Source organism: Ascaphus truei, chromosome 5 (genome assembly GCF_040206685.1).
Source record: "Ascaphus truei isolate aAscTru1 chromosome 5, aAscTru1.hap1, whole genome shotgun sequence".
In the NCBI taxonomy this organism is placed as follows: Eukaryota; Metazoa; Chordata; class Amphibia; order Anura; family Ascaphidae; genus Ascaphus; species Ascaphus truei.
In genome coordinates this window covers 131,696,711-131,768,799 of record NC_134487.1, presented here as the reverse complement: position 1 = coordinate 131,768,799, position 72,089 = coordinate 131,696,711, and the positions used below count along the sequence as shown (strand labels likewise).

At 45.0% G+C, this 72,089-nt stretch overlaps 2 protein-coding genes and 1 long non-coding RNA gene across 4 annotated transcripts in view; 1 reads left to right on the top strand and 2 right to left on the bottom strand.

The window, feature by feature from the left end:
- Window positions 1-33,569: 33,569 nt before the first annotated feature.
- Window positions 33,570-55,983, bottom strand: DDX41 (DEAD-box helicase 41). Its single transcript, XM_075600842.1, has 18 exons — window positions 55,877-55,983; window positions 55,198-55,404; window positions 52,649-52,738; window positions 51,935-52,094; window positions 51,611-51,685; window positions 40,959-41,019; window positions 39,531-39,667; window positions 38,791-38,863; window positions 38,400-38,553; window positions 37,804-37,940; window positions 37,043-37,205; window positions 36,547-36,678; window positions 36,300-36,371; window positions 35,771-35,867; window positions 35,500-35,649; window positions 34,956-35,027; window positions 34,737-34,847; window positions 33,570-34,246 (listed from the first exon to the last, which is right to left on the bottom strand). The coding sequence occupies exons 2-18, from the start codon at window positions 55,219-55,221 to the stop codon at window positions 34,110-34,112; spliced, it is 1,845 nt and encodes a 614-aa protein (XP_075456957.1). The 5' UTR covers window positions 55,222-55,404; window positions 55,877-55,983; the 3' UTR covers window positions 33,570-34,109.
- On the top strand, window positions 55,177-63,073 carry LOC142495392 (uncharacterized). The gene is made up of 3 exons (XR_012801728.1): window positions 55,177-55,470; window positions 60,043-60,249; window positions 62,603-63,073. It is a non-coding gene; the product is annotated as an uncharacterized LOC142495392 (long non-coding RNA).
- Window positions 63,074-69,921: 6,848 nt separating this feature from the next.
- FAM193B (family with sequence similarity 193 member B) overlaps window positions 69,922-72,089 on the bottom strand; it is a 26,510-nt gene continuing 24,342 nt past the window's right edge. For both annotated transcript variants that reach the window (XM_075600839.1, XM_075600840.1), the window contains exons 9-10: window positions 71,975-72,050; window positions 69,922-71,760 (exon numbers count right to left, since the gene is read on the bottom strand). In XM_075600839.1, the coding sequence (XP_075456954.1) occupies window positions 71,664-71,760; window positions 71,975-72,050 (173 nt within the window). In that variant the 3' untranslated portion in view covers window positions 69,922-71,663. The remainder of the gene's footprint in view (window positions 71,761-71,974; window positions 72,051-72,089) is intronic.

Below are 72,089 nucleotides of genomic sequence, written 5' to 3'. Positions count from 1 at the left end.
GCCAGGTTCTGTCTCAATCCTATGGGACACTAAATCAGTCTGCCCTGGCAGCTCAGAAAAAAGCATCTGGGAAATGGTCACATACATCTAGTAGGTCTGACCTTTGTTCCGTTGTTAACTGCCCTCCCATGGGAACCTGATGGTCATTGTACGTACTACCCTTTGGAAGCTGTGGACCCAAATCCGTCTCTCCTTCCCGAGGGTGAATGAACAGCGATCTCATCGTTTTCCAGGGTTTCAGGAGGTTCACGTGGTAGATTTGTTTACCCTTCCTGGACCCTGGTTGAGAGATCTCATAGTTCACCTCCCCGGTGCGGCGGAGAACTTGGAAAGGACCCTGCCACTTCGCAAGGAGTTTACTCTCTGATGTCGGTAGTAGTAGCATCACTTGGTCCCCAGGTTGGAAGACCCTCAAGCGAGCATTTTGGTTGTACTGCCTCTCTTGACGTTCTTGAGCAGCTTTGAGGTTTTCCTTAGCAAATCGACCTATCATGTCTAGGCGGTTTCTAAGGTCTATGACATACTAAAGGGTATTCTTGGAGGGGGAGGGCTCCTCCTCCCAGGATTCCTTCAGTAGGTCGAGAATACCCCGAGGTTGGTGTCCATATAGGAGCTCAAACGGGGAGAAGCCTGTGGATGATTGGGGAACTTCTCGTACCGCAAACAACAGGAAAAGGAGAAGTTCATCCCAAGCTCGCTTTTCAGTGTCCACAAACTTCCTAAGCATGGATTTTAAAGTACGGTTAAACCTCTCTACCAATCCATCAGTCTGAGGATGGTAGACTGAGGTCCGGACGTATTTTACCTCCAATAACTTCAGGACATCCTGCATTAACTTTGCCATGAAATTTGTTCCCTGGTTAGTTAACATTACTTGGGGAAGTCCTACCCTAGAAAACAGTTCTAACAGCCTGTGAGCAACCTGTTTAGCAGTGGCTGATCTCAGAGGGAAGGCCTCAGGATATCTGGTGGCATAATCTACAACAACGAGTATAAATTTATGTCCCTTCGCCGAGGGTTCTAAAGGTCCGACCAGATCTACCACAATTCTCTCGAATGGGATGGCTACCAAGGGCAGAGGAAACAAGGGAGCCGGCTTCTGTCCTTTTTGGCTAGTTAACTGGCATTCAGGACATGTCTCACATAGTTTCATGATGTCACCATGTATGCCTGGCCAGTAAAACCGGGACGAGATGCGGTCCGTGGTCTTATCTCTGCCCAAATGACCACCCCATGGGAGAGTATGGGCTAGGGTGAACACTGTTTTAATCAACCCTTTAGGGACTAGCATCTGTCGAATGACCTCCCCTGTTTGTGTAACCTTATTCACACGATATAGGATGTCATTCAACAGTTCAAAATGTGGAAACACTTTTACACCTTGTTCATCCATTATCTTGTTGTTGACCTGTACCACCTTCTCATATTGTCTAGCCAAAGCTGGGTCCTCCCTCTGCCTCTGACGGAAGTCAGGAAGATCCAGGTCTGGCAAAATTCCCGTATCTATCTGTTCCCCACCCTGGTCATCCCCGGCCATGACCTGCAGTCCTTTGGGCTGACTAATGTTACCAAGAGTTCCAGCGTTTCTTAACCAGTCCTCTTTTTCCGCACGTCTCTGTTTACGTGTCTTTGGGACATGGTGTCTACGAGGGAAAAAGGAAACGAGTCTCCGGGCTTCTCTGGTACCAGAGAAGTAGGCTCCGTAGGAGTAGGGGCCAACAATGTTTCGAGGTAGGACCAGTCTCGGCCAAGTAGAACAGGAGCAGGTAGCCAGGGAGCAACTCCCACTAGTAGGCTAGCCTCTTGATCCTTTATACGCAGTAGAACGTTCGCCGTCGGGTATCTCTTTGTATCCCCATGGATACATTCGATATTCCAAGGAGAATCATAAGATAATCTGTTGCTTGGAATTAGGCCCTCTAGGATCAGGGTTTTTCCAGAGCCCGAGTCCAGCATGGCTTTTACCTTTGTCCCCTCCAGAGATGCTGGGACTAACCACGGATTGTGGTCCCCTTGGAGACAAGCTGTAGCAGTGGTTCTGCCATATGAACAGTCCATCTCATCATCTCCTGAGTCCGCAACCTCGGCCGTCAGCGGAAGCTCTCGACGGGGCTCGGTGTTTGGACCTCTCCGCTGTTGAATGGGATCCTCCCTTCTGTTTGGTGGGGTTATCCTCTCCACCGGGTGGGTGACAGGAGTCCAGATTCTCGGGGAATACTGTGGGTGGCGGCCTACCTTGAGTGATCCAGTGGCCTTGGACCCGGGACGGGCGTCTCTGAGTTTGTACCAGGAACCCTCCGAGATGGGAAAGGGTCTTCCGATCGGGTTGACTGGATCTCCCGAGCTGGCGGGTTGTAGACCCCTCGATTGTCTGCTCTCCTGCCTCTAGCATCACCGGAAGCAACAGGTGTTTGCACCGGCCGTTCCCAGCTATCCTGTTGGGTGTCGTCGCCCAGGAAGTTTTCCACCAAGCGGACCGCTGAATTCAGGGAAAATGCAGCGTGTCTTTTTACCCAGGAGCGGGAGGAGCGGGGCAGTATCTGTATGAACTGATCGAGCAGAAACTGTTCAAGGATCTCTGCCTGGGTATGTTTTTCTGGTTGTATCCACCTGGTACATAAGTCTACTAAGCGGTGGGCTACGACCCGGGGTCTGTCTCTGCTTGTATATTTGACTGTCCGGAACCGCTGTTGGTAGGTCTCTGGAGTGAGGCCTAGGCGATCCAGAATAGCAGCCTTTAGTTGCTGATAGTCCATGGCCTCGTCTGCTGGAAGAGCCTGGTAGGCTGCCTGAGCTTCCCCAATGAGGAGTGGAGCCAGAGTCGTTACCCAGCGATCAACTGCCCAGCCATTGGCCGTGGCTACCCTTTCAAAAGTGAGGAGAAATGTCTCTGGGTCTTCGGTTGGCTTCATTTTAGGCAGCATCACCGGTGGGTTATTTGGAATCGCTGGTCTGCCTGGGGCTGGGCCTTCGACTAACAGTTGGAGTAGCTTTTCCTCCCGCCGGGCCTGTTGCTCATCTTGCTGGGCCTGTCGCTCATCTTGCCGGGCCTGTCGCTCAGCTTGCTGGGCCTGTTGCTCAGCTTGTTTCTCTGCTAGCTGGAGCTGTTGCTTAAGGAACTGAGAAAAAAAATTCTCCATTTTTTTTTGTGTGGGTGTGTGGCCCTTCAGATACAGGGCCCGTCCGATCCCACTTCTGACACCACCTGTGACAGGACGGCCTGTAACCGAGGTCAGGGAACAGTCCACACGTGTAGTTTCAGGATAAATGAAAACGTTCAGTGGCTTTATTTCTCCACAGCAACATAACATGCGGGTACACTGTCCCTTTAAACAAACAAATCCTGCTCCACGTTGGGAGAAAAACTGACTAACACAGCAGGCCTATCTAGCAGGCTTGCTGGCTAAACCATAACCAAACCTTAAGAGTCTTTTAAGCAGTCATGAAAACAAATGAAACAAATCTTACTTTGGTTGCAGTAAGTAGTGTGCTGTATCCGTCTGGCTAGCAGCACATATATCCATGTACTCTGGTCTGAGAGAGCCAGCTACTGCTAGTAACAAGATCCTTTTCTACCTTGCTGGCTCTCAGGTGTCAGCTTACATCCTGACTACCTAAGTTCCACCTGAGTTAACCCTTATGAGTGCTGGATGAAGCACTCAGACATATGTCTCCCAGGCGTAACTGATAGGAGTTGACTTCACTCTGTCACATACCTCCCCTGTTTGTGTGTGGCTAGTGTCCCACACGGCTGAAGCCCGACCCTCCACTCCTTCTCTTGACAAAAAATCAGCATTTCCATGGTCCTTTCCAGGTCTATGCTGAATATCAAAAGAGAAGGGTTGGAGGGCCATATACCACCTGGTCAACCTTGAGTTTGCGTCCTTCATGGTGTTTAACCACTTCATGGGCACATGGTCAGTGACCAGGGTGAAGTGTACTCCAGCGACATAATGTCTCAAGGCCTCAATTGCCCATTTTACAGCGAGGCACTCCTTCTCAATTATGGAATACCTCACTTCCCTTGGGAACAGCTTCCGGCTGATGAACAGTATGGTGTGTTCAACACCATCAAATTGCTGGGACAGCACTGCTCCCAGTCCTACCTCTGAGGCATCCGTCTGGATGATGAAGGGCTCTTTAAAATCTGGGCTCCGAAGAGCGGGGCCCTCTGACAGGCACTTTTTAAGCATGTCAAAGGCGTCTTGGCACTCCCAAGACCATTTAACTTGGGTCGGGGCACTCTTTTTTGTCAGATCTGTTAGGGGTGCAGAAATTTCTGAAAAATTGGGGATAAACCGCCTGTAATACCCTGCTAACCCCAAAAGGGCGCGGACCTGTGTCTTTGTCTGTGGGGTGGGGACTTCCTTTATGGCGGCCATCTTGCTAGCTAGTGGCCTTACTATCCCTCCCCCAACGGCATAGCCCAAGTACTTTGTAGTGGATTTACCCAGGGCACATTTTTTTGGATTTGCAGTGAGCCCTGCTTCTCTTAAGGACGTTAGGACTGCCCTTAACCTTTTTATATGAGACTGCCAGTGTCTGCTATAGATGACAATGTCATCCAAGTAGGCCGCGGCATATGCCCTATGGGGTCGTAGTACCTTGTCCATTAACCTTTGGAACGTGGCTGGAGCCCCATGTAACCCAAATGGCATAGTGACGAATTGGTATAAACCGAGAGGGGTGGCGAAGGCAGTTTTGCATTTGGATTCTTCCGCTAGAGGTATCTGCCAATATCCTTTCGTGAGATCTAGAGTGGAGATATATTCTGCTTTACCAAGCGAGTCAAGCAATTCATCCAACCTAGGCATTGGGTATGCATCAAATCTGGATACAGCATTTACCTTTCGCAGATCCACTCAAAACCTCACCTTCCCATCTGGTTTAGGGCCAACACTATAGGGCTACACCATTTGCTGTGGGACTCCTCGATCACGCCCAATTCCAACATGTCTATTATCTCCCTCTCTACCAGGTCTTTTCGGCCCTCTGGCAATCTATAGGGACGGGACCGTACTTTTACGCCAGGTTCTGTCTCAATCCTATGGGACACTAAATCAGTCTGCCCTGGCAGCTCAGAAAAAAGCATCTGGGAACTGGTCACATACATCTAGTAGGTCTGACCTTTGTTCCGTTGTTAACTGCCCTCCCATGGGAACCTGATGGTCATTGTACGTACTACCCTTTGGAAGCTGTGGACCCAAATCCGTCTCTCCTTCCCGAGGGTGAATGAACAGCGATCTCATCGTTTTCCAGGGTTTCAGGAGGTTCACGTGGTAGATTTGTTTACCCTTCCTGCACCCTGGTTGAGAGATCTCATAGTTCACCTCCCCGGTGCGGCGGAGAACTTGGAAAGGACCCTGCCACTTCGCAAGGAGTTTACTCTCTGATGTCGGTAGTAGTAGCATCACTTGGTCCCCAGGTTGGAAGACCCTCAAGCGAGCATTTTGGTTGTACTGCCTCTCTTGACGTTCTTGAGCAGATTTGAGGTTTTCCTTAGCAAATCGACCTATCATGTCTAGGCGGTTTCTAAGGTCTATGACATACTAAAGGGTATTCTTGGAGGGGGAGGGCTCCTCCTCCCAGGATTCCTTCAGTAGGTCGAGAATACCCCGAGGTTGGCGTCCATATAGGAGCTCAAACGGGGAGAAGCCTGTGGATGATTGGGGAACTTCTCGTACCGCAAACAACAGGAAAGGGAGAAGTTCATCCCAAGCTCGCTTTTCAGTGTCCACAAACTTCCTAAGCATGGATTTTAAAGTACGGTTAAACCTCTCTACCAATCCATCAGTCTGAGGATGGTAGACTGAGGTCCGGACGTATTTTACCTCCAATAACTTCAGGACATCCTGCATTAACTTTGCCATGAAATTTGTTCCCTGGTTAGTTAACATTACTTGGGGAAGTCCTACCCTAGAAAACAGTTCTAACAGCCTGTGAGCAACCTGTTTAGCAGTGGCTGATCTCAGAGGGAAGGCCTCAGGATATCTGGTGGCATAATCTACAACAACGAGTATAAATTTATGTCCCTTCGCAGAGGGTTCTAAAGGTCCGACCAGATCTACCCCAATTCTCTCGAATGGGATGGCTACCAAGGGCAGAGGAACCAAGGGAGCCGGCTTCTGTCCTTTTTGGCTAGTTAACTGGCATTCAGGACATGTCTCACATAGTTTCATGATGTCACCATGTATGTCTGGCCAGTAAAACCGGGACGAGATGCGGTCCGTGGTCTTATCTCTGCCCAAATGACCACCCCATGGGAGAGTATGGGCTAGGGTGAACACTGTTTTAATCAACCCTTTAGGGACTAGCATCTGTCGAATGACTTCCCCTGTTTGTGTAACCTTATTCACACGATATAGGATGTCATTCAACAGTTCAAAATGTGGAAACACTTTTACACCTTGTTCATCCATTATCTTGTTGTTGACCTGTACCACCTTCTCATATTGTCTAGCCAAAGCTGGGTCCTCCCTCTGCCTCTGACGGAAGTCAGGAAGATCCAGGTCTGGCAAAATTCCCGTATCTATCTGTTCCCCACCCTGGTCATCCCCGGCCATGACCTGCAGTCCTTTGGGCTGACTAATGTTACCAAGAGTTCCAGCGTTTCTTAACCAGTCCTCTTTTTCCGCACGTCTCTGTTTACATGTCTTTGGGACATGGTGTCTAGGGGGGAAAATCTCTGGGGAAAAAGGAAACGAGTCTCCGGGCTTCTCTGGTACCAGAGAAGTAGGCTCCGTAGGAGTAGGGGCCAACAATGCTTCGAGGTAGGGCCAGTCTCGGCCAAGTAGAACAGGAGCAGGTAGCCAGGGAGCAACTCCCACTAGTAGGCTAGCCTCTTGATCCTGGATACGCAGTAGAACGTTCGCCGTCGGGTATCTCTTTGTATCCCCATGGATACATTCGATATTCCAAGGAGAGTCATAAGATAATCTGTTGCTTGGAATTAGGCCCTCTAGGATCAGGGTTTTTCCAGAGCCCGAGTCCAGCATGGCTTTTACTTTTGTCCCCTCCAGAGATGCTGGGACTAACCACGGATTGTGGTCCCCTTGGAGACAAGCTGTAGCAGTGGTTCTGCCATATGAACAGTCCATCTCATCATCTCCTGAGTCCGCAACCTCGGCCGTCAGCGGAAGCTCTCGACGGGGCTCGGTGTTTGGACCTCTCCGCTGTTGAATGGGATCCTCCCTTCTGTTTGGTGGGGTTATCCTCTCCACCGGGTGGGTGACAGGAGTCCAGATTCTCGGGGAATACTGTGGGTGGCGGCCTACCTTGAGTGATCCAGTGGCCTTGGACCCGGGACGGGCGTCTCTAAGTTTGTACCAGGAACCCTCCGAGATGGGAAAGGGTCTTCCGATCGGGTTGACTGGATCTCCCGAGCTGGCGGGTTGTAGACCCCTCGATTGTCTGCTCTCCTGCCTCTAGCATCACCGGAAGCAACTGGTGTTTGCACCGGCCGTTCCCAGCTATCCTGTTGGGTGTCGTCGCCCAGGAAGTTTTCTCCCAAGCGGACCGCTGAATTCAGGGAAAATGCAGCGTGTCTTTTTACCCAGGAGCGGGAGGAGGGGGGCAGTATCTGTATGAACTGCTCGAGCACAAACTGTTCAAGGATCTCTGCCTGGGTATGTTTTTCTGGTTGTATCCACCTGGTACATAAGTCTACTAAGCGGTGGGCTACGACCCGGGGTCTGTCTCTGCTTGTATATTTGACTGTCCGGAACCGCTGTTGGTAGGTCTCTGGAGTGAGGCCTAGGCGATCCAGAATAGCAGCCTTTAGTTTCTGATAGTCCATGGCCTCGTCTGCTGGAAGAGCCTGGTAGGCTGCCTGAGCTTCCCCAATGAGGAGTGGAGCCAGAGTCGTTACCCAGCGATCAACTGCCCAGCCGTTGGCCGTGGCTACCCTTTCAAAAGTGAGGAGAAATGCCTCTGGGTCTTTGGTTGGCTTCATTTTAGGCAGCATCACCGGTGGGTTATTTGGAATCGCTGGTCTGCCTGGGGCTGGGCCTTCGACTAACAGTTGGAGTAGCTTTTCCTCCCGCCGGGCCTGTTGCTCATCTTGCTGGGCCTGTCGCTCATCTTGCCGGGCCTGTCGCTCAGCTTGCTGGGCCTGTTGCTCAGCTTGTTTCTCTGCTAGCTGGAGCTGTTGCTCAAGGAACTGAGAAAAAAATTTCTCCATTTTTTTTTGTGTGGGTGTGTGACCCTTCAGATACAGGGCCCGTCCGATCCCACTTCTGACACCACCTGTGACAGGACGGCCTGTAGCCGAGGTCAGGGAACAGTCCACACGTGTAGTTTCAGGATAAATGAAAACGTTCAGTGGCTTTATTTCTCCACAGCAACATAACATGCGGGTACACTGTCCCTTTAAACAAATAAATCCTGCTCCACGTTGGGAGAAAAACTGACTAACACAGCAGGCCTATCTAGCAGGCTTGCTGGCTAAACAATAACCAAACCTTAAGAGTCTTTTAAGCAGTCATGAAAACAAATGAAACAAATCTTACTTTGGTTGCAGTAAGTAGTGTGCTGTATCCGTCTGGCTAGCAGCACATATATCCATGTGCTCTGGTCTGAGAGAGTCAGCTACTGCTAGTAACAAGATCCTTTTCTACCTTGCTGGCTCTCAGGTGTCAGCTTACATCCTGACTACCTAACTTCCACCTGAGTTAACCCTTATGAGTGCTGGATGAAGCACTCAGACATATGTCTCCCAGGCGTAACTGATAGGAGTTGACTTCACTCTGTCACACTGGTGCACAATGTGTCTCCACTGTGACATCACTCTACGCACGTGTCACACCACGTGCTCCTTCCGGGGTAATGTTTAGAGCTGGGCCTAGATCATAACCCCTAAATCCTAACCTTATCTCCTAACCTTAACACATCCCTAAAAACGCTAAACCCCGAGGCAAAAATGGCTGTAACGAATTGTCCCACATTGGCTAAATGGACGTGGCGAGTGGTCCCATTCCTGGATAATACATGCTCAACAATGCATCTTCCATGGTTAATTGTACAGTATATAATCCTACTTCTCATCATACTGATTTAAGGGGGTAATTCGATATCTATTGAAGTGGCTGCCCAGGACGTTTTAGGACAGAAATTCCCATAGACCTCAAAAAGGTGAGTATTGTCCGCATCAGCTCATATAAAGTAAGGCCCTAAGAGTCGAAGCATAAAATGAATTCTCGTAGTAAGGGTGTCCACACTAATTTAGGCATGCAACACCTTCAGGTAAATATACTGTGCCTCTTTTAGTTTGGACACCCTAATTTGCTACGTAATTATATATATCTCCTTTAAAAACTGGTTACAGTATAATGATTTATTGGTTTTCTATGTAAGTACAGTATTCAGTGACTCATAACTGTGGTTGTGCAATGGCTCTGTTTAAATTCATTGCTAAGAACAGCATTAGGTAATATGCTGTGTGATTTATGGGATAATATATTGAGACATAACCAATTATGGCCTTAAATGGAAGTCAATATTTCTCAACCTTCTCCTCAGGAAACCAGACCACCATAGTTTGGGAATAACTAGTGAACTAGGAAGAACACACACACACACACACACACACACACACACACACATCTTTGTGAATGTGTGATTGGCTGGTTATTCTAAATGAAACTGTAAAAAAAAAAAAAAACCTTCAGCCCTGAAAGATGATTTGTGGGCATTATTCTCCAATTAATGTAATGCCTGGAATTTTTATAACCTCGTATAATTTCAAATTCATAGTCTGTGGGCTCAACTTGTTGTCATGGGTGGAGCAGGAGATTATTTATTTATAAAATGTTTTACCAGGAAGTAATACATTGAGAGTTACCTCTCGTTTTCAAGTATGTCCTGGGAACAGTTATAATAATACATGGTTCCATTAAATGAACAGGTTATATAGTCAATTCACAGACATTTCATGGACAGTTAGAGTTGGAAAATTGGGTGCATGAGATGGGTCTGCGGTAAGCTGTTGGTGGAGCTGGAGGGGTCCTTTGTTTTGCCTCAGGCCTTCAACTCCTCCACCCTGGGCATCAATGGCTAAGTAATGCCCTGTCCTTAGAGGATTATTACGTAAAACATGGCGTGGCTGAGTTACCCCGGAGAGAGGCCTGAGAAACGTCATGGCAGGGATACCTTATATGCACTTGTAGTGTTATTAATCTATGTACTGTATTCTAATATCTGTTCTGTGAAACGGTGCGTACACAGTGGGAGATAGATCTGTCTTGCAAACACATCCTTCAGCAAATGCACGTCCAGTCCGTCAGAGCAACCAACTTTCAGGATTTTTCTAATGAACAGAGTAATGGTAATGCCAGAAGGTATTCAGTTTTTTTGTTGTTTTTTTTAAATAAATCTGGCACACCAGAGATTCATTTGAATTACCAGTTGCAGCTTAAAAATATGTATTGTTTTATGACTGGTTAAGCCCCTGAGCATGCCTAGTTTTAAGTGTTTGTCCAGAAATGAGGTTATCTAAGGTCAACGCCTGGTTTTGGAAATTGGATGATTGAAATCTAGCATCACAATTCTTCTCTGATCGTTGAAATAAACAAAGAAACCTTTCAATATAACTTTAAAAGGCATTATTGGGTGGTCTGCGAATATCAGATGGTGTGACGAGGAAAGTATTCCAGAATTGTGTAGATTTACTAAATACAAACGATATCATGGGTCTAACAACAATTCATGAGAATTACAGATGAATCTTTGTAACAGTTGCGATTAGACTAATTAAATTATACAAAAAAACGATCCATAATTATGAGACTGCAAAGGGCAGATATCCATTTGTCTATGTTTAGGATATAAGCCACGAATTTGAAATATTAAAGTGGAATTCAACAAGAGGTGTGCTCTGATGTGGATTCTCATCTTTCATACTCCAAAGACCTCTTTGGAAGGAACCTAATACATGTTATGTGGTGATGTAAAGGATTTCTGTTTGCTTATCCTTTTATTTTAAGAAACACCCTGCACTTACTATACTGTATGTTTTTGTAATAATCTTTTCCTGTAACCCAAGCATTGTACTATTTTTGTATATTAAAGCTTAGATGTTATATGTACTGTAATGCTTTGGACTCTGATTGAACTTTGCACGTTTTGAAGCGTGTGATTACATTTTCGGACACTTTCGCACACTTGTGAGCACATGACCTGCATATTGGACAAAGGTTAATACACCGCTATCTAGCTAACCCACTTTTCACCTTCTGCAAGTGTCCCTCAAATGAGTAATATCTCGCCTCACTCCGTCCCAATATAGCATGTGTCACGAACAGCACACTTGTGGGCCCATGACTTGGATATGCAACCAGGGTTAATATACACAGCGACTCTAACCAACTCACCTTTCTCCTGCGCAAGGAACTTCAAATGAGAATATTTACGCCTTACTCGATTGCAATCATATCTATACGCTGCCACCACCCAAGAAATATCAAATATAAGATTTGCAGTCTAATGGCCCGTTTAATAAAGAAAAACTATGCACTTAACACACAAAAATCTGTTGTAGCAAAATGCGTCCGAAAATGTACTCTTCTCTATACAAAAGCGTGCAAACAGTTCAATCAGAGCCCAAAGCATTATTTATTAAAAGGTTTATTTTAATACACACAAAAAAATACATTGCTTAGTTTTCAGAAAAAGATTATTACAAGAACATACAGTTGCAATAAATGCAGACCAGTTTCTTAACATAAAAGGCTAAAAACAAACAGAAATCCCTATACAGCACGTTACCATATGTCATATGTCCTGTCCCAGAGAGGTCAATGGAGTAGAAGAGAATTCATGTGTTCTGATCCCAAAACACACTTCTGTTGAATTCTAACCCTAATTAAAAAGCAGGGTTTTATAGGCTAACTTTCCTTCAGTGAGAACCACATAAGCCCACCCCTGTCATCAATCAGCCACGGGGTTGACAGTTTTAAGACTTGTCAAAAAAAGAGGATTTTTTTCCTTATGTAGCCATGCCATCTGTGGCTACTAGTCTGCTTTCCTCCTGGCAGTAAGCCCTGGTACAATCAGGCTGCCAGTAGTTGATGTGGGGTTTTCCCCCTCCTTGATGCTGCACTTGAGTGACAGCAGGAGGCGGAGACATCAGGCCTGGGCATGACCAATCATGAGCCAGACCTGGTGCCCTCCTCCTGTACTGTACTTAAGGGCAGTGTCGCCCCAAATTCAATTGTGCCTCTACCCACTTGAAAGGGGCAGGTCACACAGCCAAGAGCCTGCATATTGGGCCTTCTCTGGTCCTCTTCTCCCCAGGGGAGAGTGAGTGTTTACCATACATCTGCCTCTGCTAGAGGGACCATCCTTCAGTGGTAGCTAAGAGAGACTGCATCGGGCAGAACCCTGCCTTGTTACTGTGCTGTACAGTGAAGACAATAAACCGTTCCTGTTGTTATACCTCTGGCCTGGTGTGTGATCTTACTAGGGGGAGTGGTAATCGGTTCTACCATGGGAGATCATCTTCAGTTCCCTGGAGCCTACGTCAGATGGAGGCGCTGCACTGCTAATGATATGTGGGGTATGAACCCCAGAAGCCTAGTCCTGTGTTCCCACTACCATCGGTGGACGACTCAGCCCTCCTGTTACCAGCAGGTATCATGCACCACATACTGTACGTAGTAATGGCCAAATCTCTCACCGGGTGGGGGAAACACTGTTACACTTATTTAAAGTCTGACTGAAGATAGAAACACTCATAACTTAAGGTTTTATAATACTTAGATGCCATTTTCATGGTTGCGTCTGTGCTCGCCACATACACGCCTGCATCTAAAATCTGACAGTTTAATGTCTATTCTCACAGGAGAAACAGATATCTGTCTTTTGCACCTCTTACTCAGTGTGTGATATGATTTGATTTGTCTAATCGCAACGGTGACAGATATCCATTTGTAACTCTTATGAATTGCCTGTCAGGCCCATCATTTGTTATTTTTAATATTGCCCTCCAAACAAGTGGTGACCCGATTGTTACCTCTCTCTGGGGTGCACAGGAGATATTTCAAGAATGTTACGGTTTTCTTTGAGGCCGACAGTCCAGGATCTGGCGATCATCCACAGCAAGCATGTCAAACTCAACGGCTAACACGGGCCAAATAAACAAGGTTTAAGTTTAGGTGGGCCGCAAAAAAACAAAAACTTAAATTTTCATAGAAACTTAGGTTTATTTAGAAAAGTAAACTATAAAAAAAAAAGAACAAGAACAACGATAAAATTAATGTTTTCTTCCTGACACTTGGCATCTCTGACTCTCTCTCTCTGACTCTCTCTCTCTGACTCTCTCTCAGACTCTCTCTCAGACTCTCTCTCAGACTCTCTCTCTCTCTGACTCTCTCTCTCTGACTCTCTCTCTCTCTCTGACTCTCTCTCTCTGACTCTCTCTCTCAGACTCTCTCTCTCAGACTCTCTCTCTCAGACTCTCTCTCTCAGACTCTCTCTCTCAGACTCTCTCTCTCTCAGACTCTCTCTCTCTCAGACTCTCTCTCTTTCTCTCAGACTCTCTCTCCCTCTCTCAGACTCTCTCTCCCTCTCTCAGACTCTCTCTCTCACTCTCTCTCTCTCAAACTCTCTCTCTCAGACACACTCTCTCTCTCAGACACACTCTCTCTCAGACACACTCTCTCTCTCAGACACACTCTCTCTCTCTCTGACACACTCCCTCCCCCCAACCCCTCTCCTTTCTCCTATCACCCCCCTACCTTCTCCTATCACCCGGAGCAGAAGGGGGCGGGACACCGCGCAGCCACCAGCAGGCAGAGGAGCGGGAAGGCAGACAAACACTCACCGTGTGCTCTGCACAAAGCGGAAGCCCCGCCCCCGGCTTCCTCTGCCTGCAGCCAATCCCCTGCGGCCCGGCCGGCATGAAGGAGGGATAATGGGGAGGGATAAGTGGAGGGATGGTGGGGAGTGATAATCGCGGCGCCCCTCTCGGCAAACCACGGCGCACAAGGGCGCCACGTCACACAGATTGGGGACCACTGGGCTGCGCCGCAAATATGTTCGTTGTGGGCTGCATGCGACCCGCGGGCCGCGAGTTTGACATGCTTGATCCACAGCCTTCTAAACTATACCTATTTCACCTTTAGTGGACCATCAGTGATAGCCCTACAATTAAGCCCTCTTTGTAGATCAGCACAGACACAGAAAGGGACTTGGCCAGTCATAAAAACAATGATTGTATTTTTAACAATTTCTAACCAACATTAACCACTGAAGTATCAGATTGATTAAAATACTTATACTACTATTCCTAACTACTAAAATACTATTCCCCGCCATATTTATTAGTGTGTTAAGTGCATATTTTTCATAGTAAACAGAGACCAAAGACTCTGCAAGTACATCTTGATATCTCTTTGTTGGTGGCAGCGATTAAAGATTTATATTGTGATGGTTTGAGGGTGGGCATTACTCATTTTAGGGACGTTGCCGAGATGAAAAGCGGATCAGCTAGACAGCTGTGTATTAAGCCTCGTCACATATACAAGTCACAGGCTCACAGGTGTGCCGTTTGTGACAAACAGTCATTAACCTAGCACTAATTATCACTAAGGCAACTTGCTTGGGTTTGTGTTGCTCTGAAATCTTGATCTGTTTTTTTTGCTCAGGGAATGAACTTGCTAGATGAGATGTCAAGACATTTCAATTTCCAGGGACAAAATTCCTTATCATTAAATCAAGTAACCCATAACATTACCTGAACTGGATTATTTCCTTTTCTTATTGATTGTGCAGCAGAGCTGGACACAGGGCTTCAGTGTAGCTGTTCATGTCAGAGGGTTAATAGATGCATGCACATGTCTCTTTGATTGTACACATGTATAATTTGTGCTGACCAGTACGTGATACATTCTATCTGGTTGATCCGAAAGGAAATGAGGAAAATCCCCATAATCTACTTGCATGAACCGGTTTGAGGGAAGAACCTTTAACAGGAGCAAAGTAAAAACATAATACATTTCCAGTCAAATATTTAGGGAGGATCCCTCATAAAATAGGATGAGGTTGTTTGCTAAGGTATAAACGTAAACACGCACATGTTAATACCTTCAGACCAGAATATTTCCTCTCATGTACACGTGACTGGATTTTGTATCTTTTACCAAAACAGGGAAGAGAATGAATGATGCAATGACACCAGTAATTATTGGTCCTATTTTCACAGGTCATTATGGACCCCTGTTCTCTTTGTTTGGCATCACAGCCAAACTAATGGGCTGAACGGGTAGCCCCACAATAATGTAGTGATAGTGATCGTCCTAGGACCTAGAGAATACAGTAGGCCAGAAAAAAAATAGACTCTGGAGTTTTAGGGTTCCCCCTCCCCCAGCATCAACTGTCTCTAAGTTCTCCCTACATACCTGTGGCCTGGGTCCCCTTCATCCACCTAACCTTCCGCTGCAGCTGTGACCGGCAGCGGAGGTTGGGGAGTGTGCGGGGAGGGTTGAGGATGGTGCGTGCCAGGGGAGCGACTTAGTCGGCGGCGTCTCCCTTTGCAGGGCGCCGCCATCTTCAGTATGGTTGCGCTTGAGCAGAAGAGCCCGGCGGCCATTACAACATAGCTCCGCATGGGGAACTACAACTCCCAGCAGCCCCAGGGGCTGAGAAACACATGGCACCCCACAGCCAATAGGGCTGCAGTATTCCCCTGCTGAGAACTGGATACATTTGGCACGCTTGCACCACGTTGTCAGTCGGAGCTAGGACCGGACTACCTCCCTGTGAGAGACTGTAAGGTGATATTATCCACGCCGGAATTCACCCCACGTGGAGACGGACGCCATCGTGGATGACAACGTCGGATCAGACGGATCCTCTGTGTTAATCTGCATCCCCCGGGTGCTGGAGCTCCCGGGCAGGTACCCCACTAAGTGCACCAACACTTCACGGGATAGCGCTATCTCCTACACTTTAGGTGGGCCTTGACATTGGGGAAAGGACATCAGGGTATTGGTGCCTAGCACCCAATGTACTTTGGAGACACTCATTGGTGGTATCAGGTCGGGGCCTATATTAATGTGTGGTACAGAGTACCGATATTATTGTGTTCAGTAAAGGTTGTTAGTATATACTTGAGTGTGTATTATTATTATTGTTCCTTTAAGGGGCTTATCCCACCAAGTTGGGATCCCTTGAAGGTGAAGGTGCTGTCACCAGACAAATCAGGTACACCCCAGGCTCCCAGCAGCGGAGGTTCAGGCCTCCTGTGAGCCACTGGTAACGCACCACACACACCATAGCCGCCATATCTCACATAGGGTGGGGGAAAGTGCGCTACATACCATTTAGATTGTAAGCTCTTAGGGGTAGGGACTCTTTTTCCTAATGTTCACTTATGTTTTTGAAGCTAGCCCTTACTCCCATTATTCATGACATCTCATGTTATTTTGTTTTGCCTTTTATTGATGTGAACCACTATGTACCTGGATAGTACTATGCAAATAAAGACATACACAAGGGGTTAAAATGACTGTTGTTATCGGATGAGCTCAGCAACAAGTGTGTGGTTATTTCCCCCCGTCCTACATTCCCAGACTGGAGTGCTCATATCCTGCACATTACAGGAACTAGAGGGTCTTCAGAGCATCTGATGAGTGGGCGCTTTTTCTCACTTACCTTTCACTGTAGCTGCATTAAAAGGTGCAAATCAACTTTGAGCTGAAAGAACAGCCAATTACAAGTAGAACTGGAAACAAAAATATTTGCTCAAAAGGTAACGACTTTTATAAATCAGGCAAAGTTTGACAAGAATAGTTAAGACAACTACACATACAAAGAGGAAGAGAATAATGTTGGTTAGAGATGTGTTATTAACCCTTGCACTGCCATGCAAACTTCTATTTGACCGTTTTGTTTAATATTGGAACACATTATTGCTCTAGATTGTAAATCATGAGCAGGGCCCTCATTACCTCTTTGTATCTGTGCATGTTTGCCGTTTTATATATATATATATTTCTATGTAGCTGTTTATGTAATGATCAAATCTCTATGCCAAACATTGTACCGTGCTGTGGAATAGGTTGGCACTTTACAAAATAAACGCCAGTGAGTATTTCAGAAGGACATATGGCCAACTTAAAAATAACTTATTCAAACGTTTGATTTTTGACAGCGAGCAAAATGATAGTGCTTCTCTTCCCACTCATTACTGCCCTCCATGTGTGAGAAAAGTGAGGAAAGAATGGGTTTGTGGTTTACGATACCAAATGGATTTGGGTCTTTGGGACAGATTAAAACACTTGGACAGATTGGACACTGTTTGCAAGCAAGGTTCAAACTCCCAGAATGCTTTGAGAAAGAAGTTTAAAAAAAAAAAACTAATTGCTGCCTGTCACAAGGACCTGGAGACAATTCTGAGCCCTTGTCAGATGGCCCCTGAAGGAACAGTCTCAAGAAGACTCAAAGAAGTCTTAATCCATGTCAGCCTGACACCCCTACAGCAATACCTTGTACAATGCACAGGTCTCTGGTAGAGTGAAGTTTAACAGATTAGTACTTGAGAGGCGTGAGGTCTGGATGAGCCTCCAAGGACCTGGCACAATGTCAGGAATTTAGGCAGACGTTCTCATCTTCCTAATTTGGCCATATCTTTCAGAAGATACCTTTCAGGGGGACAAAGCAGCTGTGGCAGAGCTGTAATGCAGATCGGTGTGGCCCTCTTCTGGATACATGCTGGCATTACAGGTTCAAGTCTCTCTGTAGGCAGGAAACATACTGGATGTTCAAATAGAAGTCTTTGGATGCCAGTACTATCTATTGTGTAATCTTTCCTTTCTTAGTATATTTGATCTGACCAATAATATGCACGCTCTATGCATTCATCTTGTCTCTTCCTTTTTAGAGTGTTTTAAAAAATTTTTTTATATAAAAGTCATTTATTCATATAATTTTTTTCTACTCTCCCAATATTAGTATTCAAGGATTATATATTTTAACCTGGCCTACTACTGATTTTCTTTTATCCAATTATAGTATTTTTTTATATACAAAAACAAAAATATATATTTTTGTTAAACTATATGGTCATTTAGGTCCTTTCACAGCTTGATGTAAACGGTTGATTATGGTCCTTTAGCTTCTTTCATTCTCATTGTTTATTTTTTTTTAAGTAAATACATGCCTCCACTTAAGGAGGCATCGCAAAACTTTACCGTCAGGTTGAGAACAACAACAATTAAATACAATTATTTTGTGACACATGAGACAGGAAAATCCAGTTATAATAATACGTGGTTGCATTAAATGAACAAAAGGATCTACATTCAATTTACAGACATTTCATGGACAGTAAGAGATACGATTATGGGCATAAGTAATATTTACAGACAGGATTCAAATTGTGTTAGAAAGGTAGAATACGTCTGCAATGTGCAATCACTGCCTCCAGGAGCTTACAATCTATAAAGCAGGCTAGGCAGAGACATTGGTGTCACGGGAGACCAGGCCATTTACACCTTTTTACCAGGATCATGCATTGAGCAAAACAAGTTAATGAAATAAATTGTACATTTATTCACAGGAAAAGGCAAACACAATGTTACACAAAATACAGCAAAAATACACCATTTCTTTGGAATTGGGGTAACAACCTAGACTCTCCTAGATGCAGGGAATCCTATCCCTGATAACAGTTGCAAAAACAGGAAAGAAAATATTCCAGGCAGCTTTCGCTGAAGCAGCCTTTTTCTTGCTGGAGATTTGCAATTGGAAACGTAGAAGCTGAGAATCTTAGAGGATTGGAGAACTATGAGAGACCTTGGAGAACACACTATCTCATGGGTGCAAGGGGTTATAATACCTCTGACTTTCATTTAAAAAAAATACTACAGACCAATCCAAAGCGTGAGAAATTTCTCTGCAGCCAATCAGAGACAAGCTGGTAGACAACAGGGTTACCTGGAAATCTGAATGAACCAAGGGGATACAAAGTTTAGTCCGTAGGACAATAAGAAATTGAATATATTCAGTGTACGCACCTGCTAAATGGAGTCTACCGTGACGAGGTTGGTGGCTTGAATCATGTTTTCATCAAAAGATGAAACCAAATGACTCCTGTGTCACACAGACTTAGGTTCTAAATGTAAACATGTCACTAGTATATTTTAGCCCAAATTGGTAAGAGCGCAGGATCTGTTCTCTTGGGTTAAAAACGTGCATAGACAGTAAATCTACTCAGAAAGTTGTGCGGTTGGAACCTATCACAGCTTCAATTTGCAAAGCCAGTATAACCAGCCTCACAGTGATGAGAACCAAAATATGGAAACAGCTGTCTGTGAGTAGGTTTACTGGCTACGCACTTTAACCCAGGCTGCGCTGAAAAGCTGTGTGTTTGCCAGGCATAAGCATATAGGGGGTCCATGTTAAAATGGATTTGAAGCAAAAGGCGACACAGTGTGCTCATTTGCATGTCATTTCCCAGAATCCCTAGCTGAAGTTGAAGCCTTGTATGCTTTGAAATAATGGTTTAAAGCAGGGTTGCAGACCTGTGTGAGACATGTGAATGTGCACACAAGTGATATTTATATCTGATAAAACTTATATGTAAAACATTTTCTTTTGTATGTGGTAGAATATGTTTATTTGCATTAATTACCTTTGATAAATATTACATTAGATACATATTTGTGTGGGTAAAATATATAGAAATGTTATTTTATGCACTTGTAGCCAGGTCTTCCTCTTACCTTCAGGCTGCAGACCACATGTTGCCAGGCAACCAATAGGGCTGCTAGAATCTCCTGAGGGGAGATTGGAACATTAGCTGAGCTGACAGTTAGGACTGTTAGGGCAGTTAGTGAGTTGGAAGCTGGAGACTGAAGGTGTAGGGTGTGAGGGCCAGAGACCCCTGATAGGCCCCAGCTATGCCCAACACCCCTCAGTTTGTGGCTGCTACAGAGACAGGCCCATAGACAGGGAAACTGCCTCTATAGTTGGTAGTGAGGGACACAGCCAGGACACAGCGGCATCCTGGCCCTTGGTGGTCTGGGACCAGACCACCCCACAAAAGAGACTGTCCTTGAGGTGGACACCCCACGCGGGGATCACCCCACGCGGAGGCGGAATCACCGGAGTCACGGATCATCGTTGGGTCCGTGTACCCCACCGCAGGACGCAGCGCGCCCGGGTGTGGCCGCACCTGGCAGGAAACCCACGCACAAGTACACCAACACACACTATAGTGGCAGCGCTGACCACATATAAGGGTGAGGTGTTATATCCTTGTGGACACCAGGGTGGTTGGGTGCTCAAGGGCCCGTCAGATACTGTGGGGACTGCAGGAGCGTGGGACACTTGGCAGGTGGTTACGGCCGTGCGAGGCCTGGCGGGTAGGATGTAACCAGTAGCCATACTTTCGTCCTGTAGTAAAGCTGTTATTTTATGTTTTACCCAGTGTGTGTAGTTATTGTATAAGTATATATACAGCCATGTGAAAAAGAAAGTACACCCTCTTTGAATTCCATGGTTTTACATATCAGGACATAAAAACAATCATCTGTTCCTTAGCAGGTCTAAAAATGAGGTAAACACAACCTCAGATGAACAACAATACATGACATATTATACCGTGTCATGATTTATTTAACAAAAATAAAGCCAAAATGGAAAAGCTATGTGTGAAAAACTAAGTACACCCTTACTGCTTCCATAGGAATTAAGATGCTAAGTAGCAGACAGGTGCTGCTAATCAAATATATTAATGGTAGTAGAATTCCTGACAGTGGAAGCACATTCATAAATATGTGCACAGGTATACCGACAACCACACTGTCTATAGGAATCTATGTACCTTTGTATTTTATGTTCTGTGTTTAATAGCTAGCTCTTCTACCCTTGGAGCTTATTAGCTGTTGTTAGGTGGGTATATGTGGGTTTATATACAGGGCCTATAATATTGTTTCCTTACCATCGGATCTATTTTTGTACGCTAAGTGAGGACACACTGGTTTTATCGTGCTGATCTTTTTGGTTGTACTTAGCAATTATGATGAGACTCACACCATTTAACGTTATCACCTTGTGACCTGTCTGTTATTTTAGACAGGCTATCAGCTAGCCCTCTTCCTATACCAGCGCATACCTAATTACCACTAATAGGGAATACTGCATATCGGATCGCTGGGAACATTTTGATCTAATATACCTCAAACGTTCCCTCTATTATATTGACCCGGAGTATCTTATATACTCATCACAGGGTTTATATATATGTGTGTCAATTGTTGAATTTTAAAACCCATTATTTTAATTAGTTTAGCATTAAAAATTATTTTTTAAATATTTCATTATACATCTAGGGGATACTGAGTGCTTCAAGTGGGTTCTTGCTCCTTTATTATTTACCTATGGCATGAAAATGTATGTTCCCCTGTTCCCATGTTTCATTATAATGTCAGTGTCTGCACCACACACACACTGGGATCCATCCGGGAGGGCAAGGGTTAATAGTTGTATAATGACTATAGCCCTTTGTTTAATTTTCCCGCCTTTTCAGGCACCATTTTGCAGGGTCCATAGGCCGCCATTGGAGCTCCATTCATTTCAATGGCGGATCTAGCTGTTTTGGACCTGTTTTCCTCGAAGACCAGCAGATGGCGTCCGAGAGGAGGAGCGGCGGTTTCCCATTGTAAGTCAATGGGCTCATTGACTTCAATGGAGATTCCTCGACGGCGCTTTCCAGGAACGAGTTGGCAGCCGTCCAAACCGCGAAACCGCAAAGCGGATACATTGTCTGAAAGAGAGCTTTCATCGCTGATTAGTCAAGGTCAACGTCAAGTGGCGTGGGAATCTTAGGTTCTAGAGCACCCAGAAATAAAATTCATTTTGCCCCTAGTTCCTAGGCCTCCCCTCACTTGACCACCACCGGGTCCCAGAATCCAGGACCCCCGGAAAGGGTTGTGCTGGCAGAGCGGGTCGCGCCATAGGTTCCAATGGTGGCGGCAGAAGCAGCACGAGAAAACGGCTAAGTCCGAAGCCCTACAAATCCTAGCCCATATCTCTGGTTCTGGAGGGTCCAGAGGGCCATGGTTTGGGGTGCCTGTAGTCACTGCTCCGGCATGGCTGCAAAACCATTCCTGACCCTCTCTGACCAACCCGACGGAGTATGGACCACCATAAAGGTTCGGGAGTTTTTCCCATAGACTTCAAAGGCGGCCGGTTCCCATTGACTGGCTATGGCGGAGAAACCCCATAGGCTTCAACAGCGGCGATGCCCCGTTGAAAGTCTATGCCTGCAGACTCCCATAGCCGCCAGTGGCGGCGGATTACCATTGAAAGTCTATGGCGGCGGGGCCCGTTGTTTTAAATGGGGATTTAGTGAGAAACTGTGATTTATTTTACAGCTGAGATTTTTGTGTTAAAGTCTGAAACAGTTTAAGTGGTATTTGTGTATCTCCGGTTCTGAAGGTCGCAGCGGGCTGAAACTTGGACCCTATAGTGTCCCAGTTCCGGCAGTAAGGTTTGGGAAGTTTGGACCCACTGGACCTAACGGAACCAGATATTTTAATACGGGTGTGTTTTAACTTTAATACTGTATTCCAAAGCGGGGATAAAAACCCGCGAAGATTCCTTCCCACAAAGGAATGCAAATGATCAGGGGGGGCGACCCAAAGTCTAGGAACCAAGTACTGATCAAAAGACTCCGCCACTCTAACTGTTTACACGAGGGCGGAGAAGCATCAAACTGGAGTGGTTTGTAAGTGTTATATCTTACACCTACAAACAATGAAGATCCTGCCAGATACTTTACCTGGTAGACTGGTCTGTGCCCCTGATTAGATATGGGGCTACAGAAATGAGACCCTCAGAGTCCCAGTACGCATGGGCTAACTAGTTGGGGGGCATGGGTCAAACTGTGTTCCCACGTTAGGGATTGGATACAGATAATTGTTCACCAATAGTCTGTATTCAATGTTAAGAATAGGGTTACAAAGGTATATAACCTGTTGTCAACCCTACAGTCCTTGTTCTTCTGATTTCATCTGGAATGTCACCCGATTGCTGGAGAATTACTATCTGATACTTCTTCATCCCCCAACCCTAAGTAAGTGTTACCTTCTTGCCTGTTAATTGTACTATATTGCTGTGTTCACCTATTTACGGAATAAATATATTTTATTATATCTAAGCCTCGTTCAGTTCAACCCAGATATTTGGTGTCTGTTATGTCTTGTCATAAGTTACCGTGACACCAATCTTCACAGGAGTGGACATCCCAGCAAATTCACCCCAAGGTCAGACCGTGCAATGCTCAGAGAAATTGCAAAATAACCAAGAGTTACATCTCAGACTCTACAGGCCTCTGTTAGCATGTTAAATGTTAAATTTCATGACAGTACAATTAGAAAAAGACTGAACAAGTATGGTTTGTTTGAAATGGTTACCAGGAGAAAGCCTCTTCTCTCTAAAAAGAACATGGCAGCGTGGCTTAGGTTTGCAAAGTTGCATCTGAACAAGCCACAAGACTTCTGGAACAATGTCCTTTGGACAGACGAGACCAAAGTGGAGAAGTTTGGCCATAATGCACACCGCCACGTTTGGCGAAAACCAAACACAGCATATCAGCACAAACACCTCATACCAACTGTCAAGCACGGTGGTGGAGGGGTGATGATTTGGGCTTGTTTTTGCAGCCACAGGACTGGGGAACCTTGCAGTCATTGAGTCAACCATGAACTCCTCTGTATACCAAAGTATTCTAGAGTCAAATGTGAGGCCATCTGTCCCACAGCTAAAGCTTGGCCGAAATTGGGTCATGCAATAGGACAATGATCCCAAGCACACCAGCAAATCTACAACAGAATGGCTGAAAAAGAAAAGAATCAAAGTGTTGCAATGACCCAGTCAAAGTCCAGACCTCAACCCGAATGAAATGCTGTGGCTGGACCTTGAGAGAGCTGTGCATAAACAAATGCCCACAAACCTCAATGAACTGAAGCAACGTTGTAAAGAATGTGGGATACTGATAAAGTCATACAGAAAACGATTACTTCAAGTTATTGCTGCTAAAGGTGGTTCTACAAGCTATTGAATCATAAGGTATACTTAGTTTTTCCCACATGGCTTCTCCATTTTGGCTTTATTTTTGTTAAATAAATCATGACACGGTGTAATATGTCATGTGTTGTTGTTCATCTGAGGTTGTATTTACCTAATTTTAAGACCTGCTAAGGAACAGATGATTGTTATTATGTCCTGATATGTAAAACCATGGAATTCAAAGAGGGTGTACTTTCTTTTTCACATGATTGTATATAAAACAAAGGAAAAGAAGCGCCAGCTCCATAGCATAATACTGTAAAAATATAGGAATCTTTAATAAAACTTGTTATTATATTCTTGGGTGTTAAATTACCTATTTAGTATTATTTTGTTATTATTCACTAATATATATGCACATTTTCTATTAACACCAGGTCTTCTTCACACTTTAGCGCTACTCTTTGTTTGTGTTAGTTAAGTATATATATATATATATAGGTCCTGTAACGGGTAATTCCACACAGTAGAATCTGTTACAGGTGGAAGCGCTGAAGAACACCGTACCAGGTTACACCCCTGGCTCCCTGCAGCGGAGACTCAGATCTCCTGTGAGCCACAGGTATTGCACCACACACACCGTAGCCACACATTCTCCAAGAGGGTGGGGGAAAGTGCTGATTACTGATCACTGATTATATATTATAGATATTATACAGTGCATTTTTTGTTATAAATAATATTTATCTATTCATACATATTTACTCAGTATGTATGTCTTGTGGTGATGTTATTCTCTGACACAGGCTAGAAGACATTGAGCAATAATATCCTGGACATCGCCATTTTTAATTGCTTTGTATAAACTTGTCACCATGGCAACTATTTCTTATAATTAACCTCCCCCCACCCCCCCCCCACCCCTTCCTCATACTCCTGAGGAAGTTGAAACGCGTAGGGTTTATATGTGACATCATTGAGGGGAGGGGGGATGATACTAACTGCATAGAACCAGGCAGTGTGCATGCTGCATATATGCTGCAGTTCCACTGATAGAACGCCGGTACATGGAGCTCACCTATGATGTATTGGAACTTGAGACAAATTTTACCTCCCCAGTGACTCACCTTTTCATACTCCAGGAATCCCCGGCTGGTAACATTACAGACCCTGATTGTTTGTAAGGCGATTAGTAACTGCATGTTTGTGAGTGCAATCTTATCTACCGCTTTTATGTATTTTTTTACGTAAATTGAATTACACTATGGAGCATGCACATCTATGTTCTTTAGTAGATTACCATGGGTATGGGGATTTACAATTTTCATAATTTTGGCTCTGTACGCCACCACAATGGATTTGAAATGAAACAACCGAGATGCAATAGAAGTGCAGGCTATCAGCTTTAATTCAAGGGGTTGAACAAAAATATCTTATGAAACGTTTAGGAATTGCAACCATTTTCATACACCGTCCCCTTATTTCAGGGGCTCAAATGTAATTGGACAAATTAACACAATCATAAATAAAATGTTCATTTTTAATACTTTGTCGAGACTCCTTTGCAGGCAATGACTGCTTGAAGTCTGGAATGCATGGACATCACCAAACGCTGGGTTTCCTCCTTTGTGATGCTTTGCCAGGCCTCTACTGCAGCTGTCTTCAGTTGTTGTTTGTTCGTGCGTCTTTCTGCCTTAAGTTTTGTCTTCAGCACATGAAATACATGCTCGATCGGGTTTAGATCAGGTGATTGACTCGGCCATTGCAGAATATTCCACTTCTTTGCCTTAAAAAACTCCTGGGTTGCTTTTGCAGTATGTTTTGGGTCAATGTCCATCTGTAAAGTGAAGCGCCATCCAATCAACTTCGCTGAATTTGGCTGAATCTGAGCAGACAATATATCCCTATACACTTCAGAATTCATTTGGCTGCTTCTGTCTTCTGTCACATCTACCATATATTTCTGAAAGCACGGAATATGGCCTGTGTCCCTAGCGGCAATCTCATTGGTCCCTTGGCCCGCACGCCCCCGCACACCTCTCATTGGCCTGAGGCGGAGTGACGGGCCAAAGGACACATCACACACACACACACACACACACACACACACACACACACACACACACACACACACACACACACACACACACACACACACACACACACACACACACCTCTCTCTCTGTCCTCCCCCCCCCATCACACTCACCTCCCTCTCCACTCACCTCCCTCCACCTCCCTCTCCACTCACCTCCCTCCCGCTCAACTCCCTCCCCGGCGCGGGGACAGGCAGTCGGCAGGGCAGCCTGCCGCTGCCTCCACTCACCTCCCGCTCCACTCACCTCCCCGGCGCGGGGACAGGCAGTGGGCAGGGCAGCCTGCCGCTGCCTCCACTCACCTCCCGCTCCCTCCACTCACCTCCCGCTCCACTCACCTCCCCGGCGCGGGGACAGGCAGTGGGCAGGGCAGCCTGCTGCTGCCTGCACTCACCTCCCGCTCCCTCCACTCACCTCCCGCTCCCTCCACTCACCTCCCGCTCCACTCACCTCCCCGGCGCGGGGACAGGCAGTGGGCAGGGCAGCCTGCCGCTGCCTCCACTCACCTCCCGCTCCCTCCACTCACCTCCCGCTCACCTCCCTGGTGCGGGGTCAGGCATTGGCCAGGGCAGCCTACCGTTGCCACGCGGCACCTGAGATGGCGGCGGACGGAAGGACCCCTTCCTCCCTCGCGGACTAACTAACATGGCGGCGGCCAGAAGGAGAGGTGAGTGTGAGTGTGTGTGTGTGTGTGTCACAGCGTGACAGTGTGTGTGTGTGTGGGACACTGTGTGTGTGTCTGTGTGTGTGTGTGTGTGTTACACTGTGTCTCAGACACTGTAGAGTGGGGACCGGAGCTACACATGGGAGGGGGGCGGGGGGGTCACGAGCGGAGAAAGATACAGGGGGAGTGGAAAGGAGGGACCCGTCAATTTAAAGCAAACCAACCCCCCTCCTGTCCACTGCCCCCCCCCTCCTGTCCACTGTCACCCCCCCTCCTGTCCACTCTCCCCCCCTCCTGTCCACTGTCACCCCCCCCTCCTGTCCACTGTCACCGCCCCTCCTGTCCACTGTCACCCCCCCTCCTGTCCACTCTCCCCCCCTCCTGTCCACTCTCCCCCTCCTGTCCACTCTCCCCCCCCTGTCCACTCTCCCCCCCCTGTCCACTCTCTCCCCCCTCCCATCCCCTCCTGTCCACTGTCCTTTCCACTGTCCCCCCCCCCTGTCCACTCCCCCCCCTCCTGTCCACTCTCCCCCCCTCCCATCCCCTCCTGTCCACTGTCCTTTCCACTGTCCCCCCCCACCCACCCGGCCACTGCCCCCCCCTCCCCCCGGCCACTGCCCCCCCTCCCCCCAGCCACTGTCCCCCCCTCCTGTCCACTGTCCCCCCCTCCTGTCCACTGTCCCCCCCTCCTGTCCACTGTCCCCCCCCCTCCTTTTCCCCCGTCCCCCTTCCCTCCTTTTCCCCCCCTCCCCCCCCCCCCTTTTCCTAGCGCTAAATGTAACTCACGGGCAACGCCGGGTCTCTCAGCTAGTCATCAATAAACACTAGTGACCCAGTGCCATTGTAAGCCATGCATGCCCATGCCATCACACTGCCTCCACCGTGTTTTACAGATGATGTGGTATGCTTCGGATCATGAGTCGTTCCAGCCTTCTCCATACTTTTTTCTTCCCATCATTCTGGTACAGGTTGATCTAAGTTTCATTTGTCCAAAGAATGCTGTTCCAGAACTGGGCTGGCTTTTTTAGATATTGTTTGGCAAAGTCTAATCTGGCCTTTCTATTCTTGAGGCTTATGAATGGTTTGCAACTTGTGGTGAACCCTCTGTATTTGCTCTTGTGAAGTCTTCTCTTTATGGTGACTTGGATTATGATATGCCTACCTCCTGGAGAGTGTACTTCACTTGGCTTGATGTTGTGAAGGGGTTTTTCTTTACCAAGGAAAGGATCCTACGATCATCCACCACTGTTGTCTTCCGTGGACGTCCAGGCCTTTTTGTGTTGCAAAGCTCACCAGTGCATTCTTTTTTTTCTCAGAATGTACCAAACTGTTGATTTGGCCACTCCTAATGTTCCTGCTATCTCTCGGACTTTTTTTTAATTTTTTTTTGCAGCCTAAGGATGCCTTGTTTCACTTGCATTGAGAGCTCCTTTGACCGCATGTTGTGGGTTCACAGCAACAGCTTCCAAATGCGAATGCCACACATGGAATCAACTCCAGACCTTTTACCTGCTTAATTGATGATGAAATAACGAAGGAATAGCCCACACCTGTCCATGAAACAGCTTTTGAGTCAACTGTCCAATTACTTTTGGTCCCTTGAAAAAGAGAGGGCTACATATTAAAAAGATGTAATTAATAATAATAATAATAATAATAATTATTATTATTATTCCTAAACCCTTCCACCAATTTGGATGTGAATACCCTCAAATTAAAGCTGATATTTAAGACCATCTAAGCACTTTAAGCCCATATTCATTATTTAACTGTAACTTATGAATAAGCCCCAACGTGGCTTCACTTTTTTATCCATGTATCAATAAAGTATTTCATAGCACAGTTCAGCCTTCGCTTTATTGCTGCACGGCGGTGCCCGCTGTTTTTCCTCCTCCCCGGTGAGGAGACTGTTCCTGTATCTTCACATCAGCTGGAGCACGCCAAGTACAGACAAAGATAAAGAGACCAGAGGAGTTGAAAGACACAGTGAGTGATTTATTTAATTGCTGGAGCTTACCCAGGTGATGTGGTTGATACATTGAAGCGGGACTTATGTATGGGGTCTGGGTGGGTCTTAGGACTTCCCCCAGACAACCCTTCACAATCACCGCGAGACAACATCCCTAATAGGGGTTATTTATCATTTAGCTCTCTACTCCTGTCTCCATCTGGACAAGCAGCTTTTTTATTATTATTGTGGGCTGATATATACTCTGAGCACTGCTTAATTGAGGGGGTTATACACCTCTATCTCTCTCCAATTGAATTTATTTTGGTACACTGCCGAAATAACAAAACTTGTATCAGTGTCCAATTATTTCCGGACCTAACTGAATATATATATATATTAGTACTTCAGGCACTGCCGCCGACGCTACCCATAATCCTCTGAAGTTGCCTTGAGCGACGAAACGCGTTAGGACTCTTCATAAAACTTCATTACGTCATCATGTGGAGACGCGATCGAGGCCGGGTCCTGTCTAGGATTACTATTGAGGCTGTAAGCATTGAGCCCGTCATTCAACAGCACTGCGCTTCATCCGGGCGTGTGAGCTGTCTGTCTGCAGAGCCGTGCAGCATCTCTTCCACGGGGGGCTTCCTCCACTTGGCGGTGATATATTCACAAATCGCTTGTAATAATTATATACATTGTGAGTGCACCTTTTCCCCACCCTTGTCCATTTCCCCCCCCCCCCTATTAAATTACTTGTTATGCTATGGGGTTGCGCTCTCTTCTTATACACGCAAACAAACCTTAACGGACATGTTATAGATATATAGAATGTATGTATCACAAAATAACTATTGTATTAGCTACAAATATTATTTGGTTGTGTTTACGTTTTATTAACCCTTTAGGTTTTGCAGGGATTGGTATATGTGAAAGTGATTTCCTTTTTCTCTTGGCATCGAAGGAAGCCGGATTAAGATGATGCCATCTTATTACTGTTATCCAGTTTTTTTCTTTAATATGCGCACTAACATATTCCGTAGCGCAGTACAACAGCGTGCGAAGGCAATTACAATACGACAGTCACATACACCGGTACAATAGGTTGGGGCGACACTGCTCCATGGCCTTTACAGCTTATTTGGGGCATTTAAGCACAGATCAATTGTTAGTTGTTTGGTTAGAAACCCGAATGCTGGAAATATGCATTCCCCTCGAGTGGATTCTCCTCCTCATTGATAAATCAGTGGCAGTCTCATGTGGTGTTAGAGGTAAACATACTTTGGGGATCTGTATCCCGAAAAATGAACAGGTAGTCAGTAAAAGAGACATCTGTCCCATTTCTACATCCAGTAGCCCGCTGTAGACCACATTGGACAGACCTTCTGTAAGACGGCAGCAACTTGCAGTGACATATAAAGCGCCGCGTCTGGGTGGTTGAAGTCCACCATACTTTTTTTTTTCATTAGCTACTTAAGTGGTATTATCCATTTTAAACCCTCAGCTGCCAGGGGACCCTGCTTTGGCAACTAAGAGGTTAATCCCTTCTGTCTAGAAGATACACACAGATACACACACACACACTTTAAGTCAGATCATGTGTGAGAACTTCCTGGATTATAGAAGGCTTGATAGTGTGTGTGATTTTGCGCGCTGCAAGAACAAAATGCAGCAGCTGATAGGGGCCGGCCATAGTGCGTGCGCGCGCGATGCAGATTGTTCAAAAGACAAAATGATTTTTTTTTTCGTGCAGCAGCCGAGTCACCTGAGCAGTTCAGCCAATGAGGACGAACCAGCCGGGTGACGCGTCCGCCACACCTCCAGCTCAGTTGACCCATCCTCGGCCATGCGCTCCGTTGCACGCGCCCATAGCCGCGTCCGTGCGAGTGCTACAGCTCATGCACGCGAAACAGACGTTGTGTGTGTATAGAGTTCAGTGCTGTGAGCGACAGATGGGCGTGGCTATGGCATCACACAGATTCACTGCAATTACTGTTTTTTGCACTAGCTGCGGTGCTGCCTGATAGTTGGAGTAGTACAAATTATTGGAGTCACTTGATTGTAAGGGTATTTGATTTTGATCTTGTTAAACGATGATCTGAGAGTACGTTTTAACTTGCTTGCATAAAGACATTTGTTTGACAAATCTTTGATTTTTTTTGTTCTCAGATATTCAGTGTCAAAATATGGTAGTACAGTACTTAGTTGTATAGGAAACAACTAGTTTTAGGGTTTCAAACATAAACCCCCTTTAAAAAAATGAATTTTAGAAATGGCCACCATTGTTCTACTTTTAAATATCCTATATTTTGTATGTTTCCAAGGAGATCTGATTGATCCTCATTGCTCGAGTCTACGCTGAAGCAAAGTAGCAATACTTTCTGCCCACCACTTTTGTACTAAACTCCACCAATTGCGATTGGTAACACACACACACTGATTGGGTAATAGAATGTGACGTCAAGCGGCAGCAGCGCGAAAAGACACTATTCAGAGTCTTTCCTCCGATCTGCCGGCTCAATGCTCACTGCCGTGTGCGCGCGGTCGAGCTATATAAAGTCAGGCTTAACACAGCCAGTTATAAGTGCCGCGCGCGCGCGCACTATATTACGGGCCTAATGGCTCTCTGCTTTAGGCCGAGTTCAGGGTGGATGCTACGGCCGCGAGCTTCCGTGTGCGCCTCCGCCGCGCGCTCCTGCAGCTCAGCGATCTGTGCCTTGGTTACAGGAGTTGGGTCGGCGTGGGGAACGTGTCACACAGCTGGCTCGCTGAACCAGCTCACGTGATGGGACTGCAGCCCCAAAAATCATTTGGGGTTGTAGCGGCAAAAAGTAGCAGCGTCAACCCTGCACTTTGCCGCCGGTGTAGTTTTCAGTTTGAACACTCCCACCAAACAACCCGAAATTGCGACGGACGTGCGCGCGCATGCAAGCGTACGCACGTCACGTAGCATCCACCCTGAACTCGGCCTTACTTCGCAGCACTGGAAGTCATTCTCCATGACAAGCAGCGGATATGAGAGGCAGCATGCGTTTACGCTCAGATCATACATGGGGAAGGATCGGTTTGATACCAGAGAGGCCACCAATTCCAAAGCAAAGCTCCCTAGCAGAGAAATGGTTGAAGAATTGTTTTCTTTTTAAATGTGATGGAAATATGAGTCTTTTCAGGTCCTGTGTTCTCCGTTTCTTCCCTCCCACCCTGTGTTTGATTCATCAGCCTTCAAATGAAGGCGGTAATAGAAAGCCACAATGGCATCAGGGCGTGATGTCACGGATTTCTTGTGGTAAGCCAATGGGTCATCATTTCTTTTTATGTTCTTGGATACAAAACTGCAAATATCATGAGACTCGAAGACTTTAGCATTAGGTGGACTTATGTACAAAGGATTTTTGGGCAGGGGGAAGTATTTCATGTGGTGATTGCTGCTTTAATGAGCTGAAGTGCAGACACACAGGAGGTAACCTCAGCACATACCAAAACTACTGAGCCCATAGGGCAGACAGTTAATCAAGATGTACATTCCTGCATCAATCCAAACATATCACTTGAGTGCTTATTTTCTGCCATTGCAGTATTTGGAAACATAACCACTTGTAGTGCATCAGACACAAGTTTTCTCCTCCCCCCACCCCCTGTACATGAAAAAGCCTTTTTATATTTTTGGATGCTTCAACCCAACACTAACTTGACTCGGCACAAACCACATCAGCAGCACTTTATGCTTTTTCTGTAACGTGAATGCAAAATGCAGTGTACAAGAGAAATGATAAAACTACAGAAAGATATGGAGAATAATTTTAGTTACAGATTTGTTATCAAGCTTTAGAATGCCATTTTATAGCTTTCTTTAATGTTGGAGCACCACTGCAGCATGACATATGGCAAACGTTAAAATAAGCTTAACTACTTCAAATATACATATTTTCTATACAGTGTACAGGTGTGTAAACAAAATAAATGTTGGTACTATCGCACAATAACCAGATGTAACAAGATAATAAGAAGCACTGTTTTCAGAAATGGTCTAGGACGTTTGGCCGTGACCAAAACAACTGAATTGCAAGTCACCGCCGGGAAAACTCGCTGCTTCTTAACATTTCATAGCCACTGCCATCTTTAAATGTCCCAGCCACCGCTCCTGTCAACACACCCGTTGTGAGCACGCTCGCTAACAAGGACACTAAGCACGCCCTCCTATCGCAAGAATATTTTTTTTAAATTCACATTGCTTGCAGGCACGTGGAGCGGGTCCCGATTAGTGCGCGTTGACATTAGGAGCGGCGGGCGGGACATTTAAAGATGGCGGCAACAAAGAAAATTTGAAGAAGTGGCAACGAAGAAATGCGAAGATTCAGCGACGTGTCCAGCAGCGCCTTGTGATATGGCGGTTTAGTCGTGGCCAAACGTCACATCCCGTCTCAGAGGAGCCCAGGTGTCTGATAAACTGTACAATATATTCGACCCATTTAATGATGCACATTTCCTTGCATGATACAAGATGGTAAAAACCTCCTTTCATCATTCCCTCCTGTGCTCGTACAGCTACTTCTCAGGAGCAAACGAAACAGAGATGTTCAGACTAGTTTACAAATCAGGTGTTAAACAATCACCCCACCCTTACTTTACACAAACCCTGTGACGTTATTTGTTTTTAATTAAATATTCCATCTATTGCATGCACCTGTGCACACAGACACATACACCTATTAAGAACCCTTCCAACACTAGTCTGCAGTCACACCCCTTCGTCAGGAAGATGCAGCTATTCAGTCATTACGCACGGCTGAGTCCGACAGTAAGAGCTTATAACATACATAACAGAATGAAGTTATAAGGAAGCATGCGATTTATGGTGAAGGCCATCTTTAATGGGTCTTGGTCATATTTCCAACCTTACATCGCTGTATAATCCAGGGTTATGAACAATACACAGGGGGGGGGGGGGGGGAATAGATATAAGACAGTCAACACTTTTTCCCTCAGTAAAAACACAATTCCGAAAATCCTCCTGTATGCGAGATGGCCACGTACTTTGTGTATCATATCTTCAGACATTGGCAAAAGCCAAATTTAGTTCAGATTTGGAGTACAGATTGTGTCTTCCTTTGCTTGGGGCCAGATTAAACATTTTATAGGAACTCAACTCTTCCGTCACCAATGGTAAGGGATAGGAGTAGCCCACTACTACCCTCTCCTGAGAATGGCACTCTATGTTCAGTCTGTGACAACATTGACAAGGTCCATGTTACACTGTTCAGCACAGTGTCTCCCTTGGTGTAGTTCGTTAAGAGATTCCAACACAACATGTGATAAAAATGGTGAGCTGTGCTGGCACAGAGGCTCGGCTTGCCGACTCCAGTCTAGGATCCCTGCATCCTGTTCTTCCTCAGAAGTCCATTGAGCTGGTGGCCAGGTAATCCTTTCGCCCAATGGTGCTGACCTGCTTTGTCTGCATGGCCTCCAACTTGGGGCAGTCCGTAATACGATGGCCCAGGCCTCCACAAAAAGCACAGCCTCTTTCTCCTAAGAAAGTAAACAAAAATAAGTCATATAACAGTCATAAGCAGTAGTACTTAGGTCAGAGGCAGCTAAAAGAACAGCTCCATAATGTATGTTACCACAATATTTGGAGTAGTGCTCACGGTCTTGCAACATTGCAAGTTTGATCAGCCAATTTAAACCTGTAAACTGCAGTCTCTCCTCCTTTCTGGAAACCCATCATCAACAACCTCGTGTCTCAGCATAAATATCATCTTTTACAGATTACTTGTTGCTTAATGTTGGGTTATTGCTATAGAAAGCACCCTTTATCTCCCCTAATCCTTGTATATCGTCAGGGCTTTCATTCATGTGAATTAAATACATTTAAATTGAGGGATGGCGAACAAAGGTTTTTAAATGTGGAAGTGTCCAAATCTGTCAAACTCCCCTCACCCCCCAAACGTAAATGTTAATACAGTACATACATTACACGTATACTGTCACTAAGTGCAGTTTGTCTGGGAATGCTCACCTCCAATGTCCAGCATGGTCTCATCACTGTTGTTCAGAACCTGTAGGACAGGGGGAACACGCTGCTTCGCCTCCAAGAGCAGAGCTTTCAGGTCCATCAGAACAGATTCATCTACAGTAAGAGGGAGACAGAATCAGTGTGAAACCTTCAACGGGACCCCTGTGCCATTACACATATGTTGTCCCCTCTCAAACAGACACTTCTTGGATGTATACTCACCACACGCCTTGTTGATAAACGTGGTCGCAACACCAGTGTTACCCGATCGTCCCGTACGTCCTATTCTGTGAACTGAAGGGGGTAAAAAGAGATAGAAATGGTGTTACCGAGTTCCTGTGCAGGGGAGTCTAGCATGGACAACCCCGGAATGTAAGTTAAGATGGGAAACCACCATATCACGTGGGTGTTCGCTGACAACAGGGTCCATAGTCTTGCATAAAAGGGGCATAATCACATGACAAAATGAGATGGGGGAGGGGGTACTAATAGAAATAAAGGCAAGTGTTACTTTTCACATAATGGAGAATAGGGATGTTATGGTCTACATTAAATAAATCTTTGGTGCAAAATAAGGCTAAATATCATAATTGCAGTCCAGTTACCAGTCAATACTGCAATTATACCCCCTCCCCATCATAATCTCTATGTATAAGGTGCTTCCAACCATCATTAGTTTTTGCACAAGACAAATCTATGTCCACACCTCAAATCCTGATAATTCCCAGAGTTTCCTCAATCCTGTGAATGGGTGCCCCACACTCACCGTAGTTCTCAATCTCCTCAGGCATGTCATAGTTTATTACGTGCTGGATTGCCGGAAAATCCAGACCTTTGGACGCAACATCTGTAGCTACCAGAACATCCTTCTTCTCTTCCCGAAATGCCTCAATTGCCTTGGTCCTCTCCTCTTGGTCTGAGGGATCAAACGGAAATTCAGCGGTTTCCAAACTGGGACAACAGTAAATGAGGGTGGAAAGGAGATATGTTTGTATGTACAGTAGTTAGAGATGTGTGGTAGGTGAAAGGGTACCCACCCTTTCCTCCGTGTATGGCCACTGCCTCAACCCCTTTGAGTAGCAGGTACTCATGTATAGCATCAACATCTGCCTTCTTCTCAGCAAATATCAATACCTGGCAAAGAGAAAATATACACAATTATTTTCCACAACGTGCAGACAGAGCTAAAGAGAACACACACACACACACACACACACACACACACAACAAAAGCCAACCTAGGCATGTCTGTATAGATAGGTCAAAGGACAGATCAATTACCCCCTCCTCCACAGATGAATGAATAATGCACTACAAGTCCCCTTTTATCAAAATGAAGCAGAGGTGGAAACGCCTGCAATAACCCAGATACAATGTATGCAACTGTACACTCACTAAGCCGTATTTAATTCACAGAAAGGTAGTGCAAAAGCATGAGCGCGCGCGCGCGCACACACACACACACACACACACACACACACACACACACACACGCTCTGGTACGGTCAATGGCGGAGGATCTTTTAGTAGGTGTCAGGGTGTACGAATGAACAAAGTGTCCCTCACCGGAGGTGGAGTCTTCTGCAGACACTCTAATAGATAAACCATCTTGGCCTCCTCCTTCACATATTCTACTTCCTGCAGTAAGAAAACAGGGCGACAATGTTGCAAAAATGATGCAAGGCCATATCCAGCCACTTAAAGACCTAGAGGAAGAGAGTTCCAAGAAGACAGACAAAGTATGAAACGGAGAAGCTGTATACTGCGAGAATCACCCCTACAGCCATGAAGGCAACGGGACCACCTTCCTCACCTGTATCACATCCAGACTGGCAGCACCTGCCCGTCCCACGTTAATAGTGATTGGCTTCACCAGGGCACTTTTAGCAAAGTTCTGAATCTTCTTCGGCATCGTAGCACTAAAAAGCAGAGTCTGCCTCTGACCCTATGGATAAAAGAACAGATTCTAGATAGGAGAACAGAAGAACAACTTCCTGTGTCTCCTGAATCAGGATCATTAAACTAGGCTGCTGGAGCAAAGAAGATGATCCAGGGACGATTATAAGGAGGCAAGGAGAACGATGCCAGACACTGGTCATGTGCAGAGGCAGCATTATAATAGGGAACTGAAGCGCAAAGTCTACCTATAACCTTTGGAGGCGGGACTATTAGAGAGTAATCTGCATTGCTCTGCCCTTTCATAAAGGTTTCTGCTCAAAATTCTATATGCCTGCTAGGTCAGAACATTGAGCCTCACCTCAACTCCCTGCAGTTAAGGGCTGCAATACATGGAGTGCAGGGGCACGTACCTTGAAGTAGGAGAAGATAGTCCGGATGTCTTCCTCAAAGCCCATGTCAATCATGCGATCTGCCTCATCTAGTGCCAGGTACCGGCAGATATCCAAACTCACCATTTTCTTCTGCAACAAGTCCATGAGCCGGCCGGGGGTTGCCACCATCATATGCACACCCCTGGGAAGGGTGAGCGTAGGCAGGCATGTCAATTCCCCTATACATATCTTGCAGAGACTTTGTATCCTGTACACATTTTATTGCTTTCTAAACATATATTTCACTTATTGAATAGATATGGTTCATATGGGAACATGGTTAAGAAAATGAAAGCACACCTAAAAGAACCATAGAAACGCATACTAGTATTTATTTTTAAGAGAAAAAAAACACAATATCTATTATTTAAAACAAAAAGTATACAAATGTGTCATCCTCACTTGGTTCTACTTCAGGTATCAAATACCAGTCCTATTCTCCTTTTCACATGTTATTGGGGACGGACAGCTAGAATTGATTTTCCGCTTATTGAGAAACATTCTGCCGACGTCTGTTTTTTTTTATGGAAAATTATTTACAAAAACATAATCCGGTAGATGCAGATTTTAAGTTGGATGCAGATTTGTAGCACAAAATATATGGTCATCTGGTCAATTTATTACGAGTACAAAGCTAATTTGTACAATAAAAGGTCCATTAAACAGGCCATCTGTTCCAGAGACTCCAGCAGTGCGAGGGACTATCCCCTGAGCCTCTGCTGCTAAATTGGGCTACTCACTGCTTGATGGTCTCCATCTGCTCCTTGACTGACATGCCTCCGATGCAGAGTGCAGAGCGCAGTATTGGGAAGCCATCTTCCTGCAGCAGCCGGCAATAATACTCAAGGATACTGTGCGTCTGTCGGGCCAACTCCCTCTGCCGAGACACCAGAAGAGAGATGCAGAGTGATGGGAATGGACTCCACACTGTAGGGCAGACGAACATAATATAGGGGAATATTACACCCACCAAGGGGAGGTGAGCTAGCAATAGGGAGGAGTACATATAACAAGGGGCACAGGGCCAGCTTGATGGTGGTTCCATCAGTGTCCATGCACCAAGCCCCGTGCTCTTCCCCACAACAATTACATTGATTGTCTTGGGAGAGCGCGGGCCTCTTAAGCATCTCTTACCTGGTCTAGTGGCATCTCCTCCTACAGCGTCCCATCATGGCGTTGCAACATCGCCATGACAACGTGACGCAGCATGGCTTCGAGACGTATGAGATGGGGATGCCGCACCGGACCAGGTGAGAGGCCACGTGAAAAGCCCTGCACCAAGCTGGCCCTGAAGGGGAAGAATGCAAAGTGACAGCTACTGTACATGTATACATACCGAGGGGCAGATGATAAGTCCATATGGCCCTTCCCTTTTGGTAAAAGGTAACCTCTTTTCCTGCTCCAGGCAGAACATGGTAACAGGCAGAGTGAACACAAGAGTCTTCCCAGAGCCAGTGAAAGCAATGCCAATCATATCCCTGCCCGACAGTCTGCAAAAAAGCACAGTAAGAGGAGATCACATCCCTGCTCATACACAAACATACATACATATCCATGCAGGATGCACTGCAAGGTCACAGCTACAACATGAACTCTTTATAATTCAGCACCCAGGAGGTGCAAAATGACACCGGGCCCAACACAGCACCAAGAGGTGCAGTGTGACCACCCACAGATGGTATGCAGCTTAGTTTAGATCTCAAGAAAGACACAGAAATAGGACTCACATGGTTGGAATTCCCTGGATCTGTATTGGAGTTGGATGTAGAATACCTTTCTTCTTCAGCCCTCGTAAAATAGCTGTTGACAGAAGCACAGAAGTAAGAGGCAGTCCCACATTGTGTTACAATGCACCAACAGTTTGGACTATTTACAATATTTCCCGTAATAAGATTATATGTGGATCTGGATTGTCAACTTTATCATTTGTTTGCGAGGTAATCATGAAGACAACATAAACCAAATAGAGAAGTGTGCAACCATTACGTTTCTCAAAAAGGCATACGTTTCAGAGAACAGAGTTAAAATACAACAAATGTGTGTCCTGTGTAAAATGAAATATTTTTTAAAGGAAGCCAATTACATAGATAATTCTCACGACACGAGACCCTTAAATGTGTTCCTGTTCTTTACAGTAAACAAAGAAGTCCCAACGCAAATATACACACATTTTAATTGTCATAAGTATGGGTCACTTAGTTCAAGCTTTCAGCCAAAACATGTAATCCTGCCACCACATGAAGGTAAACGCTTTCCAGCAGGGGTTTGAGCCAACTAAGATGGTGTATCTCTAGTTGTAAACGGTTCTTTGCAGTGCCTGGGGATAGGGCACAAGCGCAAGTTCAGTCCCAAAGTAACCAAGGACAGAACAGTGACTGCTTCAAACCAATTGCCAAGACTACACTAGGGAGAGGGGAGGGGGGGGGGGGAGAAATAGGAGATGGCTGTTGAGGGGAACTGAAGTTACCTGCAGGCAGCTTCATATCCTTAAAACTTTTGACGGGTGGGGGAATCCCGTCCCCCTCCACTAGGATGTGGTATTTGCGTCTGACGCGGTCATGACGTGCATGCGACATCCCCAGAATGTACCGCGGGGCCTTCCAGCTGCAAATAACAAACAGAAAATGGCTTTAAGAAATGGGCACTCAGCACCAGAAGGAGAAGCTTACACTCGGAGGCATCTTAAACGTGGTTGGTATTTATATTTTTATGGATAGAAAATGGTGACAGAACCGGAGAGCGTTCTATAAAACAGAAGTAGGTTATAGAATAGCAATAATGTAATATTGGTAATGAGGCTATCGGAAGAACATTCCAAAAACAAAAAAAGTACAGGTGTTTATATCACAGGAAATATAGGGATCCTGCCAAGGGCAGGCCCTGTAAATGGAGCACTGTGTGCACCAGCACAATATCAGCTATTCATTTCAAACGACCAAACCCGTGAGCTTTCCAACACAGAGTTTCATTCCAGAAGTATAAATCACAAGGGGATAGGCAGCATATACTTTTGCAAGGGGTGACATTTGATTTAATCGTCATAGGAGAGAGAGAAAGAAAAGTAGTGTTTCAGCACAGCCGCTCTAACTGCATTGAGCAGCACCACGGATCACCTGGCTTGGGAAGTACTGAGGTGTGGTATTCCAGTAATGTAAATAAATATTCCAGTAATGTACATAAAAACACCAAAAGCTCTATAAAAATAAATAAATAATTAATAAGCAAAAAGGAGCAGCTTACAGGTTTATGGTACTCCTGCCATTTTGGCCCTTAATGGACTTTTATCAGGTCATAAATTCTAAAGGTTTAACATCTATTGATAGTGAAAATCGCACTGATAGGAAGGCCCACTGATCATTGCCCTTTTATTTATGATTCTTCATACGGATCACCGAATTGAAGTGTGTTGTAACAATTAAAGGTCTCCTAAAATACATCCTATTTCTAACACCTCATGTTGGAACAGGATAAACACCATTTAAATAGTATAAGGCAGGGCTTCTCTGCTCCAGTACTCAAGACCCCCCCCCCTCATTCAAAGACAGCCACCTGTGCTGAAGCAGGGGTACCCTGAAAACATGACCTGTTGGGGGGCTCTCGAGGACTTGAGTGGAGAAGCCCTGATATAAGGGATAGTAGTAGACAGATTAGCTGGAGTATTGGAACTTAAATATAGAACTAGCTTTTTTAAGCTGTAATGACAGTAATAGTTATATTACACAGGTCACAAAGACCGATTCTGGAATGTGTTTATAAATAGAGATTTTATTTTAAGTAAATAGCGGCCGAAGACGAGAATTATAATAATGTATAGGGACAGAACCTAGATTTCCATTTTATACTGTTAAAAAAAAAAAAAAAAAAAGGAAGGGAAGACAACCACACACATGCTCACCTGGTCTTTATGGGGTCATCGTACGTTATACCCTTTGCCATTTCCTTTACAGACATTAGAGCTGGAGAGAAAACACAGAGGCGACAGCGTTCAAACCAACGGATACACGAGTGAGCACTTTTTTTTTTTTTCCAAATAGTTTTATTAGGCATTGGTACAACAGGTGATTTACAGGTTCATTACATCGCCTAATACATAAACATTTTAACTTTTTCTGGGGTAAAGAAGGGACCACCTTGGTTGTCCCTGAAAAGGAGGTCCTCGAAGAGAGAGGACAGAAAGGGCAGAAGGGGGGGGGGAGGTAAGGGACGGGAGATGGGGGGGGGGGGGAGTTTCACTTCCTGGAGACCCTATCCTTGTGACCCTTAGACCTACTGGACCGGCATAGGGATTCGGGTGAGACTGATTTGCGCCAATGCTAGCTTTCTGTCTATCAGGGCCTTCATCTGTTGAGGAGCCACCAGGGTTCCCATATCTTATCAAAGGCGATAAGCTTTTGCCTCAGCATTGCCGTCAACTTCTCCATTATCATCACTTCATTGACCCTTTTTTTAATGGATTTTTTGGATGGTGTGGTTTGTCTCTTCCAGGAGGCCGCTATCTCACATCTGGCCGCAGTTAGAATATGGGAGATCAATTTCCCAGTTGTCCGGGCAATACCTGGTATTGGCCTAGCAAGTAGGAAGGTCAGCGGTTCTATAGGTAATTCTAGGTCTATGACCTCTTTTATCAAATTTTGAACCTTAGTCCAGTACTTTACAATTTCCGGACAGGTCCACCAGATGTGGGCCATGTCCCCTCTATGACCGCAGCCTCTCCAGCATAAATCTGACGCCAGGGGGTATATCTGGTTCAACCTCGCTGGGGTGAGGTACCAGTGGTAGAGAATTTTATAAATATTCTCCTTCGTAACGGTGCATAAGGACGTTCCTGAGGCGGCCAGCCAAATTTCCTCCCAAGTCTCTTTTTCTATTATGATATTCAAGTCTGCCGCCCATTTGAGCATATAGTCATGCTCTTGAGTGGTTGTTGAGTTTTCCAGAATGGTATATATATTGGAAATTAATCCCCTTTGGTATGTGTTCGCTTGACACAGTCGTTCGAATTTTGTAAGGGAGGGGAATTCTGGGGATGGGCATATCTTTTGGACAAAATGTCGAATTTGTAAATATTTAAATGTGTCCAATTCCCTGATTTTATATTTGGTTTTGACTTCTAGAAGACTCAGGAACGTGTTAAATCTCAGGAGGTCCGCAATCGTCCCGATCCCCCCCTCTTTTAGTCGGTCGTAAAGCTTAGATTCGCAACCTGGTGGGAACCTTGGGTTGTTGGATAGGGGCGTGAGTTGTGGGCTGGCAGAGCACAGCCCGAATCTGGTCTTGTTTTTTGACCATACATCCCATGTGAACTGGGACGCTTGTAGTTTTAGGTTATGCGTCTGCTTATCTCCTTTATCTAAACTCCATAGGCAGGCCTGCAGAGAAGGCATTCTGGCATATTTAGATTCAATATCGATCCAGCAGTGTTTGGCTGGGTCGGCATTCCACATGACAGCTTGTTTCAATTGTGCTGCTATGTAATATTTGTGTATATCCGGGACGGCCATACCCCCCCTTCCTCTTGGTGCTAACAAAACCGATCTTGCAACCCTGGGTCTTTTGCCCTGCCAAATGAAATTAAACATTCTGTTTTGTATGCTCTTTAGATCAGTGCCAGGCACATGGACCGGGAGTGTCTGAAAATAGTACAGAATTCTAGGGAGAATATTCATCTTCACGGAGACCATTCTCCCTATCCATGATATCTGGTAACCTTGCCACTGTTCCAAATCTTTTTTAATTGTTACCCATAATGCTGGGTAGTTATCCTGATATAGAGCGTTGTAGTGTCTTGATATATTTACCCCCAGATATTTAATATATGCAGGACACCACCGGTAATTGAAATTCAGTTTGAGTAGTTTCACTTCCACATCTGGTAGGCTGATATTTAAGGCCTCTGACTTTCCGTTGTTTATTTTGTATCCAGACACTTTACCAAAGTCAGATAGTTCTCTTTGAAGGTTCGGAAGAGAAGTTTGGGGTCTGGTCAGGGTCAGAATGATATCGTCGGCGAATAGGGATATTTTAAAATTTGTTTCCCCAATCTCGACACCCTGTATATTTATATTGTTTCGAATTTTGGTTGCAAGTGGTTCGATCGTGAGGGCGAAAAGAAGAGGGGATAGGGGACAACCCTGCCTTGTGCCATTTTTAATTTGAAATCTCTCGCCTGTTCCACCTGGGAGTTTGACCGCGGCGGAAGGGTTCTGGTAGAGAGCCCGGACTCCTTCCAGGAATTTATCTTTGAAACCAAATTTTTCCAAGGCCTTGTCTAGGAATAGCCAGTCTATCCTATCGAATGCCTTCTCTGCATCTAGACTCAGTAGCATTGCCCTTGTTTTGGTCATGTGGACGTGGTCCACTATGTTTATTAATTTGCGCGTGTTGTCCGCTGCTTGTCGCCCTGAGACAAACCCAACCTGGTCTGGATGGATGAGTCTGGGTAATATGGGGTTTAGTCTATTCGCGAGTATCTTACTGTACAGCTTTAAATCGTTATTCAAAAGGGATATGGGCCTATAGCTTCCACACTGGGTCGGATCTTTCCCTTCCTTATGGATTATTGCCAAATTAGCTGAGGACATAGAGTTTGGTATTGGGTTCCCTTCCAAGAAGGAATTGAACAGGTTTAGAAGATGAGGTGTCAGTATAGGTAGGAATTTCTTATAGTAGAGATTTGTATAGCCGTCAGGTCCCGGCGCTTTGGAGGATTTGGACGCTTTTACCGCCGCTGACAATTCTTCCACTGTTATTTTACCGTTTAACCTTTCATTCTCCTCCTCTGTCAGGGAGGGAAGATTACAATCGTCGAGGTAATTTATTATTGATGCTTCTGCAGTTAACTTTGGAATAGCGGAGTCAGACCTCAGATTGTATAGTTTGGTGTAGAATTTGGTAAATTCCTCCGCTATTTTTTTCTCATTATAGATTATCTCACCAGACCTATTTTTGATCGCCGTAATCTGTGATCTTTTTTGTATGCCTCTTAACCTGCTAGCAAGGAGTCTATCAGCTTTGTTCCCTTTGTCGTAATACCTCTGACCCGTCCATTTTAGAGCTTTTTCTACATTTTCCAATTGAATATCCCTTAATTTGGTTCTAGCGGCTGTCAATAATTTGTAAATTCTCCTGGACGGGTTCAGTTTGTGTTGCTGCTCTAGTTGTATAATTTTGTCCGTAAGCTCTTTGATTAGTTTTACTTTGGTTTTTTTCTTATATGATGCTATCGAAATAAGTTGGCCCCTAATGGCCGCTTTATGGGCTTCCCACAGGATAGCTGGGGAGTCCACCGTGCCTAGGTTTAGTCTAAAATAATTCTTGAGGGCTCTTTTGACTTCTCTTTCTGTTTCTTTATTGTTTAAGAGAGAATTGTTTAATTTCCAGTTATATGTGTATGTTTTTATAAATGGGGCCGTGAGAAATAGAGAAATTGGGGCGTGGTCCGACCATGTGATTGGACCTATATCTGTGTTGGATGTTGCCTCTAGAACATTCTTGGTAGCAAGGAAACAGTCAATACGGGAATAGGTCTGGTGAGGTGCCGAGAAAAAAGTATAGTCTCTTTGTCCCTGGTGTTGTGCTCTCCAAACATCTACTAGGGAGAAATCCTTTATAATGTCCCTGAAATTTTTCCCCAATCTTATCGCTTGGGGCGGGTGTGGCCGGCCCAGTGTGGTCGATTTGTCCTCTGCCGGGTTAAGTACCATATTTAAATCTCCTCCTATTAACAGTGAGGACGAGTATTCCGGGTCAGTTTCCTCCAGTACTTTTCTAAGGAAATCCGACTGATTTTCGTTAGGGGCATAGAGGTTGATCAGGGCGATCGCGGACCCCGCCAGAGACCCATACACCACAACGAATCTACCCTCTGGGTCCGTTGTGACTTTTGTTAAATTGAAGGGGGTGCCTTGTCTAATCAAAATGGCTACTCCTCTTTTTTTACTACTAAATGATGAGTAGTAACTCATAGGATACGCGTTTTGGAATGTTTTAGGCGGCTCCTGCGCAGTGAAGTGCGTCTCCTGGAGAAAGACAATATCACCATTGAGCTTTTTTAATTCTTGAAGGGCTAGCCTTCTTTTTCTATTATTCTGTAATCCCTTTACATTAAGAGATACTAGTTTAATTGGTCCTTGTTTAGCCATTATCTCCCTTGTCTATCTCACCTTTTTAGGTTCTCCTAAGGATCAGTGGCTAGGTACTCTCGTTTTTTGTGGGCCTTAGTTAACCAGGGTGTGAGGGGGGGGGAGGGAGGGGGCCTGCTGGGATAGTTTCAGCAGGTAACCGAAAGAGAGGAAAGTAGACCTTGTTCTGGTCTTAATAGAACAAAACCGACTTAACGGGTAGTCGGTTTGTCGGGTAAAGAACCCTTAGGGGGTGGGTCCGGTGTCGGTAACCGTCCGGAATGGGCGAGGGAGGGACCCTATAGATCCGTGTATTACCCACTATTCCCCTTTGTTTTCCCCTATGGAGAGAGGGGGGTCATGAAGGTGAGACTTGCCTCCATTTGCTGGGAGAGAGTAGGGGGTGGGCGGGACAGATTTGGGTGGTATGTGGGGAGGGGAAGTTGGTGGTCTTGGGAAGGCCTCCTATATTTAGGTTCTCTTTCCTGTTTAGTATGAGTTATCCTAGATTAGCGGGGTGTTATTTTTATTCCCATTATTTGCCCTTGTGGGCGTAGTCTATTCTCAGCGGGAGTAAGTTGTACTCCTGGGTAGTTCTATGTCTGGGGGGAAGGGGAGGGGGGGAGGGATCACGAGAGGGGGGGGCGGGGAGGGGAGGTAGGGGGGGCGGAGGGGGGGGAGGGGGGACGGGGGGTGGGGCGGATGGGGGGGACAGGGGGGAGGGGGAGGGAAGGATGTAAAGGGGGGGGGGAGGGAAAGCAGATAATTTATAAGTACTACGAGGGGTACTGATAAATAATTCCTATACATTGAAGTGGCCATGTTTCATACAGATTATACGGCAATATATAATTACATTTATAATTACATTAATCAACGTCTTGTAAAAGTGGGCAACGTTCAGTGGAGGATCAGAGTTTCTTTGGAACCTTTGAGTGTCTTGAGATATACGATAGCCCTGACTAGGAGTGGGGGGAAGGAGGGGGGGATGGGGGAGGGGGAGGGCAGGGGGGAGGGAGGGATGTGGGGGGGAGGGGGAGGGAGGGATGTAAGGGGGGGGAGGGAAAGCTGAAAACTTATAAGTGCTACAAGGGGTACTGATAAGTAATTCCTATACATTGAAGTGGCCATGTTTCATACCGATTATACAGCAATATATAATTACCTTTATATTTACATTAATCACCGCCTTGTAAAAGTGGGCAACGTACAGTGAGAGATCAGAGTTTCTTTGGAACCTTTGAGTGTCTTGAGACATACGTTAGCCATAACTAGGGGTGGGGGGGAGGAGAAGGAAAGGGGAGGGGTAGGGGGGGAAAAGGTAGAAGTGGGGTGGGGGGTAAGGGGTGGAAGGGGGAGAGGAGGGGAAGAGGGGGGACGGGGGAGGAGGGACGGGGGGGGGGAAGGCGTGGGGGAGGGGGAGAAGCGGGCTTAAAGGTGCTAGGTGGGTTACGGAAATGTAAAACTTATACATTTTGGCATTTTTTTTTTTTTTTTTTTTTGTTTTGCTTTATCTGGTTTGTCCAGTCTTATGCCTTTTCATTAGTCAACGCCTCATATAAATGTGCAGTCTGTATTCTTTGGTCAGAATTTCTTTGCGGTCTTTGAATATCTTGGGTTACTCGTTGGAGTTAACAGGGGGGGGTGACAAGTAAGGGGAAGGGAGGGAGGGAGGGGTAAAGATATACGTTCTAGCCCATTTATCTTATATGAACTTACACAACTTAGTACATTCTTTATATATATTGCCTCACACTGGGGCACTCCCCCTTTCCGTGGGGTAACATCACTTTGAGACCTTTAGATGTCTTGGTCTGGTATTGGGGGTATCCGGGGGCGCGGGGGAGAGGGAGGACAGGGGTGGGGAGGGTGAGGGGAGGGTATAGGAGGGGGGGAGGGCTATAGAGGAAGGGGGGGGTACAGGGGGGGGTAAGGAGAGAAGATAGGGGGGGGGTGGAGGGGAAAGGAGGGAGGGGGGCACAGGGGAAAGGGGGGGGGAGGTTATAGGGGGGAGAGGGGGAGGGGGCGGGGGGGACAGGGGGAGGGGGGTATATATGTGTCGGTGGGGGGCACGAAGGGCTAGGGATGAACATTTAGACATATTTGTTTTAAACATAGTAAGCAACCTTATTTATTCCACATTTCTCAAGCCTTATCTACAGGCAGCTCAGGACAGTAGGTACAGTGTTTCTCAATATGCTTACCCCTGTCTTGATGTGCCCGTTGAGAGTGTCAGTGGGTGGGGGAGGGAGAGAATGGTACGGGGGAAGGGAAAGCTGGGGGGGGGAGGGAGAGGATGGGAGGGAGGCGGGAAGAAGGGGGAGAGGGGGTAGGTAAGATGGGGGGTCTAGGGAAGGGGAGGTCTGGAGTGAGGGAGGGGGCATGGTGTCTGGGTAAGTGGCCGCCCGGCAGGGGGGGGGGGTGTAAATCACAAACCTTTTCCCTTTTTTACAACCTCATTTTAAATAACTATTAAAATATAACTACTAACTTGTAACTATGTTAACTCACAGCACTCGTAGCCTATCTAAACATATTATAGACTCTATTCTACAGACCCTTCTGGAGCTGGCCTTTCACCGGAGGCCAGGGGGGGGTTGGGCAAAACTCGGGGGAGAGGCAACAGCCTCAATTCACCCCTGAAACTTTGAGTAGACCCAGTCCGAGTGTCACCATCCCGATCAGGGGGTCGCTCCGTCCAGCGGGTGATCTCCGCCTCCGCGTTGCCGGAGGAAAGCAGAATCTAAGCCTTGTCACGGGGGAATGGTGTAGTCTCGCGAGACTCCACTCTTGCTCCGGTGATGCAGTCAGTCGTTGTCTCCCTTGTCCCGCTTGCATAATCTCCCGGAGCCGGTCTGGGTAAGTATTTTTAGAGGTTCTTCCTTTGGGGGGAGTTGACGAAGGACTGGGAAGGTCTTTGTTCCTGTCGCGGGTGGAGTCCTACCGTGACGGGCTGCTACTGTCTGCTGGTTGTTCCGGGACAGCTGGGATTCTGCGTTTCGGGTAAGTTATCTTGGCTTTGCTTGTCTTTGCTCCGCCAGGCGTTCAGAGGCTCTCATCGGGGGATCTTCAGTCTCCTGCCTCCGAAGGCCGCGTTCTTCCGTGGGCCAGGTTGTAGGGGGGGTCAGTCCCAGTGCTCGCGCCATCTGAGGTATGTCTTCCGGGTAGCGGATAATCAGGTACTTCCCTTTATGGGGTATAATCAGTCTGAAGGGGAACCCCCACTTATACTTTATTCCGTTTTCTCTTAATAGCAGGGTCAATGGCCTCAACTCTTTGCGACGGTCGATCGTTTTCTTTGACAGGTCACTGTAGACTTGTATAGGTTCTTCCCTGAATCTGACCGAGTCCTTCTCCCGGCAGGCATTTATTATTTTTTCTTTCGCCGAGTATCTATGCATTCGGATGACCACGTCTCTTCTCCGGTTGGGGTCGTCCGATCGCGGGCCCAGCGCGCGGTGGGCCCTGTCGATTTCGAGGTCTCTTTCCTCAAGGTCCTCGCAGACAGAGGTGAAGAAGTCTCTGAGGTATTCTCTGAGGTGGCCTGGGAGAACCGCTTCCGGCACCCCCCGTATTCTGAGGTTTTGGCGGCGGTCGCGGTTCTCTTGATCCTCGATGTCATCCTGTAGAGCGCGTACCTCCGCTCCCAGCCGGTTGATTTCTATGTCCGCTGCCTCTTGATGTTTGAGGGCCTCCTCCAACTTAGCTTCCAATGTCACGGTTCTTTTCGTTAGGCCTTGAATGTCCTGTTTTAGCTCGTCCACCGCCTCGCGTAGGTTAGACTGCAGGGATCGGTAGAGTTTATTATGTAATTCCTCTAAGAAGGCCTTTGTTATCCCTTCCTCCGTTGGCGGCGTTTCCTGCAGCTGGTCTCGCTCCGTTGCCGGAGACTTTGCTCCACGAGCGCCGGGCGGGGAGGCGCCATCTTGTTTTTTCGAGCTCGAGTCAGAGCTTTGTTTCGCCGGTGGAAAATACTTTGTTACCCCCTGCCCGGGCTGGGTTTTCGACTTGTGGGACATGCCTTAGTGGTTTGGGGTTTGCTTCATATGTTTTGCGGTCGGGAAATTCGGGGTAAATCTATATTTAATTGGTTTGCAGCATTAGGGTCTCAGGAGCTCTCCTCTTACCCTTCCGTCTCGGTCGACGTCATCGACACGCCCCCACGAGTGAGCACTTTAACGGGCGTTAGTATGGTTCTTCATAGCAACCCAACAATTGACAATCTCTGGGATATTTATTCAGGAACTCTCACGGTCTTCTTGTTCCAGACTTTTAGGGTAAAAGTGAACCATTGAGTGACAGGTTTAATGCAGCAATCCCCTCCAGAAGCCTGTACGAGTTTAACTCAGTATCTTGTCCCTTGAGCAAGTCCTGCTCTTTGCGTGAACTTCGGAGGTTACCATGGTAACTTAGACTGCACTGGGCCCCGGCTTCCTCAGGAGTCATTCCATGATGAAACCGGGGGATCCGGTGAAACGCGTTGAGTGCCCATTACTGCCACAGTGCACGACGCCGACTGCGGTTCTGCCGAGTTCTCTGCTAAACCGGTGAATTTACCATCATCCGGGTACTCCAAACCAGGAAGTGCAGGAGCCAGCCAGAGGGGAGACAGGAGATAGGAGGATGCACTTCAAACGTCCCAGCCGAAGCCAGACTGTTTCCAAAATCTATATTATGCCTGTTGTTTACTAGCATCATATGAGTGCATTACTTTTACCCATCTATAGATAAAATAGTTTTATCAGTGTACGTTATGTGGTTTTAATTCTCCTATGAATGTTTCCACACACCAAGACGCCTAGAGACACCTCATTGCCACTGTATTGGAGATGCCTAAAAGAGTAATGCGGATGTGAGTACACACTCTATAGGATATTCAGAACTTGATTTGTACATTTGACAGATATTGCACTATTTTCGTGCTTTCTATTTTTTTTATATATTTGCACTCCCCAAGACTTGGACTAGAACAAAAGTACATGAAGTTTCCGGGTAACATACAAAATGTTGATCACCGTGGTTTAAAATAATAAAACAATTATACTTGATACAACATGCAATATATATGCACCAACACCTAACAGAGGGGAGCCTATTTAGACACTGACCACCGTATATAGGGGGGATTGTGGGATATGAAACCAGGCGTTTTGGGCGTATTTACATTGGTATAGAGCTGTATTTATCTATATGCACTCAAACTGGCATTGCATCTAAGGAAAAAACATACTACTGCAGATACATCCACTGTAATCATGATATAGCTGTGCGGCTGATATACATGCGTTCCGTAGGTATAACAGTGCATTTGTTTCTGCACCAACGCCGCTTTAACCGACACTACAATGTCACAAATCTAACTCAGTGTACAGCTGCCTGGTGATCCCTATTCATGATACTAGTGGCCCATACATCTAAAGCTACTCCTTATATGTGGAGACACGAAGATAGGAGCCATATTTTGGTGGCCCTCTCTTGGCTTTAGAGATACCAAAAATACAGGTTTGTGATATATTCGAAGAAAGTTAAAATCTGGGACACGGCTACAGCTCTGTGCGCGGTGAATAGCAATTTACATTTACTAATAACCAACAGAAAAGAGACGACTCATATGAAGACACTGAGCCTTGTATAGGGGGTTCTCATGATATGAAACTAGATGTTTAGGGACATATTTACGTCAGTACAGATTTATATACATCTGCGCACATACATAAATACACACACACACACACACACACACACACACACACACACACACTGCAATAGTTGGTATTATACTACCGGACAAGATTCCAATGTGGATATTACCACTTATCACCACTGCATGACATATATACTGCGGTACGCACCCGTGACATCGTGCACCTATCTCTGTACTTAATCCACTTTAGCTCATAGTATATGATCCACTGTCCTTTTACTAGCCAGATAGCTACCTCCCTGCCAGAGATGTTAGTCTTTTTTTTGTGATTATCAGTTTCGCTGTATATAATATTCAGTTCCTGTACATTTATTTTTTGATGCAAATAAATATTTTTTACTTTACTGTTTTAGAGAGTTATGATTAAGGGTTTCCCTACCAACAGATTTTCCTCTGAAGACCAATTAAGGGAATATTTGTATTCCTAGACTGACACTAGTCTATGATCTTCATTTTCAATGAGTGCAGTAAATTAGGGACCTTTTTGATCCCCTTCTTGGGATCGATTTAGCCAGTAATAAGTGTGTGTAAAAAAAACAAAAAAAGTATCTGAAAGGGGAGTTAATGTCCATGTTGCACTAGGATTGATTTAAAAAAAAAAAAAAAAAGAAGAGAGAGACACAGGAGCGATTTTTGTTTCATTACTGCGATTCAACATTTCCAGGTAGTTTATCTGATGGAGTAAGGGGGGTTTAACACTGTGAGGATACAAATTGTGCTCACCTCTTCCCTCAGTCACGCTCTCCAATATCTTCTCTTCCTCCTTCAGCTGCTTCTCCTTGGCAGACTCCTTCCGGGCTAGATGGGAGCAGAGAGGAAGTCAAAGGAGTTTGCGGGAGAAAGAACCTGCCATGTTTGAAAGCACTTCATTGTAGGGCCAGGCCTGCAGCTAGTTGCTTGCCAAATCTTTGCAGCTTTGCCAGGCAGCAAAGCAGCTAATAGCAAACCATACAATTCTACAATATCACAGCATTCAACACCAATGCACAAAGTGCAAAGACACAGCTACTAGTCATTAAGAGACAGGAAAGGCTCCCTCCTGCACACCTTCAGCCTTCTCTTTGAGGTGCTGGTGCTGGTCCAAGAGACTGACATTTGACCGGGGTCCCAAAGGAGCATCATCTTCATCCCCTCGCTGATCACTGCCACTGTCCTTCTGCTCATCTTCGGTCACTCCCTTCCGGCGGATCTGCATCAGCTTCTGCAGCTGAACAGATACAGAAGAGAATATTGAGAACCATTAAACCTCATTGCAGATAGGAAGACATATAAGACACATGTAAACAGTTCAGAAAGGACACACATTCCCAGAAGAAAAAAAGTGAGGGCACAAGGAAGCCCTACTGGCAAGAAGTCACAGAAAAACTCACATGTCAATGACATACAGGACAAAACAGAAATATAGTCTCTCTTGCAAATAAACAGACAAGACCTCACCAGCAGAAGTTTGCCTGACTACAAGCAATAAAATCACAAACACTTTAAATGGTCTGCAAGTGAGAAATTTGAAAGGAACAAAAGTGGACACATTGTTACATCAAGAGGTTATTTCTGAGGGATAAAATGCACTTTTAAAGTAAATGAAATGTACCCATATACAAAAGAAATCCAGGAACAGTTATATTACCCTTAAATACAAAAGGTCTAAGATGAAGCCGAAGAAAGAACACGTGTCCCACATGTCCTATCTATAGAACACAAGTCTTCATTCACTAACACAGCTCCCATACAAATCAGACAGTGTAAGGATATGCTGGGTACCATCTGCTGCTTCCTCTGCTTAACAGGCACATAGGGGACATAATCATCATCGTCTGATGGTTCAGAATCCTTTTCCTCTTCATGCATCCTCTATGGAAGGAAGAACATTACACAATTGGGAATCAATCTCAATATATGTTCTTAAAATATGGCTAAATACACAGCACTTACATCTTGAGGTAAGAAAATCCATTCACTTTTTATATGCAATGCTCTCATTTATCAATATATTAAAACATATTTTTAGATCTAGTGCTGATTATGTCTTGCATGACAGCAGGTACAAATATTATCTATGAAATACACAGAGCACAAGAGATGTATAGTTCAAAGAAAGAACTAAATAAAAATCAAATCAAGGCAGCTCACAACTGCTGCTCTCTTCCCAGTATTTCAGTCTGGATACTTATACAGTACGTTTAACCCTTCTAGAGGGGAATCTTGTCAGCAGAGTTAAATCTGTATACACCTGTTAGAGGAACTTAAAACTTGGATTGTCAAAAATGTCACCTATTTTTATCATTTTTGCAAAAGTAGAATATGAAGAGGAGCGCACGAACCGGAGGGAGCAGGAAAGGGCCCAAAATCAAAAACATATTAAAAAGGGTACTTTATTGTGTCATGATCCAACGCGTTTCGAAAGGCACTGCGTTCTTTATCAAGGATAAATCAGATCCTTGATAAAGAACGTGGTGACGTTCGAAACGCGTTAGATGGGTCTCATGACACAATAAAGTACCTTTTTAATGTGTTTTTGATTTTGGGTCCTTTCCTGCTCCCTCCAGTTCGTGCGCTCCTCTTCATATTCTACTTCTGCATTCAAGCATTGGAAGTTGCACAGCCAGCCAGCCAGCCAGCCAGCCAGCCAGCCACACCAAGGAACGTGAGTAATTATTGCTACAGGGTTACCTACCAATGAGATTGATCGTGGGTGATCTTGCACTATCCACTACCTGTCTTCAGGAGGACTGTTCCCATATTGTTAGCTGCATTACCACTACTTTACATTTGTGATTATGAATTTCCTTTGATGTTGGTTCTGGCACTATATCATCATTTAACCTGGCATTTGAGTGCTCTGCTACCTCATCTATCATTTTTGCAAGACTGATGGAATAAATGGTTATATTTTACTGTTACTGAGCAAGTGCTGCAGACTTCTTTTTGTTGCTCTGTGTTTCCTGGAGCTGGATGGTGATCCGAGCACATCAGAGTGCACCCTATTGGAAGCCAAATATTTTTTGAAGCCTTATATTTACATAATGTTTTGAGTGCCACAGATATCTCTGTTTGTGTATACACCTGGTTATTAAACCAAATGGGAAGCAGGGCACTACGGATTTCTGCAAAAAATATTATTTATTCAGCCAATATTCCTGAATAAATAATCTTTTTTGCAGAAACCCGTAGTGCCCTGCCTCCAATTTGGTTTGCTGATTCTGGAGTGTAGACAGGGATTCCCTGAACCAGGATCACCAGTGACTATAACAAAGTCTTTATGGTGTGCAGCAGATATCTACTGTACAGTATTATACACCTGGTTATTGCCATATGAAAATTGCACAATGACTAGTAAAAACAGGATATTTTTTAGCTGTGATCATCATAAAGCTGCAATCCTACGAAGAGCTAAAGTGTATAAAAGTAAAGTATGCGTCTCTGGTCACCAAGCCACCCTCCATGCTTACAGACCGCAGCTAAATAACACCCAGCCACTAAACAAAAAACAACTGCATGAGTGATCATTGACATGGGCTTACATAAGAACCCCAATGGTTCATGAATGAAATATGGAGAGTACTTCAGAGGAAATCCTAACCCTTTTGCTGCCAGAAGGGCAAGCAAAGCACTGGGCATCTAACCATAAAAGGGTTACAAGATAAATTATTTTGTAGCAAGGCTCAGAACCAGTTTTTTTGTTAAGCCTCTTAATCTGCTGTTGAATTCATATAGCTATATAATTTTTCCAACATTATGCTTCCCCCAAACACACTCAGCTGAGGAGCGTGCAGGAAACATACGTGTACACGCAGGAAACATACATGTACAAGGAAGCAGACGTTCACCTAGGAAACATACATTCACGCAGGAAGCATACGTGTACACGCAGGAAACATACGTTTACAAGGAAGCATACGTGTACACGCAGGAAGCATACGTGTACACGCAGGAAGCATACGTGTACACGCAGGAAGCATACGTGTACACGCAGGAAGCATACGTGTACACGCAGGAAGCATACGTACACGCAGGAAGCATACGTGTACACGCAGGAAGCATACATCCTGGGCTCCTTGTCGCCAAAATATAAAGTTCTGGCGCCTGGATGTGCTGGTGCTATGAGTCTCCCTGAGCGTGCCAACCCCTTTACTGCGCTAGAGTCCTGCAAAGCATTGCGCTGCGTGTTTACATTGCGCTGCAATGCCTTGCAGGCCCATCTGGCAGCGATAGGTTTAATATATAAGAACAAGCCATAAAATCAGTCACTTCCAGCGCAATCCCACTGCCCGGGTCGCGTGGCGGGGACACATCGGATGTATTCTGCTCACCTTCCGATCGCCTCCGGTCTCCATAGTAACAGCGCTTCTCACTCCGGTGTTCCCAAATACTAATACGCACTTGGGTTGTGTTGGCGCGGTGACCTGACGTCACACCCCTTCCCGGCCAGCCAATCAGGAAAGGCAGAACGAAGAAGCCAGTATCAGTAAATAATGACGTTTCCTCCGGGCGTTGGATGGTGGCCTCAAAGGGACAGTCTGAAAAACACGCGCAAAGAAAGAAATGCCTGTGGTTTAGATGTTGAAGTGGATGATCCCAGTGAGGTAGTAAAGGGTTACAGTACAGTGTCACCCCGGGCTGCTCAGCACCGGGCTCCCGATCGTTATTTACAAATGGGATGATAATGGGGCAGATATTAGGTGGGAGGGAAGAGTGGAAGACATTGTGAGCAGTAAGTGTCAGAGCAGAGGGACAGAGGTCGGTGCAATTGGCACACATCACACTGCACGGCACACAGCTCTGCACGGCGCACAGCACACTACGGATTCAGACCCGCCAACATTTTACACAAACAAATAGGTACCACTGTAGCTCTTGTACTCGTGCTGGATGGAGGCATTTACAAGCTATTCCTATGGCAGCCTCCCAATCTATTCAGCTTACCACACACACACACACACGTTTAATAGGCACAGCTGGTCTTTCAGAACCCAATATCATGTAGTGTACCTGCTAAGTAGGTAGAGTTGCTTGGTATGCAGAGAGGACAGACACTGGGGTGGTATGACCTTCGACTGGAGAGAGGGAAGGGGCTGGAGAACAAAATGGACAACCAACTCCTCCTCCCCCCCCCCCTCCTCCTTATATTGAAAACGTGTGAAATTGGCATGTTCCATTCTATAAAAAAATGATTGCACTTTGTTTCTTTGTCGATCAATTCTTAAACATAATTTTAATATTGGCTATAAAGTTGGATTTATAAATCTCTGTGGGTAGAAACATTGTTCTTGGAAATGCAAGTGCAATATACTTTGGCAAAAGTGGTGCCATTCAGGAGCAAAAAAAAGGAAGTACCTCGGTGAGCACGTCACCAGCATATGGGACATGGGTTAATACTCCCACTCGCAAACGCTCCCACTTTCCACTTCCACAGAGGTTCCTCAAATGGACAATATCTACTCTACAGGACGAGGGTTAATACACAACTCGCAAGCTGCACCTCTCTTCACATTCGCAGAGGTCCCGCAATGAGTTAACATCTCCCCTGAATCCGTCTCAATATACCACCGCCATGAACAGCACACAAGTGAGCATGTGACTTAGGCTGCGTCCATAGGACTGCAGCAGTGTGGAGGCGCGCGGAGGCTGAGGGAAAGCGGGTGCTTTCCCTGGCCTTGGTCCGCGTGCCGCCCGGGGGCATGTCGGGGGGGGGGGGGGGGGGCTGTGACGTCACGGAGCTGGTTCGCCCTCATTGGGCGAACCGCTCACGTGACCGGCCCTGCGCTCCCGTGAGCGCCAAATCTAAAAATGTAATAAGACACGCGTCCGCACGCTTGCGCGAGCCCCTGCTAAAGCCGCTCTCATTGCGGCTGCAGGGGCTCACTGAGAAGCGTCAGCACGGGCGCTGACCCTGGACGCAGCCTTAGATAAGCAATCAGTGTTAATACACTAGCCAACTAGAGCAAGTTAGTGATATGCGCTCCAACATTTGATTCCAGTCTTCTTAAGACAATTCAATAATATATGTCCTAGACACAAAGGATAAGCTGCTGGGGCTAGTGATGTATATATACAATAACAATAGCACTTTTGATATCAATAAAGTCAATAACAGGATGTCTCTGTCCCTGAAGGCTTAAGGCTGAGAATGGTAAACTCAGACCGAAAACCTCATTGGGAGAGTCCTAGACTCACATAGATTGTAATAATGTACTCACATATTGTTGCCCCAGTCCAGTGTATCTTGTAGGCGTGCAACCAGGAGAAATAGTAGAAATCCAAAGGAAAAAGCACTCCAACGCACAGCCAAAATAGAGTGGGTCCCAAACAAAAATAGTAAAAATAAATCTTTATTGGTCCATATTAAAAAATGGAGGTAAGTACTTACCTCCGTTTTTTAATATGGACCAATAAAGATTTATTTTTACTATTTTTGTTTGGGACCCACTCCATTTTGGCTTTGCGTTGGAGTGCTTTTTCCTTTGGATACTCTAGCCAACTAACCTTTCGCCTGCGCAAGGTGCCTCCAAATAGTTAATATTAACCCCTTACTCAATTGCAATCATATCTATACACTGGAAAGAGAAACTGGCGCATGGAGAGTATCAATGTCAAATTCTAATGAAAATAGTAATAGTAGGACTAGAGGATATAGAGGACAGCAGATAGATGAATGAAATGTACTCAATTTATTAAAACATTCATCTATCTGCTGTCCTCTATATTACTATAGTCCTACCATGACTATTTTCATTAGAATTTGACAATGATACAGTACTCTATGCGCCAGAGTTTCTCTTTCCACTATCCCTTGAGTACAACAAAAGACAGGGGAGCCCAATGCTACATACAATTGACAAAACATATATGGTCATATAATAAGTATAAAGTTAAATACTTCAAGAATAATATTTTCCTGGTTATTTAGTTAAACCCTTTGGCCAAAGTGTCATAAGCCTGCATACCAACGTCAAGGTATAACCAGATTTGCAGGTCCTAACACTACACTGTGAACCTTCCCTTTTACCTCTGTATGAGGGGAACAACCATAGCAGGTCCTGTCCATACAGCAAAATGAAATTGTGTGGCCATTTGACCAACTGTCACAGAATTATAACTATATATTTTATTAGTACACCCTTTCTTCCTTTGCACAATATCTATACACTGCCACCACACGGGAAATACATATCGAAGATGTAATATTAATAATTGCGAGGGTCCCAGGTCCCTGTTGATTATAGAAAAAACTATGCACTTTAACACAAAAAAATCCGTTGTAGCAAAATGTGTCAGAAAACATAAATACTCTCCAGAGCGTGCAACAGTTCATTCAGAGCCCAACGCATTACTTATTAAATGTTTTATTATATACCGATATATAAAAATACAGCGCTTAGATTACAGAAAAAAGTATTACAAGAACATACAGTTACAAATAAATTCAGAACAGTTTCTCAAAATAAAAAGGTTATAACATAAATGAACATCACCATATGTCATATGTTTTCCCCCAGAGAGATCACTGGTGTAGGAGATGAAATCAACACGTTTTGTCCAAACGCACCTATGTTGAAAACTGATTTTTCAGAATCTTATGTAGTATTTTTTCCCATTGGAACAACATAAACCCAGCCCATGTCATAAATCAGGTGTGAGATTGACAGTTTTACAACATAGTAGAAACCTACAAAATGATGTTTAACTAAACCTTTCAATATCTAAATGTATTACTAACATTCCTTAAGTTATTCTTACATACACGTGAGTCACATCAATAGATTCAGGCATTCATGACGAACGCAAAGAGACTGAACATCTTACATCCTACATTTAAGCGACAAATTAATATCTTTCCCTTATTATCTCAAACATACAGTGTTTAATGTCAGAACATGCCCCTCAGTGACATGATTACAGATTTGTAACTCTTATTATGTAGAGGAGATGACATCACATGATATTCTCCTTTTTAATAAAGTCCTTCAATGAGGGCATAACCGGTGGGTCACCTTTCACAGACATTTAGCTTTTTTTGAAGCCACTAAACCAGCATCTGCTCAATGCCCACAAACCCCCTATACCCCACGTGTCACTTTTAGTGGGCTATCCATGACAGCACCCCCCACACCTGAAGCACCAGATGGATTAAAATAAATAATATCTCAAGACATTATTATGACACCTTGCTACATAAACTCATTTGTTTTTCTTTAATTTAGTATGTTCTGGATTTCATCATGGCTCCACAGACCTTAGCTTATGGCAGTTAAAGCAGCAAAACATGTAAAACTGCACCATTTGATTTTTTACAGGTTTGAAGCTGGGGACTCCGGAGCTGAACTATGTTAATTTCAGCTTCGGGGAACCCCTGCTTCCTGAGATACCTCCGTAGGGGGTGCTGTTATCTGCAGCCAGGGAACTTGTGTGCCTAACGAAATGGCGGCGTTGAACTGTCCTGTCACTCGGGCCAATAGGAAGCCGTGACGTCATCCCACAGAGATACCGGCACCCCTTACAGAGGTAAGTATCTCTGGAAGCAGTGGGTCCCCGGAGCTGAAATTCACACAGTTCAGCTCTAGAGATCTCTTGCTTCATATCTGAATTAAAAAATCACACAGTGCTACATGTTTTGCTGCTCTAAATCCACAAATGGAGACTAACAAATCACATGTTAAGCAGGAGTTCTCCACCACTACGGGGGTCTAGACTAGGGGTGCACAAACCTGTGGGGAGGGGGAAGCGGCGGTTACAGAGGTCCCGTGCTCTTCCTGAAGGCATTTAAATTAAATGCTGGGGAGCACACGCGAGGTCTCTGTAACTTCCCTTACCTGGTCTCCGGCGGCTTCTGGCAAAGCGGGTCATGTGACGTCACGTTGCCATTGTAACGTGACATCAGAACGCCGGATACAAGTTAAGGAGGGGGGAGAGCCGGCAGGGAGGTCCAGGGGGAAAGGTTTGTGCATCCCTGGTCTAGACCATATTGAAACACTGATTTGACAGCAGATAGGAACCACTTGGCCCACCTAGTCTGCCTATTTCCCCATCTGCTGTAAAACCTCATACCCCATTAGATCCTTCGCGTTCTATAGTATTTAGATCAGCCATATGTCTATCCCAAACATGTTTGTACTCCCTTTCTGTGTTAGCCAATACTTTCTCACAATACCCCTCAGCCCTCCAGCTTCAGAGCACTTGGAGAAGTCGGATGGTCGTAGAGGATAGCCGGGGTCCAGGTGCGGAGAAGGTAGAGGTCCAGAAGCAAGCCGAGGTTGAGGTAGAGAGAAGTCGGGGGTCCAGGTACAAGCAGAGGTCAAAACCCTGAGAAACAAGACAGGATAAAAAATGCACAAGGCAACAGAACACGGCAGTAGAAGCTTGAGGTAAGCACTACGTTCAGGAACGAAGAATTATGCTCAGCCAATTTGCCAGAGGGCTGGCTGAGCATATAAAGGGCAGGTGACCTATGAGCAGCCAGCAAGCAGCTGCTACACTTTGAACCGCCCACTCGGTAGCAAGCACCCAATGGTAGAACGGAGGCGGAGTGAGCCGCAGGTGCAGGTGATCCTGGGTTAGTGTGGAGTTAAGGATTAACCCCTCCCGTGCTCTTCGTGACGCAGCGCCGGTGTGTGGTTTCCTGCGGGTGTGATACGTCACCCGTGTCATCATGAGACGTGATGAGGGGCCCGGGCCTAAGCCCGAACCTGGAGGTATCCCCCTGTCTGATGGCGCGGCGCCTGTGGGTAGCTTCCCTGGTCTGCGGTGCGTCACCCGTGTCATCACGGGACCTGTCGTGGGGGCGGGACCTAACGCCGATCCTCACAACGACCTCTTGTTCTAGCACTTCTCTTTCTCTGACTTATGCTTCCCTCCTTTCTTTTGTTGAAACCGTTTAAGTATTTGAAAGTATCTATCATATCCAATTATTAAGGCCATTTAGTATTTTCTGATATATTTTATGCTGTAGATCATGCACCATCGTGGTAGCCCTTTTTTGTACCATCTCCAATGTATTTATGTCCTACTGGAGATATGGTCTCCAAAACTGAACACCGTACTCTAGGTGAGGTCTTGCCAACGATTTACAAAGTAGCATCACCACCCCTCTCTTTCTGCTGCTAATGCCAGGGAAGAGCCACCACATTAATAAAAGGGATGGGAAATCTGATTTATGAGGAGGGACTAACTAAATGAGATTTGTTTACATTAGAAAAGGGCGGATAAGATAACAGTATACAAAAATATTCAGGGTAAAGACAAGGAACTTACAAAAAAAACTATCAGCAACAAAAGAAAGGGTTCTTTACAGTAAGGGCAGTTACAATGTGGAATTCATTACCCATGGAGACTGTGGTGGCAAATACAATAAATATATTTAAGAAGAGCTTATATATCTTTTTAGAAATGAAAGGTATACAGGGATATACCAAATAACATGGGAAGGATGTTGATCCAGGGAGTAATCTTATTGCCATTATTGATGTCAGGAAGGAATTTATTTGACCCCTTTTGAGACATCATTGGATGATGTTTCACTGTTTTTTTTGCTTGCCTTCCTCTGGATCAATATACTGTAAATATAAATATAGAGTAAGTATCTGTCATCTAAACTTAGCATAGGTTAAACTCGATGGACATACAGTTAGGTCCGGAAATAATTGGACACTGATACAAGTTTTGTTATTTCGGCTGTGTACCAAAATAAATTCAAGTTACAGTTAAATAATTAATATGGGCTTAAAGTGCAGTCTATCAGCTTTAATTTGAGGGTATTCACATCCAAATTGGAGGAAGGGTTTAGGAATTACATCTCTTTAATATGTAGCCCCCTCTTTTTCAAGGGACCAAAAGTAATTGGACAATTGACTCAAAAGCTGTCTCATGGACAGGTGTGGGCTATTCCTTCGTTATTTCACCATCAATTAAGCAGGTAAAAGGTCTGGAGTTGATTCCAGGTGTGGCATTCGCATTTGGAAGCTGTTGCTGTGAATCCACAACATGCGGTCAAAGGAGCTCTCAACGCAAATGAAACAGGGCATCATTAGGCTGCAAAAAAAAAGAAAATCCATCAGATAGATAGCAGGAACATTAGGAGTGGCCAAATCAACAGTTTGGTACATTCTGAGAAAAAAACGCACTGGTGAGCTCTGCAACACAAAAAGGCCTGGACGTCCACGGAAGACAACAGTGGTGGATGATCGTAGGATCCTTTCCATGGTAAAGAAAAACCCCTTCACAACATCCAGCCAAGTGAAGAACACTCTCCAGGAGGTAGGCATATCATTAGCCAAGTCTACCATAAAGAGAAGACGTCACGAGAGCACATACAGAGGGTTCACCACAAGGTGCAAACCATTCATAAGCCTCAAGAATAGAAAGGCCAGATTAGACTTTGCCAAGCAATATCTAAAAAAGCCAGCCCAGTTCTGGAACAGCATTTTTTGGACAGATGAAACTAAGATCAACCTGTACCAGAATGATGGGATGAAAAAAGTATGGAGAAGGCTTGGAACAGCTCATGATCCGAAGCATAACACATCATCTGTAAAACACGGTGGAGGCAGTGTAATGGCATGGGCATGCATGGCTTACAATGGCACTGGGTCGCTAGTGTTTATTGATGATGTGACAGTAGACAGAAGCAGCCGAATGAATTCTGAAGTGTATAGGGATATGTTGTCTGCTCAAATTCAGCCAAATTCAGCGAAGTTGATTGGACTGCGCTTTATTTTACAGATGGACAATGACCCAAAATATACTGCGAAAGCAACACAGGAGATTTTTAAGGCAAAGAAGTGGAATATTCTGCAATGGCCGAGTCAATCACCTGATCTCAACCCGATCTTGCAAGCATTTCACTTGCTGAAGACAAAACTTAAGGCAGAAAGACCCACGAACAAACAACAACTGAAGACAGCTGCAGTAAAGGCCTGGCAAAGCATCACAAAGGAGGAAACCCAGCGTTTGGTGATGTCCATGCGTTCCAGACTTCAAGCAGTCATTGCCTGCAAAGGAGTCTCGACAAAGTATTAAAAATGAACATTTTATTTATGATTGTGTTACTTTGTCCAATTACATTTGAGCCCCTGAAATAAGGGGACGGTGTATGAAAATGGTTGCAATTCCTAAACATTTCATACGATATTTTTGATCAACCCCTTGAATTAAAGCTGAAAGTCTGCACTTCTATTGCATCTCGGTTGTTTCATTTCAAATTAATTGTGGTGGCGTACAGAGCCAAAATTATGAAAAGTGTGTCAGTGTCTAATTATTTCCGGACCTAACTGTATGTCTTTTTTCAACCTCATCTGCTATGTAACTTTACACCTTGGTGTCCCGCAGGCTTTCCCCATTGCATTGTTGCATTGCTTGCCTACTTTTAAGTTATCTGAAATAATTATTCCCGTCCACTTTAGTAGTTGACATAGAATGTTATTAGGTTGTTATTCTACCTTTGGATTTTTGTGACCCACGTGAATCATGTTGCACTTTTTGGCACACAAACTCATTGACTCATGAACAAGCAGCATGGTATCTGGGCATCCATAACTCTGGTATCATTTTATTGACATCATAGCGCTCTACTATTGAAACAGTTTGACCAAAATCCAACACGTATAAGTATTTTTAAATCATTATTTAAAACTAGTTTGTAAATAGTGAGCTGAGACTTGGCAAGGAATTGATTTCCTCTGGCTGTTACCATTCGTGTGATGTCACTGCGCGTTCAAGAAGAGTTTGTACAGCCAGATCCACCTCCGCTTACCCTTATTACAGGGGTGGAAAAATCCCAGGCGTCAAATAATAATCCACTCCTGGCGCCTGTGTTTCATGCTGCTGTGTGTCATGTAATATCTCTTCTCAACAGGGGCGTCTGGGAGTTGTAGTACTGCCCTTCTTCCAATAGTATAGAATTTACAGATGGATGGACTACAAGCCCCGGAAGTCCACGACATCACCCAGGGATAAACTCTGCTAATTAGTGCAGGGCTTTGGTAACCACACCCCTTCTTCCTCCCACACATAGCTGCAGCAAATTATTATCTGCTTTGTTAGAATTCACATTAAATTCCGTATCAATAACACTAAAATACAGCAGTTATTGCAAGTTTGCAGTCAGATTCCCAGTGTCACACTGAGAAAGCAGATATTAGTCAGATCCCAGAAATATATCGCGTGTGTGCATGCGTTCGTACACACACACACACGAGAAATATATCAATTTCTATTACACGTGTAGATATACATATATATTGAAATGCAATATTTATATATGACAATACTGTACAAACCATAATGTTAGCTGCTTTTCTGATATATGAAACATTGCCTACACAGATCTTACCTAGCATTAAAATATTAAATATTACATTTACCTACTGACTATGCAAAAAGGCTTTACTCTGCCTGCATTGAGACAATTTTAGAAGAGAAATCCCCAACTCAAATTAGTTTTTCTCATGGCTGAAATCCTCAGTCTGGATTCTGATATTCAGAACAGCTCTTACTCTGATTGGAAAGAATCTTCATCGGAAGTGGCTGTAGAAATACCAAAAAATGTCAATGTAAAAATTGTAGATAAACGCATCAAAAGGTATGAGAGAAGCTATGAACATAGAAGATGTCCAGCAAGATCTTAATACTTACTGTATATCGTGTGTTTTTTGGCCCTCAGAAAACATTGAGGTTTTTTTCTTCTACACCAAGTAGTCAGAGATCATGAGTAATGAGTGGCTGCATCCTGGCAGCCTCAGCGCATGCACGCCAAAGGCCTCTGCGCATGCGCACCGAGCTGCCTGCACTGACGTCGCCGACAGAATCTTCTGCCAGCAGTGACGTCACTTCCGGGAGTGCACTTCCGTCACCAACAAGACAATTTACTCCAAGGGAGATTTTCATATGGTAGATGCCAGCATTGAAGTTTCACTTCAAAAAGAGTATTCCACTATTGGAACAGCTTTTAAGCTCTTGATATCCATGGCCTGTAACATGAAAATCTCCCTTGGAGTAAATTGCCCTGTTGGTGACGGAAGTGCATTCCCAGAAGTGACGTCACTGCTGGCAGGAGAGGCCGGCAGCGACGTCAGAGCTGGCAGCTCGGCTCTCATGCGCTGAGACCTCCCATGCATTGGCGTGCATCCGCAGAGGCCTCCTGCATATGGCGCACATGCGCAGAGGCATATGGCACGCATGCGCAGAGGCCTCCCGCGTTTGACGCACATGGTGCATGATGCTTTCGGCGCGTTATCGCGCACATGTGCAAGGGCCTGTGCTCGGCACGCACGTGCAAAGGCCTCCGGCGCGCATGGTGCACATGCACAGAGGCCTCCAGGCATGAAATTATGAATAGTCCAGATAGACTAACAGCTGCAAGCTCGTGTGAACAGGCAAAGACTCTGGAAGGATTGTATTCCTGTAAATGAAGCAGTGGATTTTATGTGCGATGCATCATTCGATCATCAAGCTTATGGTCAGGTTCTCAGCTCTAGCAGTTTTTGCCAGATCTCTCTGGCTACAATCCTATGCTGCTGATTCCTGTTCTAAGAAAAGGCTACTTTCCCTCCCCTTTGCAGGTGATACCTTGTTCAGGGAGAAACTGGATGCAATAATACTGAAACCTTCAGGGGAAGAGGAAGTTTTTTTTACCTGAGGACAAGAAGTCAAAAGCTTCAAAGCTACTTATTTGGATAGATGCTCCTTTCTGGACTCCAGAGTTTACATACCTGGAAGAACATTTTCTAGGCGTAGTTTTCAGCCCACTCGATCATTTCATACATGGGGAAGGAACAAGCCTGGTTCCAGCTGACCCTTTCCTAAAACTCCAAGCAGGTCCCGTCCTTGAGATCTTCTCCAGTAGGAAGAAGGGTATCACTCTTCAGGGATCAGTGTGTGTGTAACATACATGCAGCTGTCAACAGGGGGGGGGGGGTGTCATTATAGTCAACCCTCAGGAAAAAAGGGATCCAATACTCTACGGACTAATCAAGCGACTAATCACTTGAGAAAGACCTATCTAGGTCGAAACGTTGTGTGGCACAAATAAATTAGCTTTAAATATAAAATCCGTAGAGCGTTGGATCCCTTTTTCCCGATTATTGCCTTGGAATTACTCTGACAGGTATTCCTTGAACCAGCAGCACCGGTGGACTATATGTATTGATTTTTCTTTGGTGGTGTGCAGTGTATCCTACTGATTATAGTCAACCCTGCAGGTTTTTTTCCTCTTCAAATACTGGCTCCTACAAAGGAATCACCCCAAGTGATTTTGTGGTTGCGATATCCCTGGAAGATGAGTGTCACAGGTCTTCTGGCGCTCACATTGCTAGGAAAGCCAATTATAGTGTTAAAGTGTTTGCAAAGGGTTGTTTCTGGCCGGTTATGTGGCATAGTGTATTTAAAAACAGAACATACAGTCAGGACATGTTCAACCAGCCCTTGCTTAGAACCTGTGTAGCCTTATAAGGGCCAGAGCTGTTTCCACTTGGGAAACATAAACTAGGCCATACAATGAGGATTTGGTTGCTACCTGCATCTCTGTACCAGTCTGTAAGATATCTGTGCACTGTTAGGGACAACTACTTTGGTTTAGTCTATGATCCAGCATGTAAAACCAGAGTATTATAACAGGTGAAGGCTCTTATTTTTAATGTACGGCTCAGTTATTGAACTAGTACAGAAATCCAAAGCGGAAACAGCCAGGGCACAGTAAAAAGTAAGAAAGCTGGACGTGGTGACTGTTTATTTTATTCAATAAATAATTTCCCCCAAATATGGGGTACAGGTAAGTCCTCTGACGCGTTTCACACAGCGCGGGTGCTTTGATAAAGAGGACTTACCTGTGCCCCATGTTTGTTTATTTTATTCAATAAATATTTTTTCCCAGTCACCACGCCCAGCTTTGCTACTTTTTGATGTGCACCAGCTGTTTCCGCTCCAGATTTCTGTCCTGATTCTCATTTTTGCCAAGGAGCCCACCCTCCAGGAATTGTTTTACAGATTGCAGACTGTGAGTCATCCCAATACTTTTTTCCAACATTACTATGACTTTTATTCCTATGCCAGTTGGATTTTGTGTGTCTATACCCATAGGGTTGATGTTGTGAAGGCAGCGCCGATGGACCTAGTTATGCGGGTCGTCTCTGATAGCCCCACATCCTCACTTCAATAGTGGTTAATCACACTCATCTCACACTCATGGAGATCAAGGTATATATACCTGCACAGATTTTATATGGATTCTTGCTGATCTATCATCTACTACACTGTTTTGGCCACAGCGATTTCACTGCCGCATGGTTTTTCTGATACTCCGGATTTCGGGACTGGGTTTCAGCACACCCATTTGAATCCATTATTGAACTAGGTAATCTATGATGCAGAGCCAAAAACTGGAATATATTTGACAAGCTAATAAAGAAGAAAATCCTTCTGCCTGCTTTAAAATCTCTCACCCTCTATTCTCTGTATAGCATATTCTCCATCTAGTCGCTCTTCTCCAGGTACTCTCTAGTTGCACCCTGAAAATACAATTTCCTAAAACTGATCCTCGCCTGGAATTTAAAATGGGTACAACATTAAACAGCCATATTAGCACCCGTGGAAAGTAAAATCAAACACCACTCACAAAAAAGATTTAAGCCCTTATTCAATATGTTGTGATGACTTCCCCATGCTGGAGAGGATTTGGGTTCTATTCACTTGGATGCACCTGATGTGGACGAGGAAGACCTCTTCACAGCATATTGATGAGAGGCTAGAGAATAAATGAAAGGAAAAGGAGGAAGCAGCCGGTTACACCATACACTGTTACGGGAAACACATCCTAAACCATCACTGCTGAAAAAGGAATGATGCCAAAAACACGTGGATTCACGGCTCCGATTTCTTACCACAACCCACACAATCTGGGTATTAGTTCCTGCCCTCTGGCCACATTGAACAATATGATATATATCAAATGGAAATATTACTGTATGCTCATTTGCGTGTCTTAAGACAGGTCTGCAACCCCGCCTTTCACCATTATCACCCAGCACACAGCACTTCCACTCCAGCAAGGGATTCTGGGAAATTACATGCGAACGAACACACACACACACAGGGTGAAAAAGGCAACAAGAAACCTCCACCGTATAGCATATAGCAAATAAAAATATCACTTGTGTGCACATTCACATGTCTTAGAAATGAGAAAACGGTTCCTTTGAATAACCTTGTTGTATTCAAACACTGCCCAAATGGCAGGACAGAAAGCCAGCCTTGATAGAAGTGGTTCACACGAGGTGCCAGCAGAGCACATTCAGACGGTTCCTCGGAATCAGGAACATAACGGAATCTATTCCAATCTTTTTATGGTTCCCAAGGCCTCTGGGTTTCGTCCCGTGCTAGACTTAAAATTCGTTCATCAGTTTTTAAGGGTCCGTCCCTTCAAAATAGAATCTCCAAGGTCCATACTCAATACTTTTCAACCTAGAAATTTCATAGCATCAATAGACTTGGGGGATTCATATCATGTGTCCCATCAAAGGTACTTCACATTTTATCAAGCACACAGATACCCAGCAAGCTCTCAGAAACCCCCCCAAAAAACTTCCGATTTTATGTAATGAAGGTTCATTACCAGTTTATAGTGCTTCCCTTGGGATTGCCACATCTCCAAGAATATTCACCAAGATCCTAGCAGTCATCACAGCCTATCTCAGGAAGCTGCGCATCTTCATACTTCCTAATCTAGGTGACATTCTAACCAGAGTCCATTTCTCTTCAGAGGCAAGGTCTCATGGGAAGATAGTTCTACAAGAACTCCTGTTTTTTTGTATGGCTCAAATATGGAAAAGAGCTCGCTATCACCTTTAATGGGAAAAGGGAGTGACTCACTGACTGGCACGGAGTTTGAAGCAGGGGAATGTGGTTCAATTCCCAGTGTCGGCTCCTGGTGACTTTTATCTCCCTGTGCCTCAGGCACCAAAAAATAGATTGTAAGCTCCACGGGGCAGGGACCTGTGTCTGCAAAATGTCCCTGTAAAGCGCTACATAAAACTACCAGTGCTATACAAGAACATGCTATTATTATTATTATTATAATCCAAGGTTTCTGTGAATGCAGTTAAATAGCATCAGGGGCAAAGATTTCTAACCTCAGGGAAAAGGCCTCAATTTCCAGAGCAGCATGATAGATGCACCACTAAAGGAGGCCAGTGCACGAGGTTGCTGTCTCTTTACCTTGGCCATAGAAGCAGTGCCATGGGCCCAATTCCATATCAGAGCACTTCAGACCAATTGTTTAAGGAATTGGGACAGAGCTCTACAGAATCATACAAAGCAAATTCATCTATCTTTCCTCACTCGAGAGTTTGAGATGGTGGGAAAGCCTGACAAATCTCATGAAAGGCAGAGCTCCAGAGATCGGAACTTGGCACACTGTCTTTAACGATACATGCTGAAAAGGTTGGGGTACCTTGCTGGGAAGCACCTTTTCCCAAGGGAAATGGTCTGCAGTAGAAGAATACATGTGAATGTGCTCACAGGTGATCTTTTTATTTGCTATATGCTATACGGTGGAGGTTTCTTGTTGCCTTTTTCCCCCACCATAATTTCAGCACGTGTGCACATTTGCATGTCATTTCCCAGAATCCCTTGCTGCAGTGGGAGCACTGTATGCTGGGTGGTAATGGTGAAAGGCAGCGTTGTTGACCTGTCTAAGACGTGAATGTTCTCACAAGTGATATTTTTATTTGCCATATGCTATACGGTGGAGGTTTCCTGTTGCCTTTTTCACCCACCATAATGTAAAATGTGATATATATATATATATTTTTTTTTTTTATATATTTCTGAGTGCTGGTCATTTACAACCCAAATTATTTTGGGTTGTTAGTTTGCTCATCACCATCATTATATGTTACTACTTTAGGTACATTTATTCGAGGGATCTCTACATTGAAACCTTTTCAGAGCCGGAGATGCCTGCAACTTATTGCAGGTTGTGTCACCATGCAAACCAAATGCCTCTAAGTATTAACAAGGTTTAACATTTGCATGCCCCTTTAACAAAACAAGACTCTTCCCTCTGTGTCCAAATTTCATTTAATCTTTCCGAATGAAAGATTTTCACAGTATAAAAGTAAATAATAATAATTATAATAAAAAAACAACAAAAACAAAAAAAAAAAAACACAGCAAGGCCAATGTACACTTGGCTAACAGAACATTAATAAAAACCAGATGCCGAACCCAGAGAACTGGGCCTGCTGATCCAAAAGGCCGGAGTTCCACTGCTTATTCGGGCATAGCACCAGCTGTCAGGTAAAAATAATAATAATAAAAGGGGGGGGGGGGGAACGTACACGGAAACAAAAATAAAAGACAACTCCTTATTTCTGTCTCGGTCCATCGTAGCAATATACAAATGCATTATTTTGGTTCATAAAAAGAGACAACGAATGGGGAATACATCAAATGTAGGAGCTGTGGAGGAAAAACAAATAAAGGGTAGGGTGATCCTTTTTACTCCATTGTGTGGAGGTGTCGAGCACCTCTCACCTCGCCCCTTCATGGGAAACAGGTCCAATGACCCCCAGCCAAGGGGGTCAAGCCAGCAAGATGCACGGTGGAGCAGCAGGAAATGATGTAAGTGCTTAAAAAGGGATGTGATTGGTGGAGAACGATGGCAGCTCTACCGGGAAGGAAACACGTTCTTGTTTCCTGGTCCCCTCTCCTCTCATTTCTGTTTAAAGAAAACCGAACTCATTTTTGGCAGGTCTGTGTAAATCGTTTTCATAATTGCAATGCTGTGCTTGGATGACATTCAGAAACTTAGGTGGACGGAGAGATCAGCTACTGAAGAGGTACGTACACGCCTCTGGCCATTTGTGATATCTCTGGTGGCCATCCGTTAGGTGTGTCAGATACAATTTCTTCTGTTTGTTTGGGTTGTTGGGGGAAGGCCCGTCTTACAATGAACATGATTACGTCACATGCAACAGTTCATTAGGAAGCATGTGATTAATGCAAAATCATCAGCAACGGTGGGTTAAAAAGACATGCCCTTCATTGAAAATTGAGCTGAAAGCACCAGTCCCTCATACTCAACAGATAAAAAGATTTTAAAAAATATTCCAAACACAGGTCATAACAATCTCCAGGCCCTGATAATCCCTTGGCTGTTTTCACAGGTTTTAAAAACAAAGTTACTGGGCATTTTAAAGATGGATTATGCAGACCCTGCATTTGGTTGTCATGGCGATTTTTGCGGCAGCAATCTGAAACCTTTTCTTCAGATTTTCGACATTTACAGTTTAAAATAGATCCAAAAACATTGCAGAATAGATATTGACAGTACTTTCAGTTGATGTAAGCTAACCTCTTCTTTGCCAGAGCTACATTGTGCTGCAATTTAAATGTTAACCACATGCCTGTTCCCGTTCCGCCTCGTTCATCCAATGAAACAGCTGCCACTATCCTATGAGTGTTCTTATTTAGCGTTCCCTGGCATTGCATCATTGGCACTATGATGGTCGGTATTTGAGCTATTTTAACAGCCACGTGGGAACGGAAATGAAATCTGTTTTGCAGCCCCGACCTTTCCTAAAAAAAAAAATGTCATCATTTAAAAAAAAAAAAAAAAAAGGATCAGATCAGGGTGGATGTATCCTTAACATCCCGCAGTAAAAGTCCGTGAGGGAGTGTGTGTGAAATGGAGTAGAGGAGGTCAGAGGTCAGAATCGGGGGCTTACAATATCTGTATTGGTAGGAGCTAGAAGAGAGGGGAGAAGTAAAACCGTGGGAGGTTCAGGCTTCACTGTGCCACATTGGAAGTGGTTTTCTTCAGGCTAAAGTTGGTCCAGTTCACAGCCACTTTCTGACGCGTCTGCTTGGCAGAGTCCAGACAGAACCTAGGAAGGAACAAGATGAGATAATGATGCCGGTGGGAGAGCGTTTCTTCCACTTTACCTGCCAGTGATGGTCTTATAAGGGGCATCTATTTTAGGTAGAGCAATGACGACACCCGGTGGTGAATGTTGGCTGTGAATTCCCCTTCATTCTGTGCCCACTTCTCTTGCTCCTTGTGGGGCAGCACGTGCAGCTAACACTCATCCCCATTCTCACCTCTTGAAATACTCCACTTCTCGATCTGTCTCATCCACTTCCATGCCGTCTAAATCCTTAGGGAGGAAAACATCATCTGGGAGAGGAAAGAGATCGGGTCAGTACAGCAAGTAAC

Bases quoted from the DNA above. Each gene is read 5' to 3' on its own strand.
- DDX41 (XM_075600842.1), bottom strand. From the start codon at position 55,221: ATGGAGACCGGAGGCGATCGGAAG. The intron at 41,020-51,610 runs GTGAGCACAATT...TTTTCTCTCCAG, and splicing joins GAGCGTGACTGAGGGAAGAG to CTCTAATGTCTGTAAAGGAA. The intron at 35,868-36,299 runs GTGAGGGACACT...TCTCTTTGCCAG, and splicing joins TGCAGAAGACTCCACCTCCG to GTATTGATATTTGCTGAGAA.